This window comes from Diabrotica undecimpunctata, chromosome 3 (assembly GCF_040954645.1).
Source record: "Diabrotica undecimpunctata isolate CICGRU chromosome 3, icDiaUnde3, whole genome shotgun sequence".
Classification (NCBI taxonomy): domain Eukaryota; kingdom Metazoa; phylum Arthropoda; class Insecta; order Coleoptera; family Chrysomelidae; genus Diabrotica; species Diabrotica undecimpunctata.
In genome coordinates, this window is record NC_092805.1 from 23544457 (window position 1) to 23616545 (window position 72089).

The 72089-nt window shown below is 32.4% G+C and overlaps 4 protein-coding genes across 4 annotated transcripts; 1 reads left to right on the forward strand and 3 right to left on the reverse strand.

Annotated features, from left to right (window-relative positions):
• Positions 1–4055: 4055 nt before the first annotated feature.
• LOC140436588 (pancreatic lipase-related protein 2-like) lies at positions 4056–19085 on the reverse strand. Its single transcript, XM_072525532.1, has 4 exons — positions 18928–19085; positions 13609–14061; positions 9350–9695; positions 4056–4162 (listed from the first exon to the last, which is right to left on the reverse strand). Exons 1-4 carry the CDS (start codon positions 18980–18982, stop codon positions 4105–4107), a joined length of 912 nt encoding a protein of 303 aa, XP_072381633.1. The 5' UTR covers positions 18983–19085; the 3' UTR covers positions 4056–4104.
• A 13294-nt stretch (positions 19086–32379) lies between these two features.
• On the reverse strand, positions 32380–40227 carry LOC140436589 (pancreatic lipase-related protein 3-like). Its single transcript, XM_072525533.1, has 5 exons — positions 40071–40227; positions 38153–38532; positions 36725–36890; positions 35880–36222; positions 32380–32491 (listed from the first exon to the last, which is right to left on the reverse strand). Exons 1-5 carry the CDS (start codon positions 40123–40125, stop codon positions 32434–32436), a joined length of 1002 nt encoding a protein of 333 aa, XP_072381634.1. The 5' UTR covers positions 40126–40227; the 3' UTR covers positions 32380–32433.
• Positions 40228–40959: 732 nt separating this feature from the next.
• On the forward strand, positions 40960–42796 carry LOC140436591 (uncharacterized). The gene is made up of 2 exons (XM_072525535.1): positions 40960–41572; positions 42184–42796. Exons 1-2 carry the CDS (start codon positions 41227–41229, stop codon positions 42603–42605), a joined length of 768 nt encoding a protein of 255 aa, XP_072381636.1. The 5' UTR covers positions 40960–41226; the 3' UTR covers positions 42606–42796.
• Positions 42797–47969: 5173 nt separating this feature from the next.
• On the reverse strand, positions 47970–57101 carry LOC140436590 (endothelial lipase-like). Its single transcript, XM_072525534.1, has 5 exons — positions 56942–57101; positions 51357–51730; positions 49568–49733; positions 48247–48589; positions 47970–48083 (listed from the first exon to the last, which is right to left on the reverse strand). Exons 1-5 carry the CDS (start codon positions 56994–56996, stop codon positions 48026–48028), a joined length of 996 nt encoding a protein of 331 aa, XP_072381635.1. The 5' UTR covers positions 56997–57101; the 3' UTR covers positions 47970–48025.
• Between the last annotated feature and the right edge of the window lie 14988 nt (positions 57102–72089).

The following is a 72089-nucleotide window of genomic DNA, read 5'->3' on the forward strand; positions in this document are numbered from 1 at the left end:
GAATTATTGGGCCGACTCGATGCCGAATTGAAGAACGACATCCTCTTTTGACACAGAAAAAGGTGCTCTTTCACCATGACAACGCAATGGCTCACACCTCCGCCATAGCAACGGCTAAATTTTACGAATTGTGCTACGAACTGTTGCCTCTTTCACCATATTCTCCAGATTTGACCCTAACATCATTTATAATATTAAGAAATGCACGATATGGAGCAAAAAACTAAATGTAGGGTATCTAATCTCTGTAGGTCTAATCTGCAAAGATTAGAAATCTCAGAAGGAGAATATACATCTCGAGGTGTTTTGACATGCCAAAGAAGATAAGAGTCGGGAGACAATTAAACACATGGAAAAGAAGTATAAGGAGAGCGTGGAGAGACAACAATATATCAAGATGTCAAGTCAAGTCAAGTCAAGTCAAATTTATTGATCACATGCCACATTATACAAAGTACATGTATGAGACAAGTCAAAGTTACAGAAATACATCTTAAAAGTATATAAATTAATTAACACGATAAAACATACTTAAAAGTTATTTTTAGAATATGGCTCTAGCTCACAAATGTATTGATGTACCCACCTCCGAAAGCTTGGCTGATATAAATTCATTCGTATATCTATTGGTAATTTGTTAAAGAAACTTATGGCTGCATAATGTGTGCTACTTTCCAACAAAACAGAACGATGTTGTGGAAGCATAAAGTGATTGTCTCTGAATCTTGATGAATAAACATGGTTAAATTGAAATTTATTAAATTTATAAATTTTGCTATGTAAATACATTATACACGAAAATATATACAGACCAGGAATTGTAAGAATATTGTTTTGTCTAAAGATGCCTCTACAAGAATCTCTAAATTTCATTTTATACATTATCCTAATAGCTCTTTTCTGAAGTGCGAATATCTGCTCTAATTCAGAGATACAACCCCAGACTTCAATGCCATATTTGGCTAATGAGTAAAAATGGGCAAAGTATACTGTTTTTAATACTGATGTATGAAAGAGACGTGAAAGAATTCTCATTGCATAACATGCGCTACTTAATCTGGATTTCAAATTAGAAATGTGGTTTGACCATTTACAATTACTGTCTAGAAGTACCCCCAGCAACTTCGTGCAGTCTGTTTTATCTATTGCTGCTTCTATAGTGGCTTGATGGTTTAATAAATTATTTGACGTGAAAATCATATACTTTGATTTCTCTTTATTCAAAACTAATTTGTTGGATAAGAAATAACTGTTGATAGTGGATAAGTATCTGTGTGGTTTTATTTTGCAAATTTTGATCAGACGTTCCTGTGACTAGAATGTTAGTATCATCCGCATAACTGATGATGTTAACCCCAGTCAGTGAATTAGTTAACAAAGCCATATCATTAATAAATACTATAAAAAGTAGAGGATCTAATACACTACCCTGAGGGATACAATAATGGATATCCAATGTGTTTGATTCGTTTACAAGTTCATTAGATGTTATCTTTACTTTTTGTCTTCTATTCTCTAGGTAGGAAGTAAACCATTTTAGAACTACACCACGAATACCAATACCCTCAAGTTTTATTAACAACAAATTATGATCCAAAGTGTCAAAAGCCTTCGACAAATCGAGAAATAAACCACATGCCTTCTCTCGTCTGTCCAAAGCATCCAACACTAAGCTGACGAAATTTGCAAGAGCTGTAGTTGTAGACTTAGAAGATATAAAACCATGTTGAAAATTATGTAAGATACTATGCTTTTTTAGGAATGAGTTCATTCTAGTATAAACCACAGTTTCAATTATCTTTGAAAACACAGATAAGAGACTTATGGGACGATAGTTGTTAAGGTCATCTTTATCACCACTTTTGAATAAAGGGATTACGATAGATAGTTTAAACATACTAGGACATATTCCTTGTTGAAATGAGACATTACAAATATCCGTCAGTGGATCTGCGAGAGCATGAATGCATTGTTTTAATAACTTAGGGGAAATCTGATCAAGACCACAACTGTGTTTGGATTTAAAACTTTCGACTATAGTAATTATTTCCTATGGGGTAGTTGGATATAAAAACATAGAACAACTATTACGGTTTTTTGATGCTGATGTAAACCCACCTATTTTAGTAGGATCCAAAGCGGCAAGTAACTTTGGAGCCATTTCAACAAAATGGTGGTTAAATTTGTCTGCTAAATTACTGATATCATCACTAGGTACTTTTGAGTTATTTTGTTTCCCGACTGTTAAGTTTACTAAATGCCAAATATATTTCATTTTATTTGATGATTCGTTTAACTGTCTCATGAAGTGACTACTTTTAGCTGCTTTTAATTTAATTGAATATTCTGCCTTTGCCAAATGAAGGACTGGCCTAAGATTACTATTTTGCTGACAGATCGTTTCTAAAAGTTTTAGTTGATCCCTTAAATTGTACAGTTCCTGCGTAAACCAATTCGAACGTGTACATTTTTTAGGTTTACATTTAAGTAGTGGAAAATGTGACCGAAAGTAATTTTGAATAGTATTTAAAAAAGCTAATGATTTATCCTCAGCAGAAATTGTATTAAATACCTCTGACCAATTTGTTGACTCAAGGGTTTGAACAAAACGATTTATGTTCCTTTCACTATATGAACGGATGAATATATAGGCATCATTGTCTGTGCTAATGCTACATTGGAACAATTGCGCACGATGATCAGAGATAAAACCTTCCACAACCATTTATTTTTGTGGGTGATTTATGTTTGTAGCAATATAATCAATTTGAGTTTTACTAGTTTCAGTAACTCTTGTATAATCATTCACAGTTACCGTTAAGCCATAAGAATCTAAAACATTCACCAAGTTCTGGTTACTTAGTGTATTTGATTTGAAATCTATAATAAAATCACCTCTTAATATTATAGCCTTACCTTCGGAGACTAGCACATCAAGTATTAGATCCAGTTTTGACATAAAAACATCAATAGAGCCACGTCCAGGCAGATAAATATACAACACAACACAATTAAAAAGGCAATAGTCTATTTCAACAGCACTCACTTCAAAATTATATTTCTCAGATTCAGAACATATATCAGAACGTTCCCTCCAAACCACACCCTCTTTCACATGGATTGAAGACCCTCCATATTCCCCTTGGTCACGGCAGTAAGAAGAAGCCAGAGAAAATCCATTTATATGTTGTAGTTCTAGTTGTTCTTTGGATTTCCAGTGGATGTATATTAGCAAAGGACAGGAAAATATTTAAGAACCTAGTTAAGACGTTAGCACTAAACACTGGCTATACCAAACAGGAGTGGAAAACCTACCAGTATTTTACCGATTATATTTTTTACCACTTGCTGACAGTTTTATTTTAAGAATAAATTAGCGAATTGGTTTCTCGTACTAAAAAAGAGTAAATCAGAATAAAAAGATAAGATAGTTAAGATTTTATTTCACGTGTATTGCGTCTGTGTATCCGCTTATACGTATTTCACCCTAAAAGGGATCTTTGGAGCGGATATTCACAAACGCTCTGAACGTGAAAATATTCTTTCCTGTCATGTCTCTAATAACATCTTTATTAACGTCTGTTTTGCCTTGCAGTTCTTAGAAGGCGCAGATTAAAGCAGAAATCTGAATTGGTTCCGAAAATTAGTTTACGGATTTAGTTATCAGATGTCGCTATTATGTCTAGATCGAAGCCATTTTATGGTTGCTTCTGTGAGCATTTGTGACTAGCCGCTCCGAAGATACCTGTTAGGGTTAATATACGACTAAGTGGATACACAGACGCACTATACGTAAAATCAAATCCTAACTGTCTTTTCTTTTTACTACATTTAGTTGACAAAGCCTGCAGTTATATGTTTTTTTTATATCTCTGTATTTATACATATTTATTATTGACAGATCGTAAAGTATTGTAAATTATTATTTGTTTTAGTTTGATTATTTTTATCTGTTAATCATTTTTGACATATTTCACAATTTTGTTTTCTTAACCTGTAGATTTTCTTATCTCTATTTCAATATTAAGGTTGGATTGTAGTAATGATAATGAAACAACAGAAAAATAATTTAATTACATACAAAATATTATACAATAAATCACATTAATTTCTAGCATAGGGTGACTGTATATTGGTTTGGAGAAAATATGTTCCCAGTGCCCTAAAAATAAAATAACTTTTTAGTTTTAGTAAAATTAATAGTCATACAAACGTTTTAAAACTGTTTTCTTGCGGGAATCTTAGATATTAGTTTATATGAGATTTATCATAATTTATTGTAATGATAATTTTTTGACTATTCTAACAACCATTCAAATTTCGTCAGTTTGTGTCATGTGGAACAATTTCATCCAATCATGTCAACATTAGACTGATAATTGCATTCAGTGCAATTTTCAATCCCTATGACAATACGATCGAGTTTGACAACTTCATCCAAATAAATTTCAAAATGTCACGTTTCGGCAATGAGAATGTTCAAAGTATAAATGCGCTAATCAAAGAAAAAAATCCCAGAAATACAACCTACAGTCACAAATATATTTGGGGAATATTGAACACTGGAAAAATGACACTGACAAATGGTACGATAATGTACCTGTTGGAAGAAATACAATGAATGGATGGACTAAATCTTCTGCTGAAGCAATTAGCTTGAATGTAAAGGAGAAAAAAATAACAAAATCACTCGAATAGATCAACTGATGTTAGCGAATTAGCAAAAAGTGGTGTAGAAGAACAACAATTGCTAAAAATTACTGGTTATGGCAATCAGAATTCTATAAAACCATAATTGAATCTCGATCAAGAACACCACAAGATTATAAATATTATGCGTGGTAATAGATCTTCTATAGTAGAGAACAGCAACGAATCTAATGTTAACTTAAATTTTAATAATTGTACTTTCACTAACTGTACTTTTAATAAATACATGTTTCGTTATGTTGAGTTATGATTTTTTTTTCGAATAATTATCCGCCAAATATCCCTCGGACATTGATAAATGCCTCATAATTTGATGACAAATTTCTCAAGCTCGTTGCTTGGTAACAGCACTCAGCCTTTGGCTTTGTGCTGTTACCAAGGAACGAGCTTTCGATTGTCATGAAATTATCTCGTCTGTTATCAATGTCCTAGGGATATTACTACTAAAAATTACATTTCACTTTTGCTTTGATGTTTTAATTTTCAATTAGGAAATAATTTTCAAAAAAAATCTGAAAGACAGTTGACATTCTTGGCTCGATCTTATAGGAATTAGCCATGTTTTAAGGTGAAATTCTGAGAGACGTCGTTATAGATGATGTGTCTGACTTGCTATTAACTTGTTAGTATTGGTATACTTTTCTCGCTATCTTCTATTTTTAGTATTTGTAAACAGATCTTTTTCTTTTTCCTTTAAATAAACAATTTTGCTTGTTCCTTTGGCAAACTGTAGCATCTATGAAATATTGTCATTCCACATCTTGTGCAGTCCTCCGATATTTCTACCACTTGGTGGTTTCTCACTTGCTTTTTTAACTACACTTATGGGTGCCATTCTATATGGTATATGGTAATTGTATATGGTATAGGAGCAGCCTTTTTGACTAAACCAATGTTAAGAAAACTGGAAGTTTTAGAGACTATTTCGCTACGACAATCAGCCCGGAGGTGAACATGGGTATTGTTTTAGTTTATTTCTAGTAGGTACTACCAAAACTGCTTCAGTTCCATTCGTATGTCGCATAGGTCGCATATTTTCAGTAGGTATTTCTGTACTATCTTTCAAATTACGAAGTAAAAGAATAGGTAATATTGTTTTATCATCCGTTTTTGCAAAACAAAGCAAAAGTAAAAGAAAAGTTTAGCAAAATGGATTATTAAATCGACACAATTCCCATTTTAGGTCTAATGAAAATCCACATGTTAGTAGAAAACGTTATTTCCAATATATTTTGAGTTTATTGTTTTTTTTGTGCAACAAAAGACGGTAAAAGTTTAGCATTAAAATTTTATGATGAAAATTTAAATGGTGAACCTTTTATAGATATTGCCACCTTTTATAGGCTGCCATACGACCGCCGTTAGATACTTTAAAATATGTAAAGCGGCTGCAGTTTGGTATCAGCAAGATGGAGCACTTCCTCATAACTTTGGTCCTATTGCTCAGCATCTTTAAGATATGTTTGATGATAGATGGATTGCTAATATCAGTGTTGTTTTGTGAGCAAGTTCGCTCTCCTAACTTGGCTTCTTTAGATTTTGGCATTTGGGGTTACATTAAAAATCAGGTATTTTTCAAACCTGTTGTGACAAAGGAGGATAAGATGCAGAGAGTCTCACTTGCTTTTAGTTCTCTAACAAGGGTCATATTTCCAGAATTACAAGACATAACTTACTGAAAAGGATTCATAAATATTTGGAAGTACGCAAATGGTGCTAATTTTCAACACTTATTATAAAACTTTGTTTAACATCACATTTAGTTTTTTTAGTTTATCTATTTTAGTTTAAGTTACCTAACTAAATTAATACAGTTAACGTTTTTAATAAAATCCACAATTAATATTCCTTGTATTAGAGTACTATTGGCTACTTTTCGGAATTAATAACCTATGAAAAAACAATAAAATATTACCTAAAAGAATGATAATCATGGCCTACCCTTTACTTATGTTAAACTAATTAAGTGAAGTCATAATTAAACTTGGATAATGAAAATATAATAAAAGATGAGGTGTTGTATTTGTAATGTAAACATAGCAAGGAAATAAAGAAGGAAAAAATAAGGGGTAGTTAGCCTAGAAAAGAGTAATAATTATTTAAGTAATTATTATATATTCCAAATTGATTAAAGAACAAATAATTCATAGCTAGTTAGTAACATAGTTAATGCATACATTTTACATTAAACAAAGATTGAAAACTCGACCTAGTTTAAGTGTATTACACGAGTCTCAAATATCAGGTCGCCACGGTTGTTTAATAAAAAAAAATCACGTTTAAAAACATAGACTTTCGCTGGAAAATAATACAAGGTACGAATTGTTAAACAAGTGATAAGAATTGAGCTGACTAAGAAGTTTTACATGGCGTGATCCAGTTTAACACATGGAATAGATGGCATAATCAGCGAAAACGTAGAAAAAAATCTCCACTTCTGACGTGACAAAAGAATCTAAGGTACAAGTTGGCAATAGATAAAAACAAACAGAAGTTGGTCAAACGGGTAGTAGCGTTCTGACAACCGAGCCAGAGGGTATCCGGGCGCATCCGGTGCCAGTGGTACTTCGGCAGTCGGCAGTCAGCGCGGCAAGCGTTAGCTCAATTATCGTGATATTCTTGTCCGACGGAAGGTAGAGTTTTGAAAATACGAATTTTTCGTCTCGCTCAGTACCGCCATAACGTACAGTGAATTCCAGCGTTCATCCAGACTATTCCAGAGTTCCAGTTTGGACTACAACGCGTATTCATTAGCTAGGGCCTAAGTACGCTAAGGTAACGAACAATGTTTACTAACCATTTTGGGAACAATTACTAGTAGGTTGTCCGCCTTTTAAATTCCCTTAGTAAAATCTCTTCTCGTCTCCCTTCGCAAACAATATGAACCACTAATAGCCCATTGCACGTTTGTGTAGTAGTTGTAAAATTTCGATTTGTTAATTATACAGTAAGTTGAAAGTGGCTTGTTTTATTTTACCGTTAAATAGAGACAAGAAGGGAACACCTTTTACTTTGTACATCTTCCTGGCTTCTAACGCAAGCCCATAGCCTCTGACTCTTTACAGGGCCTACATCGGAGTACCCTTCAGCCCCTATCCTGTTTGTCTTCCTACCCTCTTGTAAATCCGCGAGGGCAAAATCACGTCCTATTCGAACTAGTGGACCAGTATGCCTCAAATTCGCTCGGACAGCTAAATCTCCTTTAAACACAGGGGATATTTCGGTGGTGACAGTGCTAAGCATCCCTTAGCATAAACCCTAGATTATTACAGTGGTGACAGCGGTGGGATTTTTAAAGATATTTAAAGTAAGCCACTTATAAATGATTTAAATTGTGCATGTTTGTAAGTTTCAAACACCCTGTATAAAACATCAATGAAATGGATATAGGGAGTTAACGTAAAAGCGATTGTTGATTAAATTTTCATGTCACTAACCTCATTTTTAATGGATATATCGTTATGCAATGTGGACTAGGATTTTTCCAAAATTTTGAAAAAAATTGAAATATTTCGACAATACGTCAATTTTGGTATATTATTGTGCACAAATTTTATCTAAAATTTTAGGTAGAATTTGAAAATAAAAAAGAACATTAGTTTTTATTTAAAATAACAAAATTGACGTCAACTTCCGGTATAACCGTAAGAGGTACATTCAGGAGACAACATTATATTTTTCAACTAAGCATCATCCAAAACCTATAGCTTCGTCATTTCAGATTTTTAACATAATTCGGTGTTAAGGATATAAGATATCTCAAACTTATATCTCCAACAAAAAGCAACAGTGCGATTAGAAAATGAACTGTCCGAGATCTTCACAGTCCGAAAAGGAGTTAGACAGGGTTGCATATTGTCACGGGCAATATTTAACATACACTATGAAAACATCTTTAGAGAGGCCTTGGACGAATCAAAAGACGGGATTGCTGTAAATGCAACTTATAAACAATACTAGATATACAGACGATACAGTGTTGCTGGCAGATAATGCGCAGGAGCTCCAAAGGATGATGGATATCGTTGTAGAAACATATAACAAATGCTGACTAAAACTAAATTGCAAGAAGACAAAAATAAATATTATTAGTAAGAACACCAACATAAACGCCCAAATTACCGTTAGAAATAGTGATAAAATATGCTATTTTGGCTGCAATATTAAGGATACTTAGGATCACAAAAAAACTCGTATTGAAAAAGCCAGAAGCTCTTTTAACAGCCCTAGGAAGATTTTTTGAAGAAGATGCCATACAGAAAATGCCATAAAACGGTTAAAGGCATTTAAAATGATATGTTGAGGTTCTCACAATACACCACACAAGTAACATAACTATTGTCCAGAGGCTAAGAAAAGAAAAAGAAATTAATTAATTAACACCATAAGAAAAATAAAATTGGCTTACTTCGGTCACATCATGCGAAATAATAAATACCGACTTCTACAGTTGATTCTTCAAGGCAAGATTGGGAGTAAGAGAGGCTCTGGACGTAGACGTTCATCCTGGCTGGTCAACATTTCTAGAAGGTACATTTAGAAGAATATAACTGTATTCGCCAATACTTTTAATCAAAACGTGTCGCGCCACAGCCTGTGTATATATTATAATAAACTTAATACCTGGACCAATACTTACTCTTTGTCAACATTATACTGCCCCATATATGAAATTGTCGAGTTGTTGCACATTCCACTATTGAACTCGTCATACGAGCCGCATTTTCTAGACTTGAAGTTACCCGTTAACACCGATTCAAGATAGTACTGAATGGACAACAGATGGGAACATCTACCGACCACATCTAAGATGCAACCAGGTTGACTCTTTCCACCATTTGGGTAATAGTCGGCATCACCGATTCGATCGAAATATCCTAGAAGACCACCACAGGTGTGAATCACGTGGACAAATTGTGCACTCTCGGGTGTCAGGCGGTTTTTGGTGTTTTCTTTTGTGAATAGCGGACCAGCTGGATCCAAACCTACATTGAGAAAAAAAACAATGGTAAAAGTTCCTGCTTAGTGTATGGAATAATCAAATTTATGGCACCATATTGTATTTTTAAAAAACGGAATATGGAAATCCGGCAGTAGCGGAAGCATAGCTTTCTTATCGTCTTCTAACGGAGCGAATATATATGTATATATATTTATATATATATATATATATATATATATATATATATATATATATATATATATATATATATATATATATATATATAAAAGAATGTCCAGTATGAGTGATTTTGTTGTTTTTATCAGAAATAAAACATAAAAAACAAGACACTGTATTCTAATCTCAGCAGAATATAATCAATTAAAATTCGGCTTCCATGATCTATATCTTAATACCCCAGTCAAGAAAGAAAAAAATCTTGTACAGATATTTGAAGGTTCTAAAAGGTATTTGAGAGCTAATGAAAAATCCATGTAAAGACTTACACATGTTTTGTCTATAAAACGTTTCTTATACATTCTAGATAAAATTGGTTTAAATAAAATCTATTTTTCATAACACACTTCTCCGAAATGGCTAAACTTATTTTTATGAAATTTTACATGTGTGTTTTGTAGGTCTGACAATAGGTTGTTATCTATTTTTCATATCCCTAAGGGATAAGGGTGGTTCACTCCAGACATATTTTTTATTTTTTATGCATTAAATAAATACATAAACCCCTTAATTTTTAACCAAGCAATGTTGTTCTGCAATACTCAGCACAGGATATCTATGTTTTTGGTGATTACAATCTTCTCAATGCATCATGGGAGAATGATGAGTTTGGTGTAATGGTGCACTGTCCTGCAGGTGATCCAGCTGTGAATATTGCTCAAGCCTTTGGTTTTTGAAAATTTTATCAACATAATAATAATCATAATAATCGTAATGTATTTTTGGATTTAGTTTTTTCTAATGTTAGGGAGCTAAATATCTTAAAAGTAAGTGATCCCCTTGTAGATCCTAGCATCCATCATATAGGTTATGAATGTTGCTTAAATCTCGATGTCAAAGAAACAACTAGAAATAAGTTTGTTGATGATGAGTTGTTTTATGATTTTTAGCATGGTGATTACATTCCGCTTAACAACTTCCTTGCTTCCATAGACTAGCAGGTATGTATGATTAATGATGTTGAAGTTGCTACAAAATTATTCTATGAAGTTCTTTCTATAGAAATTGCTTACTTTGTGCCATTGAGGAAATATAGAACTTCAACTTTTCTCAAGTGGTTCTCTGCTGATTTTAGATGACTGACTCTGGAGAAAATATGCTCACTATATGTTAATAATGATGACTATATTAGATTTTTCCACCTAAGAGCTGAATGTAAACAACTGTCTGAAATTTGCTTCAGCAACTATATTAAAGGTATAGATACTGTCCAAAGAAATGATCCAAAATCATTTTGGAAGTACATCAATGGTAAGCGGTCTAGTCATAACCTTCATAACTCCTTATGTTATCAAGTCCAATCTGCAACAAATGATCAAGACATAGCTAATTTATTTATGAACTTCTTCAAAACTGTTTATTCACCAAATAAAAATAACCTTTACATACCTATCCATCCATTAAATAGCAACTTTAGTACAAATATTTGTCCTTCTAACATTACCATGACTGATAGTTTTAATGGCATAAATAAGCTACCCAATAAGCTTACTGCTGGTCCAGATGGTGTGCCTAATTTTTTATTTGTTATATTGTATAATAGATCTCTGGAAACCTCTGTGTTTCCTTCTTCATGGAAAGAAAGTTATGTTGTTCCTATATTTAAAAATGGTCAGAAAGACAATATTGAAAATTATCGTAGCATTTGTATACAATCTGCAATCCCTAAGCTCTTCGACAGTTTTATAGCAAAACAACTTTCTTGGTTATGTAAAGGCTTAATATCTCAATCATAACATGGTTTTCATAGCAAAAAATCCACTGCAACAAATTTGGTTTGGTATCAATCTGATATATTATCTCATATGGAAGACCGTAAACAGGTAGATGCAATATACACAGATTTTTCCAAAGCATTTGATCGACTAGATCACCAAATACTTTTGGGCAAATTAATTAATGTAGGCTTTCATGTCAGGTTTGTTGAATGGATTAAAAACTCTACATCTGGGGGAAGTCAAAGAGTCAAGATAGGTTGTCATATGTCTGTCAGTATCACAATAACATCTGGAGTTCCTCAAGGAGGCCACACTTCTCCTCTTCTTTTAAATATCTTTGTTAACGACATCACTTCCTGTTTCCTATATAGCAAATGTCTAATGTTGGCAGATGACTTGAAATTTTGGAAAGGTATAGATAGTTTAAAAGATCAAACATTGATACAAGATGACTTAGACAGACTACAAAATTGGTGCAATCAGAACAAACTCTACTTAAATGTAAAACATGTTTTTTTATAAGTTTTTCTCGTAAATTCAATAAAATTGAAACAAGCTATACTATTAATAATCAGCCCCTGAATTATGACTTCTATTCGGGATTTGGGTGTTATTTTCGATGAGAATCTTACTTTCTGTGACCACATAAACTCTATTTCAATAAAGGCATCTAAACTTCTTTGTTTCGTTACTAGGAATTGCAAGTATTTCTCCATTGGTTCAACAAGATTAGTGTATTGTTGCTTAGTTAGAACTATTTTGGAATACTGTTCAGTTATTTGGTCACCCCATTTTCAGTACAATATTGATATCATAGAAAGAGTCCAGCATAAATTTTTGAGATATCGTGCTTACCACGTCCAACTACTATTGCAAATCATTATTATTTCCTTATCGAACAACAATTATCTTTACCCTCACTCAACCGTCGTGACATGTCAGGAGCTATATTTATATACAAGATCATACATGGATTTATTGATTGTTCAGATTGTTTTATTGATTCAGTTAAGTCAGATTAACTTTATTGTTCCCCATCAAGCTCTACAGTACCACAATGTTTTCAATATTCCTTTCCACAGAACATCCTACGGTATTCACAACCCATTGGATAGATACATGGGGCTATTAAATGATCGCGATTGTGATATTTTCAATATAGTTAAAAAGATCTCTTGCTTTGCGATGTGTATATTGGGATTGTTTAATTTTGTTCTTATTATACTTTGTTTGTTTTTTTTAGTATGTAAGATTTTTAGTTTCATTTTTTTTAACTTTTTAATATTGATTTTATATTATAAGTAATTTCAAGTTTTTAATCCTAACTGTGATATTGTATATTGTAATTTGAACTGTTAATGGGGTTATCCCGTGTATTAAATAAATAAATAAATAAACCCTCTATTGCTAATTCATTTTTTTAAAAGCCATATTAGTGCTACAGAGTTAGCTGTCATACTCCTTTTCATCAAGGAAAAATACAAAGGAGAGGATGTCTTGATCCCGCGTATAATGAGGATTCCAACCAACGTACCATTTGATTTTACACGTTTACAATTTCCTGTGATTTTGGCTTCTGCAATGACAATAAACCAATCACAAAGCCAACCGTTGGAAGTTTGCGGAATTAATTTAGTGATTCCACGTTTCGCGCATGGGCAATTATTCGCCTTTTGGAAAACTGTCATCGTTGTATATTTATTTAACGCAAAAAAAAATAAAAATATTTTTATCAGAAAGTATTAAATTAATTCAACTTTTTTCATGCATAATATGTTTGAGTGTTTTTATTTTTTTGTTATTTTTTTAGACACATTATTTAATTCTAAGCGGTACGAAGTTCGCCGGTCAACTAGTATTAAGATAAAAATGACACGTGGGGTAATATTTTTTATATCTCATGCAAATAAGTAGACTAAGGTATAAGCCGGGATAAGATAAAAAAATTTAAAATATTATATAAGAATAAGCAATTAATATATTTGTTTTAATATGACTCACCCACAATGTGATCCAATTTTCCACTTAAAATTCTTCCAGCTACACCAGCTACGTGAGCTCCCAAGGAATGGCCAACAATAGTAATTCTGTTTAAGTCGACTCCAGTATTTTGAACAAGGTGTTCTATTGCATATCCAACGATGTCTCCAATTGCCTCTACATTGTCGTAGGCTATGTTGTAAATTATATTGTCTGCGAACGTACCCCAATCGACAAGAAACATGTTAACGTCATATTTTGACAGATAAGTATCTTTTGTACTTATGAGAGTTTCGGAAGAGTTGTTGTCCATCCATCCATGAATATAGAACACCGTGTCTTTGTCTTTTGAAAAAGCAGATGCGTCGACTTCGTCTTTGTCGGATATGTTTAGACGTGTACCATGAAGTAGGTCTTGTTGAGTAAACAGATAGATTTTAATGTCGGCTTCTGTAGCTTTAAGCGAAGCATAGTCTAAGAAAATTAATTCAAAATAAATATCTAAATAACTGACAATTAAATAATACATATATATATATATATATATATATATATATATATATATATATATATATATATATATATATATATATATATATATATATATATATATATATATTTAACCGTGAATGACAAGTTAGAAAAGGATTTCTATAAGAGGATATTTGTTTTAAAAGTTTTAACGTTTGGTATTCTTTTCCTCAGGTACTGTAGCTTCCTCCGTGGTTATCATGGCTTCCTAAAGGTTTCAGCGGGTAGTACAATCAAACCTAGAGCTAAAATTAATACTATTAGAGTCTGGACAAGGAATTTCATCAACTTTCGTATTATGAAAGTCTGAGTCTTTGGGTTGAGATTCAGTGAGAGATTGACGTCTGTGGATGCTGCTATTGATATGATTTTCGCGGTAACCGTTTTGGATGAGGGCTTGGTTTAAACTAAAAAGCTCAGCGGATCTACTTGCATCATCTAGGCGTATTGATCTGGAGACAAGCGTATTAATGACTGAATTAATTTGTTAAGTGGGATGATGACAGTTGGCATGCAAATAACAATTGGTATTGGTGGGTTTTCAATAAACAGAGTGATGTAAACCTTGGGATAGGTTTTTTTTATGATAACGTCGAGAAACGCCAGCGATGAATCAGTTTTCACCACCATCAAGAACTGGATACTACGATGTATATTATTCATATGGGTTTGAAAAGACACCAAACCATCCCTGTCATGGGGCCAAATGACGAATGAATCATCAACATATCGTAGCCAACATGTGGGTTTAAGCATTGATGTGGAGAGTGCTCGGGTCTCGAAAACTTCCATAAAGATATTGGCAATTAGTGCAGATTGGGGCACTATTTATTTGTCTGTAGAATTGATTTTACATCAGTATTTGACAGTAGTGAGAGTAGAAAATAATACCACTAAAGAAATTGAAATTAAGCGAGGTGTGAGACAAGGGTGTATACTGTCACCAACCCTGTTTAATCTCTATTCCGAAGACGTAATAAATAGAACACTCTCTGAGCAATCCGTAGGTATTAAAATAAATGGTGTTAGATTAAACAATCTGAAATTTGCCGACGACACCGTTCTGATCGCAGAAACACTTGAAGAGCTACAGACATTGGTGAATAAGATAGCAGACTGCAGCGAAGAATATGGATTATCTTTGAACATAAAGAAAACTAAATTTATGGTAATATCGAAATCAACACAAAATGTCCAAAATTTATATTTACACAATGAAATTATCGATCGAGTTAGCAAATACAAATATTTAGGCACTTTTATAAATGAAGACAACGATGGCTCAGCAGAAATCAAAATAAGAACAGAAAAAGCCAGATCCATATTCACTAAAATGAAGAGAGTGTTCTGCAGAAGAGATTTGAGCCTTGAAATGAAACTTCGCCTGATGAGATGTTACGTACTTTCTGTGCTGTTCTACGGAATGGAGTCATGGACGTTGAAAAAGATTGATACCAAAAAATTAGAGGCATTTGAACTGTGGATGTATCGCAGAATCCTGAGAATATCATGGACCGAGAGAGTCACAAATGTCAAGGTCTTGAGAAGAATGAATAAAGAAAAGAAAGTCATATTTACGATCAAAAAACAAAAACTGCAATACTTGGGACACATTACAAGAGGCGAAAGATATGAACTGCTTCGAATAATTATGCAAGGGAAAATAGCAGGAAAAAGGTCCATAGGAAGAAGACGAAACTCCTGGCTAAAGAATCTACGGGAATGGTATAGCTGTAGCAGCAACGAATTGTTTCGGTCAGCAGTTTCGAAAATACGTATAGCCCTGATGATCGCCAATCTTCAGAACGAAGATGGCACTTGAAGAAGAAGAATTGATTTTGAAAGATAAAATAAGTGTTGGACATAATGTTTAATGGAAGATAAGTAATCTTGCTAAATACTGTATTTAGTTTTCAGAATGATTAGAGTTTCGTCTATAGGAATTTTTGTAAAGAGTGAAACGATATTGAAACTTACTAGAATGTTTGACGGTGAGATAGGGTATTGTTTTAGAATTTCGATCAAATGAAAATAATTTTTTATGAAGAATGAAGCATTTTCGGAGAGAGTTTGTACAGTTTTGGCCAAGTACTTAGCCAATGGTTGTATACGGCAGTTGTATGCACTGACAATGGGATGTAAAGAAATATCAGGTTTGTGAAGTTTGGGTAGGCTTTATACTCGAGATATTCTGGAAGACTTTTCACTCGAGATATTCAAGAGGAATTAGAGATTGTTTTATGTCAACTGGAAGAGAGGTTTTATTGATAATGGCTATTTTTGGTTTCTTCAGATAGGTTGTTGGATTATTATTAATTGGTTTGTAATATGGAGTATTAATGAGATTTGTGAGTTTATCTATATAAGAAGAAGTGTTTAGAATGACGGTGGTTGATTTTATTAGATATAAATAAAAGTTTCCCATATGATGCCGACTTGGTGGACACTGGAAGCCGAAAAAAAAAGTTATTTTTTATAAAAGGTTTTGCATAATCTAAAACTAAAAACACAACCATCAGATATCACTTTTTTATGACGTATACGAGGTTTGTCAAAAAATATGAATTTGTCTCAAGAGTAAATTACCTTTTTATATATTTTACAATATCAAGAAAAATCTTTCCTGTGGAAGAATGAAAAAAAAAAATTACTAAAAAATTCACCGCAACTAAACGTAAATTAACATCAAAAGAGCCATTAATTTATGCAGTCGTGGATAATATGGTTATCAATGTAGATGAAGGTTCAGACAGCGAAATATTTTCAATTAAATTCTAACAGCGAAAACAGCGATTTTGATATTTGAATTAAAACTGGTAAGAATATTTTTATAAGCTTTGACCACTACCGTTAAAAAAAATTATTTTACCTATATACCTTATTATTAGCTTTTTAATTTATTAGACTATTGTTCATTTTAATATTTATAACGAATACTTCTCCTAATAACCTATTTAATCAATTACCTTAAACAACTTTGATATTAGTGCTCTGGTAATAAATATATTCTAAAATCATTACTGTAATATGGAGTATTAATTATTTTACAATTTAAAAATAAACTTCTAAAATAATAACGCCACATAAATGACCCTTTCTATCGCTTCTCTTGTTCGCGGTTTCAGATAAATATATTCTACTGTAGTTAATTGAAAAATACAGGAATAAAGAACGCTCATATGGTATTCAGTGATCTTGTGAATGCATATGATAGTGTTGCTCTGGATATTCTGTATTGAATACTCAATAAGAAAGGAGTCCCCGGTGAATATACGAGTATAAAGATTGCGAGAGACATTTATGAGAGAGTAACAACTAGTTTTAGGACAACTGTGGAAGAGACGGATAAATTTCATGTAAAAGTAGAATTGCACCAATGCTGGGTGCTTGGTCCTTATTTATTCTCGTTAGTTGTGGATCAAATGACAGCGAAACTATAGGGTAATTTTCCGTGGTGCTTAATGTATGCTGATGATGCTGTGTTAGTGGGAATTAGAGAAAGCGACTTAGAACAAAAACTGGAACAGTGGAGCCAAATTCCTGAGGATAAAGGTTTAAAACTTAGTAGGATAAAAACAGAGTATTTGGAATGTTCAATTACAGATGGAGTTACAGATAGAATAATATATTTGGATGGTGAAATTATTGTGAAAATGAATAGTTCTATGTATCTAGGATCGGTGTTATAGAGTAATGGGGAATAGATCGAGATGCATGGATGAATTGGAAGGAAGTAAGTAGTGTGTGAAATGAGGTCATTGAGAAGAATGATGCGCATACCTTGGGTGGATAGAGTTCGAAACGATAACGTCCTTAAGAGAGCCGGCGTGGTAAGAGAACTCTTTGAATTAATTAAAAAACGCAAGATTGGTTACCTTGGGCACATATTGAGAGGAGCAAAATATGAAATACCACAGTTAATCCTACAAGGGAAGATCGAAGGTAGGAGGGGAGCCGGCCGCAAACAATTATCCTGGTTAAGGAATATTAAAGAATGGACAGGAATACACAATACAGGCGAACTGTGTCACGCCGCCAAGAACAGAATTCTAGTAATGAGATAGTCGCCTACGCACTTTGGTGTATGGCATGTTAAGAAGAAGAAGAAGTAGTGTGTTGTGTAAAATAAAATTTCAATGAAGCTGAATGGAAACTTCTAGAAAAAGGGGCCAAAGGACCAGCTATGATGTACAGAACTGAATGTTGAGCAGTTAAAAAGAAAAAGGAACAACAAATGAATGCAGAAAAAATGGGAATAATTAGATGGATAAGTGGAGTGACAAATAAGAATAAAACTACAAAGGAGTATAGTAGATAAAGTCCAGGGTGGTACCAATTGTTGCCAGGATGAGAGAGCATAGGTTCGACATAGTAGAGACATTAATCATCCAATATGAAGAATTACTGATCTGCGGGTTTCTGGAATTACCTTTAAGATTAAAACACAAATATCTCCATATATTTAGGTATAGATAAACCTTATATCATTTGAATGACTTCTTTTTTTAATGTAATTATAAAATACATGGTACTTTGTTTAAAATTATCGACTTACTGTGGTCTGAAGTTTAAAGAAATGGCTAATTGCCATAGAGAAGCCAAAGATTGCCAAAGAAATTGCAATAAAATTGCAAAATTAGTAATTCGCGAAAAACTTGCAAATTTGATACGAATAATCCAAAATAAAGAAAACTTAACTTTTTCAGATATGCCCAGTAGCATTTACAGTGTTACACCTAATTATCTGACTAAAATAATTCGTTCCCGCTTTTTTAACATTTATTTGTTCTTATAAAACATACGACCTACCTGAGGAAGTAATGGTAATAAAAATAAATAATAGAAAAACTCTAATCACTTTCATGATTTCACTACCGGAATTAAAAAAAAATAAAAAATAAGATTAAAAAAAATATCACGTTTTTATTAACTAATTTTCGATAAGTTATCTATATGTATATGGCATGTCTAGGTCTTATAAAGTAAAAGTGTGAGTTATCAGTATTAATCTAATAATCATTATCAATAAATTCTTGTGGATATTTCTTAATGGACGTGTATTTAAAATATTGTTTTTTATTTATAAATACTTACTACACGATATTTTACAGATAAATTATCAGTTTCGATATAATTTAAATATCTATTGTCATTGATGTAAAATTTTTTTTATATGGTAGCTCTTATACATACATGTTGGTTTAGAAATAATGAGTATTAATATACCTATAACATTGATAAACAAAAATAACTTACTGAAGTAGAAAAATTTATACTGAGATATAAACTGTTCTTCGTATTCTTCTTCTTCCTTCTTGTCTGTAGACTTTAAAGCCCGTTTCTTCTTCAATATTAGAACTGTTTCCGTTTTGTCCTTAGATTAAAGAAACCAGTTTCGTTAATCTAAGGTTTTGTCACCCATCCATTTATGTTTTCTATATTACATGCTCTTCTTATGTTTTCGCTTCTCTCTTTATCCAACATACTTTTCCGTTATATTCGTCGGAGTATTTTCATCTCTTGTTTTAGATGTGTCAGTTGTCTCCGCAGTGTATGTTAATATAGGTCTAATTGCTGCTTTATTGATTCTTGTTTTTGTGTCTCGTCTTAGGTGTTTGGTTTTCCAGATTGTGTCATTAAGAGATCCCGTCGCTTTACTTGCTTTTAAGCTTTGTTGTACTTCTTTTTCAACATCTCTTTAACTCATCATCATCACTGGCTCGACAACCCATTTTGGGTCTTGACCTCTTTTAGGATTCTTCTGATCTGTTTCGTGCTTTTTTTTCCAGTTTTTTATTTTCAAGGTTGTTATATCATTTTCTATTTGTTCTAAGTATCTCAGCTTCGGCCTTCCTCTTCTTCTTTTTCCTACTGGCATCTGTTTGAATATTTTGTTTGGTATTTCGCCTTCTTCCATTATTTCTACATGTCCTATCCAACGCAGCCGTCCTATTTTAATGAATGTTATAATATCCGGATCCTGGTATATTTTGTATAGTTCAGAGTTATATCTTCTTCGCCATATTCCGTTCTTTTTGTGCTCTTATATATGTGTCGCAAGAATTTTTTTCTTTATCTAGTCTTTTACATCTATCTATTCATATCTTCTATCATATCTTCTACATCTCTTTAACTAGTTATATCTATTCTCAGATATCTAAACCTTGCTTCCTGCTTTATTATTTTTCCATCAATTTAGATTTTACATCGCAGTGGGTATTTAGATGTTGTCATACATTTGGTTTTTTCTGCCGATATTATCATATTGTATTTCTTGGCTGTTGTATTGAAGATGTGTATTAATCTTAGGAGCTCGTCTTTTGTCTCGACGATTAATGCAGCGTCGTCTGCATAACATAATATTTGAATTTCTTTGTTCCCCATTCTGTAACCATGACCTTAACGTACTGTTTGTATTATTTCGTCCATTATTATATTAAAGAGAAGTGGACTTAACTAGTCACCCTGTCTGACTCCGCTTTGTACCGGTATACACTATGTTATTTTTCCATTTATCTTTGCTGTATTCGATTATAGAAGTAAATGTATAATATTGATTGGTATGTTTCTTTTCTGCAGTAGTTGTAAGACGTCTTTCACTTGGATGCGATCCAAAGCCCTTGTCAGGTCTATAAAACATAGATATGCTGGTTTATTGACGGTGTTCAGTAAATTTATACCTTTATAATTGTTGGGGTCTTCTTTATCTCCTTTCCTGAACATTGGTATCATTATGTTGTTTCTCCATGCATCTGGTATCTTGAAGTGCAATATTAGTTTTTGAATAAGTGTTGTCATCTCTAGGGTTATACTTTCTCCTCGGTGTTTTAGAAGCTCGTTGGTTATTCCGTCTGGTCCTGGCAAGTTTCTATTTTTGAGTGAATTTATGGCTAGTTCTACTTCCTGAAAACTGATTTCTATTTCGTGTCTTAATTCAGGGGCGTTATTGTCTTGATTATTATTTTCCTTTCCTTTAAACAGTTCCGTCAGGTATCTTTCCCATATAGACTGTTAAAAATATAAAAATAAGTCTCCATGAAGGGAGGTTAGCGATTGCTTTTCTTTTCTGCAAGCCTTCTGTTCTACACTGGATATACTGGTCACACTCGCAATGAACCATAACACTCTTTTGGCTACTTTATTATTTATAGTAGTGACTTGTGTTTCCGGCATTTTTCGAGAAAGTTTAAAAAAGCAGTTTGGATATATAAAAAACTATTTTTCAATGAGATACTGATCGTACCTTCTTCTAAAAAATTACTATACAACATATAATTCAAAGACCGGCATGGTTTGTACCTCAGCTAATTGAAAGAAAAAAGCATATACACTTTCATAAAACTTGCAAACAGTAGGGACTCAAAAACATTTTGGTCAGTGATTAAGAAATTTGGAAAAATTCACAATATTTATTATCTCATATATTCGAATATATATATATATATATATATATATATATATATTGTGACGATTAGGGTTTATAGAAAATAATTTATAAGTTATATACTACATAATATTAGATATTTGGTTGTTTTAAATAAGTTATATACTAGAGAATTTAATAAAAATATATTTATGTGAGGGCATTTTTAATAAATTAGCATATAATAATTGTAAAAAGTGTATTTTAATATTGTAAATATATATAAGTGAGCCATGTGCTTAGGCAACCAAAAATACTCTCGGAGATTGACAGATATTTATACTCTGAAGTGACGTTTAAGAATATTTACAAATATAAAGTGGGTTATAATAATATATTGTTTGAAATGTGTATTTTATTAAATTAGAGTGTTAGTTACTAATTTAATTATATATTCTGATCTGAAAAGCCTAAATGTAAACAAAATTATTAATAGAAAAGAATGGAATTCTCTGGATCTCCGGAGATGGCCATGTTTGCGAAATGGTTTGTTCCAGAAAATTCAGACAAGTATTTGATAGAACAAATTGGAACATGATATCTTACGAGATGGTTCTAGAAATCCAAAAAACATATAAATACCCGTGATTTGGATTCAAGATGGCAGTTTTTGGAAGTTTTTAGTCAGAAGTCAAGCAGTTTATTATGAAAGTTATTTGGAGTCAGTGAATCAAGTACAAATAGTCAAAATGTTTAATATAGTGAGTTGAATGAAGATTAAAAATTATGCATATAATTTAATGCACATTTATAATTATACACAAATAATTATTGAAGATAAAAAAAGGTATATTGGAAGAAATTAAATTATATTATGGTTGGAGATTAGTATAAATCAACTTATAATAATTGGATATTGGTATATAGAAAAGAAGAATAAATATAAATGCTGTTTGCTGGTTTGGTTGGTGGTGTATACATGCTGGTGAAGAAAACTATATCTTAAATTGGTAGAAGCTGATAATTGGAAAAAGAAATTTCACAAAAACAAGGATAACCGAAGTACGAAGACTCTCAGTGGTGATTAGAATCTATATACTTAGTGGAAAATAGTTCATTTAGGCATTCAGTGAAAGAAAGGTACAAAATTTTGTTAATATAATTTAGTTAGTGTCATAACAATTTCAATTTTGAAGATAGTTTGTTTAAATTTTAGATTGTCTATAGAATTTAATTAGTTTTATAAGAACATCAGTTTAAAGATAGTTTATTTTAAATTTACATTGACTAGGTTAGATATATATGTGTGTTTCATAATAGTTATAATAAAGATAATTTAAAAAAGTACTTACAAGCTAATTCTTTGAGAACCGCGATAAAAACCCTATATTATTAAAAATACTCATTGCTCATCATTCAAACAAAAAACACATCATAACAATTTGGCGCCCAACGTGGGGCTCTCTATTTAAAAGAATTAGTTTGGGAAGACAAGTGCTCTCATATAATTAAATTAATTATCAGTAGAAAGGAAAAATTATAGATTTTATTTTTAATTATATTTGAACAAGTAAAGTCTCAAAATGTCTCAAGGAAAGAAAGGTACAAGAAGCAAAAAGAATGAAGAAGATGTGGAAGTAGAAACACAACCTATACAAGAGGAGAGTTTAGTTCAAGTTCCACAAGATACTGCAGAAATGAATCCAGAAAGAGAGGAAAATGTCAATATGGCAGCTTTGATGTCATTAATGATGCAGATGAACAAGACAATGGAAGAGAATTCAAAAGAAATCAAAGAAGACATGAAAAAAATTGAACAGAAAATGGAAGAGAATTTAAAAGAAATCAAAGAAGACATAAAAAAATTGGAAGAGAATTCAAAAGAAGTCAAAGAAGACATGAAAAAAATGGAACAGAAATTGGAAGAGAATTATAGAAAATTAGAAAAGAAAATAGAAGATAATAATAATAAAATTGTAAAACAAATGGATAAAAAACTTGAAGCTGCAGAGAAAAAAGTAGCAAATGAAATAAAAAGTATACGGAATGACTACAAGAAAAGGATAGACAATGAGAGGACAGAAGTAAAGAGGATTATTCAAGATAATAAGATAGATATAGAACAGAAAATAGAGCTACAGAAAAGTAACTTAGAAGTAAAAATTAACGAAGACAGGAGAAACACAGAAGAAAAATTAGACGATATACAACAAAATATCCAAATAAATAGTAATCAAATAAGAAATGTGGAACAGAGAATAGATGATATTTCACAAATGAGAGACATAGGGAGACCTTACTTAAATTTAACAAATGAGACTGGGATTAAATTCTCTGGTAATATAAAAAATTTGCATCCTAGAGTATACATAAATAGTTTAAAACATAAATTAAGATTTGTGAATAATATTAATGATATTAAAGATTATATTAGAATGACATTAAATGACAATGCAGCAACTTGGTTTGCTAGTATTGAAAATGATTTAGATAACTTTCAAACATTTGAAAATAAATTTTTAAATTATTATTGGGGTGAATTAGAGCAAGCAAAGTTTAGAGAAATTCTATATTTTGGAAAGTATAATCAAAATTTAAAATCAAATATGGTAGATTATGCATTGAAATTGATAACAGTTGCAAAATATTTAGAACCACCACTTAGAGAGGATGAAACAGTCTTAAATGTATCTAGACATTTTGATGCTGATGTTGTGCAAACCGTAACTGTACAAAATATTCAAACAATAGATAGTTTTATTAATTTTATTCAAAGAATACAAAGAGGCAATATGACAAGTAATAATAACAACAGAAAAAACAACAATACTTTTCAATATAATAAAAATGATAATCAACAATATAGACAATCATATAACAATAATACTAGGTATGGTGATAATTTACAAAATTTTAATAATACTAACACTAATCCAAATAGACAGAACTTTAATAATAATACTAGTTATAATAGACAAAATTTTAATAACAATACTAGTTATAATAGACAACATTTTAATAACAGTACTAATAATAATAGACAAGATTTTAACAATAGAAGAAATACAGAGCGACCTAACTATAACAGACAGGTAAATTGTGTTCGAAGGAATAGAAGCTGCGAAGACAGGGAACGAAATAGTACAAGGCAAGAAAATGTGAGTAGAAGTCATAGTAGGGAAAGACATAGGACATCAGATCCAAGTGGTCAGATACAATCTGACAATTCTAATAATCAAAATTTTGTGCAGTAAACTTTCTGAATTACAAGTTAGGCCATTGCTATTATGAAAAACCTTCTGAATTTATTTCTTTAGATGAGGATAAAATTATTGACTCTATTAATTTAATTTATATAAATGCTTTGGCCAAAAATAAAATGATTAAAATTATGATAGATACTGGTTCAGAAAGTACTTTAGTCTCGGAGAATTTTATTTTTAATACATTAAAACTATCAGATATAATAAAGATTCCAAAAATTAAAATTATTGGTGCAAATAATAAGAAGTTGGGTGAAATTGATAAACTAGCCAATTTTAAAATTAATATTCTTAATAAAGAAATTAATATGCAAGGATTTATTGTCAAGGATTTATGTGTTGATATATTAATGGGAAATGATGAATTGGAAAAGAAGAAAGTAAAGATAGATTTTAAAGAGAAAATGGTAACTTTGGAAGGGCAAATAATTAAATTTATGCAGAAAGATGAGGTGGAAGAAGGAATAAGAGTTGATAGGATATTATTAAAAGAAAATAATGATGTTTATGAAGAAGAAATGTATTTTGATGATAGGGAAATGTCCCAAAAGAATGTAAAGAATAATTATTGTAGTGAATATTTAAGGAATGGAAATTTTAAGCAGATGGATGCCTACGAGGCGGAGTGCGTAAAATTGGAAGCAAGGAATAATGAGTACATATTGAAGAATAATGTGATTTGTAAAGAAGAAGATATGATGAAAGTTTTAAATTGCCCTGAAGAATATAAATCAATAGTCATTTCCATATTGCAGCAACACAAGGGACTTGTCAATAAAGAAAATAGAATTGCACAAAATTATATCCATAGTATAAAAGTTAAAGAAGAAAAAGATTTTAAAACAAAATCATACCCAATACCATATAAATACAGAGAAGAAGTAAACAAAACAATTAATAATATGTTAGAAGATGGGATCATTGAGAAGGCAGACACACGTTTTATCAACCCCATAGTAGTAGTACGAAAAAGATCAGGTGAAATCAGGTTATGTTTGGATGCAAGGAATATCAACAAGATTACTGAAAAGCAATTTGAAGCACCAATGAGTATAGATGGAATATTAGGAAGAATTACAGGAATGTCATTTTTCACTAAAATCGATTTACAGCATAGTTTCTGGTTAATACCTTTAGAAAGAAAAAGTAGACAGTATACAGGATTTCAGATAGATGGAGTAGTATATCAATTCAAAGTAGTACCATTTGGACTTCAATCATCTTGCAGTGCTCTATGTAGATGTCTTCATGATATTTTGGATCAATATGAACATTTTGTAATTCACTACATTGATGATATATTAATTTTTTCTAAAACGGCTGAAGATCATGAGAAACACCTAAAAATTATAATAAATAGATTAGACAAAGTTGGACTAAAAATAAATCAAGAAAAATGTACATTTTTTCAAAAAGAAGTCATATATCTAGGTTATAAACTTAACACTAAGGGAATCGAAATGGATCCAGAACGGACACAAGTCATTCAGGAATATAAAACACCACACAATTTAAGAACTTTAAGAGGATTTATTGGAATAATTAATTATTATAAAAGGATGATACCAGATCTAAGTATAAAAGAAATTCCATTACTTGAACTACTGAGAAAAGGTGTAAAATGGAGATGGGATCAGAGAAGAGAACTAACATTCCAAGAAATTAAAAACATTTTTCTGTCAAATTTGAAAATATACTATCCTGACTACACACAGCCATTCATATTAAGAACAGATGCATCAATAGAGAGATTATCAGGGGTATTATTACAAATACATGATGGGGTCGAATACCCAATACAATTTATTTCAAGAATCACAAAGCCACATGAAAAGGGTTACTCAGTTTCAGAATTAGAACTAGCAAGTATAATACACTGTGTCACAAAATTAAGATTTTATTTGTTGGGTAATGAATTTACAATAGAAACAGATCACCAAGCTTTAACGTCTATATTAAATAACAAATATGGAAACAGTAGAATACATCGGTGGAGTCTAATACTTAGTGAATACTGCTTTGAAATCAAATACATTTCTGGAAAATCCAATATAGTGGCAGATGCTTTATCAAGGTTAGAAAATACACCACAAAAAGGGCAGCGAACAATAAAAATTGGATTAAATCAATTAGTAGAAAGTACTGGATTATATTCTAAAGAAGAAATTATAAGAGATCAGATCAATTTGAGTGAAAAACAAAAAGTCCTTAGGAAAGATGGAGTATATTATAAAATAATAAATGGCATAGAAGTGTATGTAATAACTAGAACTTTAGCAAAGAAAATATTGAAAAATTTACATAACAATTATATGCATATTGGTTCAAGAAAGCTCTGGATGCTATTTAGGGACAATTATTTTGCAAAGAATGACATAAGTATAGCAAAAGAAATTACTACCCAATGCCCAATATGTCAACTAAACAAAGAAAAGAATTTCAAAAACCAGAACACATATAAATCTAATGTGGTATATGAAAAACTAAATACAGTTTCCATGGATTTTATTTCAAATTTAGTTCTCAGTCCAACAGGAAAAAAGCATATACTAGTGATAGTTGATTTATATACAAAATTTATTAAACTATATCCCTGCTCCAGAACAAATGTTAAAACATTAAAATTATATATTAATCAATTTTTCGAAGAAATAGGACCATTTAGAAATTGCATAATAGATAATGCTACATATTTTAACAACCAAAAATTTCGGACATTTTGTGAGAAAAAGGGAATCAACATTCATTTTACAAGTATCAGACATCCTCAGGCAAATCCTGCAGAAAGATATATTAAAGAAGTTATAAAATATTTAAGGATACTGTGCCAAAACCAACATGAAACTTGGCAGCAACATATACCACAAGTAGAATATTTTTTAAATAATACACATAATTTGAATACAGAGGAAGTACCAGAATATTTAATGTTTGGCCATATAGGAAACAGAAAGTGGATTAGTGAATATAATCAGGATATGTTAGAACAAGTAATGCAGAAAGTGAATAACCGAATTAGGAGGAAAGCTGAAAAATATATCAGAAGACAAAATCGAAATATAAAAAAAAACCAATCACATTTAAAAAAGGAGACCTAGTGTTAATTCGTTCACTTAGAAAAAGTAATGTTAAAGAAAACCGTTGTAAGAAATTACAACCAATGTTTGAAGGTCCATATACAATTGAAAATCAGAATGGACTAAATAGTTATGTGTTAATAGATGCAGAGAACAGACTAAGAGGCATATTTCATATCAACGACATTTTTCAATATCATGAAGAGATTGAATAATATTTTCTATACCTTTAACACAAATATAATAACACTAATAACTTACTGATAGATCCATTTTATAGATAGATGGTAGATTTCATTATTTTGAATCAATTTGACATCATACTTGTTGAATTTTGTATATATGGAAATTAATTTGTACCCTAAAAATCATAATTTGGGGTTAGACACAAAATTGATACTATAATTGCTATAAAAAGGTCTTTCTAATATAATAAAGTAAAAAAACTTACCAATTTATATTGATGAAAGTTATTTTGAATGGAAATAATTCCTAGATTTTGTCTATAAATAAACAGAACACAATATCCATTATATTTTTAATTAAGGTTATATTTTATTCTCTGATAAAATCCATTCTCCATTTGACATGACAGTTTGACCATAGAATAGCCGAACTGTGATCCGTTGTTCTCTGTTTTGACATAGACAGCGAACAGGGATGTATTTAACACATTTTAAATAAATAAAAAAAAATTTGATTTATTAAATTTAATAAGGTATGAGAAAATTAATATTTAAAAAAATAATAAGTAAATTATTTATTTTAAATATTATTTTTGGGGTATTGTGACGATTAGGGTTTATAGAAAATAATTTATAAGTTATATACTACATAATATTAGATATTTGGTTGTTTTAAATAAGTTATATACTAGAGAATTTAATAAAAATATATTTATGTGAGGGCATTTTTAATAAATTAGCATATAATAATTGTAAAAAGTGTATTTTAATATTGTAAATATATATAAGTGAGCCATGTGCTTAGGCAACCAAAAATACTCTCGGAGATTGACAGATATTTATACTCTGAAGTGACGTTTAAGAATATTTACAAATATAAAGTGGGTTATAATAATATATTGTTTGAAATGTGTATTTTATTAAATTAGAGTGTTAGTTACTAATTTAATTATATATTCTGATCTGAAAAGCCTAAATGTAAACAAAATTATTAATAGAAAAGAATGGAATTCTCTGGATCTCCGGAGATGGCCATGTTTGCGAAATGGTTTGTTCCAGAAAATTCAGACAAGTATTTGATAGAACAAATTGGAACATGATATCTTACGAGATGGTTCTAGAAATCCAAAAAACATATAAATACCCGTGATTTGGATTCAAGATGGCAGTTTTTGGAAGTTTTTAGTCAGAAGTCAAGCAGTTTATTATGAAAGTTATTTGGAGTCAGTGAATCAAGTACAAATAGTCAAAATGTTTAATATAGTGAGTTGAATGAAGATTAAAAATTATGCATATAATTTAATGCACATTTATAATTATACACAAATAATTATTGAAGATAAAAAAAGGTATATTGGAAGAAATTAAATTATATTATGGTTGGAGATTAGTATAAATCAACTTATAATAATTGGATATTGGTATATAGAAAAGAAGAATAAATATAAATGCTGTTTGCTGGTTTGGTTGGTGGTGTATACATGCTGGTGAAGAAAACTATATCTTAAATTGGTAGAAGCTGATAATTGGAAAAAGAAATTTCACAAAAACAAGGATAACCGAAGTACGAAGACTCTCAGTGGTGATTAGAATCTATATACTTAGTGGAAAATAGTTCATTTAGGCATTCAGTGAAAGAAAGGTACAAAATTTTGTTAATATAATTTAGTTAGTGTCATAACAATTTCAATTTTGAAGATAGTTTGTTTAAATTTTAGATTGTCTATAGAATTTAATTAGTTTTATAAGAACATCAGTTTAAAGATAGTTTATTTTAAATTTACATTGACTAGGTTAGATATATATGTGTGTTTCATAATAGTTATAATAAAGATAATTTAAAAAAGTACTTACAAGCTAATTCTTTGAGAACCGCGATAAAAACCCTATATTATTAAAAATACTCATTGCTCATCATTCAAACAAAAAACACATCATAACAATATATATATATATATATATATATATATATATATATATATATATATATATATATATATATATATATATATATATATATCTGAAAACTAGATCATAATGTCTGTTTTTTTGTGCAAGACATCGCATTTTGATCCTATTATAACAAGTTACGAAATATATACTGTTCCGATCATAAGTCACCTGAAACTGACCATATTTCCTATGATTTTTTTTTAATCTTTCAAATAATTGAATACTCCATTTAACGTGCATGTTTAATAAAATATCGGAAACGACCGTAACTGTGCATAACTGGAATGAGGTCATTTTTAGCATGATATTTAAAAAGTGCAACAGAGATGATCCAACACTCTATAGAGGCATTGTCCTACTTAACTCTTAAGAATATACTAACTAATATTTTGTTAAACAGACCTGGAGATTGGGTTAGAGAAAATAATATTGTTCTGGGTCTCAGTCAGGGTTTAGGGGATCAAGAAGTTGCATTGATAATGTATTCACCCTCACTTGTGATGTATATGTGATGTGTATGCTACTGCGACTTAAAAAACGCAAAGTATACGCTGCATTTGTAGATTATAAACGGGCTTTTGACTCTACTATCCATAATTTGCTGTACCAAAAGCTATCTGGCTTTGGATTAAGTTCTAAAATAATAACCATTTTTAAAAGACGTATATATGATTATAAATAATAATATTGATAATAATAATATTGCCATCCAACATTTTACCGGTAGCTGACAGGCATTTGTACCAATTACATAGAACGCCATGACTCAGTAAAAAAAATTCATACACCAAGAACTAGCTGACAAACTGAGACTTCTCCAAACCGACCATCTTCCTTATTATTAATACGTCCCTGACAGAATGCTTGAAAATAACAACTACAAGCTATACTGGGATTGCACTAAGCTGACAGACCAACCAGTGGTGCATAATAAACCGGATCTTCTACTAGTTAATAAACTTACTAGGCAAACAACACTTATTGAAGTGGCGATACCCAAAACCAATTATTTACGTGATAAATACAATGAAAAGATTGCCAAGTACAGAGATCTAAAAATACAAATAAGAAGAGAATGGAGAATGGAAAGTACCCAGACCGTACTTATTATTCTATCTTCTACTGGTGTTATTTTCAAAAATCTCCTTCTTCAGCCTTAAGTAATCCAACTTTGGACATAGGCCTTCCCCAAATCAATCCAGTGTCTTCTATTTTGCTTCCAGTTGTGTCATCCCATCTTCTTAATATCATCATCCCATCTCATTTGTGGTCTTCCTCTGCTTCTCTTTCCTAACCAAGGCCTCCACTGTTGTATTTCGTGGTTCCATCTCTTATCCTTTAGTCGGGCATTGTGTCCTGAGAAGTTCCATTTTAATTTGGCAGCATGTTCTCTTGCATCTTTTAATTTCGTTTTGCTTCTAATCCATTTGTTTGTTTTTTTGTCTATAAGTCTCACCCCGAGCATTGATCTTTCCATCGCTCTTTGTGCTTTTACTATTTTATCCATATTGGACTAAGTGAGTGTCCACGTCTGTGAACCATACGTGAGTATAAGGAGGATACACTAATCGTAAATTGATCGTAAAAATCTCCTAGAGAACATAAAACAGCTGGGTCTAAATGAACATAACTATAAGGCTATGCAGAAAGCTGTATTTTTCGCGACAATTACGTACAAAAATTTTTGGGAGATACTCCAACATACCAAGTCACCTAGGGCTCGATAACACGGTAAGAGTCGTCCCACCAGAGCTCAATCCTTTTGATACCATAGGTATCTGAGATGAGTGAATTTTTCCTTAGAGGAAGTGTGAGCCATATGGCTAAATCTGGATAATATGGCCAATGGCAACTACAAGCTATACTGGGATCGCACTGTGCTCATAGACCAAACTGTAGCACATAATAGACCAGATCTGGTGCTGGTTAGTAAACTAAAAGACAAACAACACTAATCGATGTGGCGATACCTAACAAATATGGAATGGAAATGAGAGAATGGAAAGTACCCAGGTGACACCCATTATTCTTTCTATCACTGGAGTCATTCCGAAGAATCTCCTAGAAAACATAAAAAAAGCTGGGTGTAAATGACCATCAATATATCATGCAGAAAGCTGTGCTGCTCTCAACATCCAGATGCGTGCAAGAATTTTTGGGAGATACACCGACGTACCAAGTCACCAAGTACCAAGGACTCGATAGCAAGGAAAAAGTCCCATCAGAGCTCAATCCTTTTGATACCGTAGGTATCTGGGATAAGTGAATTTTCCCTTAGAGAGAGTGTGAGCCTTATAGCTAAATAATATTGCCATAATATACAATAAAACTATAAACGACCATTTATGGCCATTTGATATCACAATTTTCATTCAAATTTTGAATAAAATATATCTTTATAATAAAATTAGAAACCAAGCATTTACATTAAACTTTATTGATAGCATAGTTATTTAATATAATACAAGATTTTTTTAACCTTGGGCATATGGAGGTTGGCTGTTAGTTTTAAGAAAGTAGGAACCAAACGCACTGAAACAAATAAAAACAAAAAAAATTATATTTTTGAAAAAAATAAATTTTGAAATTTTGTTAAAAATGGTTTCTTTTAAATAATTAAAAAAAACTAGTGATTCGAAAACTCTTAAAGAGTAAAAAAAAATTAATTTGTGATTTTCTGAACATTTTGGTTTTTTTTTTTCTGTAAGACAAAAATTGGTTAAGAAATGAAGCTCAAAAGACGTTATAATCTTGTAATATTGTAATTCGTCAACTTTTTCTCGAAACAATAAAATTTTTCTCATTTGCCTCTCACGTTTACATCGATTATTGTTGTATCCTATATAAAAAATATAGGCAAGCAGTGCAAGCAGTATATAGGAAAATGCATTTTTGCCTATTTTGTGTATTTTAGTTGTTTTTAACACATTTTGCATTTTTTCCTAAATTCCGCCTACCTGTGATTTTTTCTAAAATTTAAGGCTAGCACTCTATCATTTAAAGGTTTTAGTGCTACTAAGCCTTTCTATAATAAAATTTTTGGGTTAATAATAAATTATAAATGGTTTGTCTCCCTAAATTTAAAGTTTTACTTCTATAAAAGTCAGAAAAGTAATAAACAAACTCAACTAACGAAAGACTCCAGGTTATGATTTATTCTCGGCACAAGTAGGTACTAAAAAAACTTCCTCGCAAGACCATTACTTTGCTAAAAGTTAAATTTAACCGCATGCTAAGCTTATCATACTTTCCAAAAATATGAAAATATGCTGAAATGATTATGATCCTCAAGCCATAAAAAGAGCAAACTGAAGTAACATCTTATCGACTCATCAGCCTACTCCCAACCATAAGCAAAGTTTTTGAAAGATTGCTGCTACAAAGGATATACGCAGATCATGGATTCCTAACATTACTTCTAGATTGGTTTTCAGGAAAATCACTCCACTACCCAACAAGTCCATCGAATGATAAATTAATTATCAAAAGTCTTGAAGAAAATAAATACTCCAACGCTGTATTTCTAGACATCTCACAAGCGTTTGACAAAGTTTGACACAGAGGTCAAATTCAATGACCATTAATCCAACCTCTGTCCTATCAACTCCGGAGTCCCGCAGGATAGTGTTTTAGGGCCGCTACTTTTCTCACTCTAGACAGCCGATGTATCAGAAACTAATAATACTACAATCGCTTTCTTTGCTGATGACGTAGCAATACTTGCTGTAAATGAATATCCCATACAAGCCCCACAAAACCTGTAATATCATCTGAACATACTCAGTGATTGATATACGAAATGGAGAACAAAAGTAAATAAAACAAAATCAACTCAAATACCATTTACCAATCGTCACAACATATGCCCACATATAAGAATGAAAAATGTAAGGATACCTTCAGTAACATACGCTAGATACCTTGGCCTCCATCTTGACCAACGTCTTACTTGGAAGAAACATATCCAGACTAAAATAAGGCAGCTTCACTTAAAATTCCGGCAAATATATTGGCTCCTTGGACGTAAATCAAAACTTAACACCCAAAAAAAATTCTTCTATACAAAGCCATACTAAAACCTGGTTCTACGGACTACACCTATGGGGCTGTGCAAAGCCAAATTCGCTGAATATAATCCAAAGATTTCGGTATAAAGTGCTAAGATCGATAGTGGATGCAGCATGGTACGTAAGTAGTTAAACACTTCGCTACGATTAAAAGATTCTTTTTATCAGAGAAGAAATCCATCGAGCCACGAAGTCAATGCTAGTAAAGGAATTATTCAACAATGGTCCAGCCACAAGAAAACTAGATAGAACCTGGCCTCAAGACCTACTTCTAAACTAAACCAAAATAGAATAAGGTGAGACATCATTAGATGTATCTTCTTCACTCCTAAAATCTGTAACACATTTACTTAATAATCTGTAATGATAAAGATTGTAAATAAACATAATTATCAGAAAACCATTCATAAACGAAATTTTGAAAAATAAATTTTCTCCAAGTGTCTCGGCGGAATAGTTAAGAAAAACAGGAGGTAGAGACACATTTAAATTTGATGTATGCGAGATGATAATTGCATCCAACATTCCAATGTATGAAGTTTATTACCCTAGTCTTAAGCTCTTTTTGAAAAATATTTTAATAAATCCTTACCGGAGAAGAGTTCTTTGAGAAAACAAACTCAGGAGACATGTTGAAAAAAGGTGGTAAATTAGGGTTGCCAGCTGTTGAAAATGCGAGGTATCACAGATAAAGTGAAAGGGAGCTATCGTCCAACGTCACTGGTTTAAAGTGTCAGTTGTGTGACTTTTTAAAGCATGCGTCTATAGATATTGTTATTATCACTTGTCAAAACACGTTTCATTGTGCGCTAACTCTATTGTACTTTATCTTTGATACCTGGCATTTTTAACAGCTGGCAACCCTAATTTGCGACCATTTTTTCCTAGGTAACTGCTTCTTCTTCTTCTTTTAACTTTTTTATCTAGGCTTTAAAGCCTGTTTCTTCTTCAATATTAGCCTCCTAAATTGTTTAAATTATTACAACATCTTTTTCTTGGTCTGCCAAGACTTCTTCGTCCATTTGGTGACGTTGTTGTTTCTAGTAGTCGTCTCTTTAAATTGCTGCTTTATGGATGCAAAGCGGTATAACTTTGAGTTTTCCTAGAGCTGCTTCTTCAATCTTGTTTTTATTTTCTCCCAGCTCGCGTTTATGTCTTCGATGTCGTCTATTTGTTTTAGCTGTATCTTCTGTGCTACTCTGATTTGGTACATTTCTCTTGTAAATTTGTTCTTTTATAGTGATTCCATATTGAATTTTTCCTCTGTGATTTCCAGTTTTGGTGTTATTTTCATTCCTATTTATGCTAGTACTAGTTTGTGTTCACTCCCTGCGCCTGCTGAGTTTAAAGTTCGGATATCTAGAATCTACTTTGGGTGGATTTTTCTATTACTGACTATAAAATCAATTATACATTTATGCCTCTTGGATTATGATCGAAAAATGTATTATTGATTCTCAGTTCGTTAAAAGCAAAGAGATTAGCCATGAGTTCTCTATTTGCGTTGACATGGTTTTTATTAAATCCTTGTTTTACTCCTGGAAATATTTCATATTAAGACAACAAATTACCTGAATTTAATATAAAAAGACATGCATATACGTCATGAGCAGCGTACTTTATTCAAAAAATAAACGAACAAAATAAAATTTTTGTTCAAAAATTAATTACTATTAATTGAATTAAAAATTTGCATCCACTTTTTGACTGGCAAGCTATTATTAATGCAGTCTCCTAATTTCAAATGTATGAAAAAATGTTAGTTTGATTAACTACGTTATGAACGTAGTGATCTTGCGGCGGGATCTTGTAAGTACTATTACACGTAGGTAACTAATAATGCATATACTTACTTTTTATCAATATGGAACATTCCCATGCTGGCTTTTGGTCCGAAACATCTACCTAATTTGTATTCTAAATAGCTACGGCATCGTTGCCCAATAAAAGCTTTGCTAATTAGCGATTCAGCGTATAGTTCGTATGACCGAGAGTGAGAACAGGTTCCTACTATATCAATTCCACAACCTGGTTGAGATCTTCCTCCATTGGGATAGAAATCGGAATCTCCACATAGGTTATAATACCCTAGGCGCCCTCCATTGGTGTGGATAATTTGCACATTTACTGCGTCGTCTTCGTCTATACGGTTGTCCTTCCTGAAGCGTTTGAATAGAGGACCAGCCGGATCTAAACCTAAAAAAATATTATATTTATTTAATTTTTGTTTTAGTATGGCATTGTACATTAAATTTAAAGAAGACCGTCCGTATATACAGTGATATATTTTATGTGATGTTACGTTCAGTTGTTGTGAATATTAAATCTCCCTTAGATTTTTTCCAAAATTAAAAAATCTCTATACTTAAGTTGTCTCGGTTACTTGGAAACTCCACGTTGAGTTTATGCTGCATACATGTAACAAGGGTCTAAATTCCCTCAAATCAATTACAAAGACATGGTGGTGTGCAGATGTGGAAACTTCGTTGTTTTTCGTTCGAATGCGGATACGGATACTTCTAGACTACATTTTGGTATCATTGAAAATATTAACAATATCACCTGCATCTGCGTTTACATCTCGTCTACTAATTTACTTCTAAACACTTCTAACTTAGATTCTGAGATATTTCCAGACTTTAAAATTTATTGTTAGAGTATATCCTAATAATGTCTAAAAAAAATAATACAACCTTACCAACAATTGTGTCGACCTTGCCATTCAAAGCAGCTCCAGCATTTCCAGAGACATGAGCTCCAAGGGAATGGCCTACCAATTTCAACGTACCAAGTTTTAAACCGTATTCTCTAATCAGGGATCTAACGAAATCTGCTACAAACCCTCCAACCTTTTTCACTAATTTCTAGAAAAGAAGAATTCATACATTAGCTGTTGATATTAATACTGAATATTGAAATTAACGAATAAGCTTTTTAAAAACTATTTAGCGGTACATAATTTTAATAAATTATATATTTTATTTTCCGCCTTCGTTAAACTGTTTATTATTTTTACTTACATATATTTCTATTATCATCTTTCGAAATAAGAAAGCATTAAATTTGAGTTCTTTTTCCTCGGCCGTTTCAGTAATTCCATTTAACATGTAAAAACTGAGTAGCAGTACCATTTATCATGTAATAACACAGTAGTAATTCCATTTCTTCCGTTAGAGCACGTAGCAAATCCATTAAACATACGGCAATATTTATTTATAAGTTTATTTTATGTATGCAAAATTGAGATTTTTGTATTTTTAAATTTAAAAAGGATAGGTAACTGCTGCTTATAATATTTTTATTTCAATAAATATATTAAATTAATTTCATTCTAATCTTATATTTACCATATTTTAAGTCTTCAACGTACTTTTGGTATACAATTGACGCCCTCAATTTATGATATAGCTGTTAATGTTATCACAAATAAGGCGCCCAACGTGGGGTTTTTGTAAGTCAATGTTACTAGATAGTGGGTTGCTGATTTTCCCGCTTAAAAACACTGAGTTCTTTGTTGAACATTATTAATCACTGTTGTTCTTATATTTCTTCTGGATTGTATTTTTAATATCTTGCTATAGATTCGACTGAAATTATTTGTGATTATAATCCCAGCTAATTACCACAGTTGCTTTTTGATCAATCATAAAAGTAAAATTTTCCTGTTAGTGATCATATAGTAAATTATGAGAAAAAATTTACGAAAACCTCATGGTGTTATCCCGACATAGTAAAGATTTGCACTTATATTGGATTTACTCTCAATATTAACGTCAAGCTTAGATTTTATATTTATGTTGTTTATTACTATTAGTAACATTTTCTTACCTTGTGATTAATTTCCTATTTTAATAACTAATATGAAACGAGTTATCACATTTGTAAGAAATAAAAATTATGTTCGGTATCGGTAATTTGAGGGACATTTGCAAATTTTGATAGAAATATACCTTGTTGTATATAAGATCTAATTATTAAATATTATCAATATGTAGTAACTTTATGTCCCTGTTTATTTTTAATTTCCTTTGTTATTCAAAAAAGAAATTCGTTTCTAAACATTGGTTATACTGATAATGGATATTTTATCAAATACTTTAAAGAACATATTTATTTATTTATTTACCTTTGCAATTATGTAAAGTTTTCCTGCAATTGGACTCCAATCGACGACAAATATATTGACATCATGCTCCCTTAATGTGTATTCTCTGATAAGTGAGTTAAGATCTGCTTCATGGCTTCCCTTCCATCCATGGATGATAAAAACAGTTTCTCGGTTTGGTGTAAATGATGTCCTATCCAATTTATGGATATTGTTGTTTTTAATCTCTACGCCTATATCAGGGTTTGATCTACTGAAGAAAAGATATTTTACATCGGATGGGGAACATGTGAGGTTTAGACTAGTATGTACGAGATACTCTACTTGAACTTGGCCGTCTTTGTCCTCGTATAAGAAGTATTCTAAACTTTCGGAGTCACCTTCTAAATCGTCATCGGTTACTGAAATATTTTAGAATAACAAATTTGACATTTTATTTAAATAAAAGCATAAAAATATTAAGGGTGAATAAAATGTGAAAACGACGCTTAACAATTTTGAAGATATATATATGTTTCTTTTTAGAAATGTTGGCATGTTCACACCCAACTTAATATAGCATATATTCGTCACATACTACAAATGATAATCAGGTAGATACAGAATTAGTAAGTCTTGCAAACTCTTCACTTATTATTAATAAAGTAGGAGATGACATTACGTTTAGAGAAAATTAAGACATATTTATTCATATCAAAACTCGGCTTATGTTAGTTGTGGGCTAAACTCAGTAGCTTTACCGATTCAGCCGGTCTCAAGCCCGAAAAAAAAAGAGGAATAGAGGAGTGACACTGTTATAAAGGACCAGAGTTCTGCTGGCCCTGCTGATAGCACTCTATGAGTGTACCTTATATGATACCATATACCATGTATGAAAAGAAAACCCTGAGGAAAAATTACTCGGTCTTCTAGGTAGAGGATTTGGACATTGGGCCTGCCCCCCAATACCTTTAAAGAAATATTTAGACAGCGAATCTCAGAATACAGGAAATACTGGAACCCTTCGACGATCACTACGGCGACGAAACAGGACAATAAATTTTGCAACATGAAAGGTACAGGGTTGGCGAGGTAAAACTGAAGATGTTACTTAAGAACAGATACAAAGAAAAAGGCAAGGAAATCACAGAAAATGGAAAATTTGTCCATGTGACTAGTGGCATACAAAAAGAAAATAGTATAGCTGAGGTATGGTACAAAAGAGCGGCTGAGGGGGTATTTGTACTTATTAAACAAAAAATAACAATATAAAATAACAAATTAAGAAGCTATTAGTTATTATTAGTTATATATATATATATATATAAATATATATATATATATATATATATATATATATATATATATATATAGTTATTATAGACTAATTATTACAGACCTAAAATTAAAAGATAAAATAAAAATTTAATAATTTATCTTTTATCTCTTTATTTTAATTTAATTATTTAATATTAAAATGTATTTTATATATTTTAATTTATCCTAATCTCCTGCTTAAATCCTCAATTATATCAAGAAATACAAAGTTAAACCTCTACAAATCAATAATACGCCCAGTCCTAACATATATGGTTTAGAGACCTGAACTCTCACAAAAAGTAATCAAACCTTGTTAGGATATTTTGAAAGAAAAGTACTAAGTCAAATCTATAGAGCGGTAAATCACAATGGAGTGTGGAGAAGACGATACAACTTCGAACTTTATAGAATATACCAGGAAACAGATATTGTAAGATATATTAAGATTAGACGTCGCAGGTGGGTAGGACATGTAATTCGGATAGAACAAAATTACCCAGCTAGAAAAGCGCTGCTTGATAGACCCATTGGCCATTGGTCAGAGAAGAAAAGTAAGACGCAGATGTTTTAATAACCACCGCTTATTCTAGCAAAATAATAACTTAACTTTTTTATGTTAAATGAAAAAAGAATAACTTACATGAATGGCACGCTCCTAGTAGGAATAAAATTACATAAATCTTGCAATTTTTCATTTTGGTGACTTCTTAAGTTTGCAAAATTACCACAGTTGTTTATAAATACTTCTTATCGTAAAAGTGGCATGCTTTAATTAAATTATTACCTAAAACGTCGTAAATCTTCAAATTAATAATGGTAATTAATCAAATTTACTTCCACATACTTTATTCAATTATTGATATATCAAATATATAAAAAATTGCGTTAAAAAATATTAAAACTTCATAAATCATAAGTTAATAAACGGTAATAAATCAGATTTGTTTCCAAATACTTTATTTAATTAATATATCAAATATATAAAAAATTGCAATAGTAATTGTTATATATTCCTACATATTTCTCTTCTTTTTCGTAATCGTTCATCTTCTGGTTTGTGCCACTCCTACAGGAAAGTGGAATTTATTTAGAATATCGTAAATCTTAATTGTTGATTTAAACAGCCAGTTTGTGAAAAAGTCATTAGTCAAAATATTCTTTCAAATTTCGCATCCATGATATTCTTCCAAGCTACTGATACCTCCTTCTTTCAAGCTACTAAACTGATGGTTTTTAGAATGGTCCGCTTAACACTAGAAGCACCAGAGCGGTCATTTTGACTGCTTTTCATTTTTGATACTCTGTATTACCTATTCATAAATGTTTTAGAAACTTGATAATTTCCTAGATCTATTTGAAGATTATAATTTCTCTTTTACAGGTACTTAGCGTAATTACTTTTTAAGATATGGTAACGTATACCTAGAACTACCATATAGTAGTCATTTTGACTGCTTTCTATTTTCTAGAGTATTACTCATTCATATTTATTTTACAAAATTTATGATTTGTGACTTTATTATTTACTTGAGGATTATAATTTCTCTTTTACAGGTACTTAGTATAATTACATTTTGAACATATTTATGTTGATGTCTACCTAGAAAAATGCGGTCCTAATGACGAGGTAGTCTAATTTTTGTTCTACTTTTCTGGGAAGTTTTAACTTATTTTATGTATAAAATACATCGAAAATATTTGTTATTATGTAGTTTAAGTATACTCTTTGCAATTGCATGTTGAATCTGTATTTTGATTAATTTTACATTGTGATTTTTATTATTTCTGCTGTTATCATGTCTCGCCGATATTTGACTCAGCAGGAGCTATTAGAGTGTCTACAGAATTTGTCAGAAGATGAATCTGTAGCAGAGTTATCTGATGAAGATGTATCCGATAATGAAGTTGACGAGTATGTGCCTAATACAGTTGATCAAGGACATTCATCGGGCAGTGATTCTGAAGGTGAAGTTGAGATTGAGGTGATGCTCAGTACTTCTGCTTCAACTTCGAATACAGACTTCAATACATCTTCAGAAATGATTACCAACCAGGTAAGAGGAATTCGCAGAAGCAATTTAGAGAATTCTTCCATAGATACCATAGGATGGGAGTTACTTGACAACAATGCTAGTACACCAGGTAAGCAACTATATTATATTAGTAGCTTCTATTTATGTATTCACTTAATATTTTTGGTGTATAATATTTTTGAGCATATTCTTCTTGATGTCACGAATATTGGCGATAATCATGGCAATATTTACCTTATCTGCAGGATATTCTTCTTCCTAGAGCCCGTTTTCCAAATATTTTGCCTTGCAGGCTGGCTTGTAGAAGGGAGCATCTAGATTCATTTCGCACAATGTTTTCGAAATATTGTAACTTTCGAGATTTGATAGTGGTCCACGGGATTTGAAGTGTTCTCCGATTTAGCCACAGCTCGAATGCTTCCAATTTTCTGCATATATCTTCGTCAAGGTCAACTATTCAACACCATAAAAAGAACAGAGCAGACGTAGCATCGCAGCATCACGTTTATACCAAGAGAGAGGTTTTGGCTCTTGAAGAAGGCCCCCATCTGGTTGAAGGTGGATCTAGCTTTTCCGATGTGCGCTCTTATTTCTTGGTTGTTGTTCCATTCTTTATTTATTACGGTGCCATTTATTTAAATAAATAAATAAATGCCATTTATTTAAATAAATAAATAAATGAGTATATACCTGCATACTAATTTATTTCGTTCATTTTAGGAAAGCGTACCAGTCAAAATGTTCTAAATGAAGCTACTGGACCAACCCCTCATGCTAAGAGAAGCATTATTAGAGATTCTGCAGCTAGTGCATGGCGGCTGTTGATTGATGAATGCATACTCCGTAACATAAAATCATGTACTGTTGCTGAAGGTAGAAGAAAACTTAAAGATGAAAATTGGCAAATTTCTATTGAAGAAATCGAAGCATTTATATCCTTACTGTATGCTAGGGAAGATTATATGGCACAAAATGTTAGCATAAAGATGCTGTGGTCTGGTACATGGGGTCCACAATTTTTTCAAGAGACGATGTCTAGAAACAAATTTACAGAAATAATGAGTTTTATCCGTTTTGATATGAGAAATACCAGGTCTGAGCGATTATCAACAGATAAATTTGCACTTGGGTTGGGAATATGAAACCCATTTATAGAGAATTTAATATTATGTTATACACCTGGCGAAAATATAACTATCCACGAACAGCTTTTTTCCACGAAGGCAAGATGCCGCTTTACCCAGTACATGGCGAATAAACCCGATAAGTTTGGAATTAAATTCTGGCTTGCAGCTGATGTCGAGTCCAAATATTTGTTGAACGGATTTCCTTACCCAGGGAAAGATGAACAACGACCAGCCAATCAACTTCTGGGGGAACCAGAATGTTGTTAGCCGTCTAATGGAACCATTTATAAATAAAGGAAGAAATGTCACGACGGATAATTGCTTTACGTCCATAAAGTTGGCAAAATAATTACAAAAGAAGGCTACCAGCATTGTTGGAACAATCAACCGAACAAGAAAGAATATTCCACCGTCAGTAAAAAATGAAAAGATGGAATTGTACAAAACAAAAATTTTCAAACACGAAGACTTGACGCTAACGGCGTACCAGGGAAAAGTCAACAAAAATGTTCTAGTGCTGAGTTCTTTACACTCGAATGATATTAAAATGGGCACAGATAAAAAGAAAAAACCGGAAACCATCATCTTCTACAACCAGACAAAATACGGAGTAGACGTTGTAGATCAGATGGCTAGACTGTATTCAACCAAATCTGCTTCAAGAAGATGGCCGTTGCAAGTTTTTTTTAATATTTTAGATATGGCAGGAATAAATGCTTGGGTTCTGTATAAGAAAGTTGCGGGCAGTCAAATATCTAGGCAGGATTTCCTACTTCAGTTAGCAGAAGAATTGCGTGAAGATCACATGACTAAGGGCAGGACAACATCAACGGATACAAATCCAAGAGGTGCAAAAAAAACCACCAAATAATAAACGTAAGCAGTGTCAAACAGGGAATTGCAACAAAAATAAAACATTTGAAATTTGTCATATATGTAAAAAATTTGTGTGTGGGTCATGTACAAGCAAAATTGAAAAATTTTGCTACTGCATAAATTGTACTTAAATAATTAAATAATTTATTTAAATATATTAAATATGTCTTATATTATTAGTTATTAACTCAATATAGGTTTTTATCAAATAAAAAAGAATACAAAAACGGCTGGCAATAGAAAATTCTAATATCCGTCATTTTGACCGCCGGTGGTGCTTCTAGGTATGCACAAATGCTGGTGCTTCTAGTGTTAAATACCTAACTTGGTGGTAGAAGAAATTTTTAATCTTATCAAATATCATTCTACAATATCCTAGTGGTATATTTGATGGGTCCCCTAATTCAGGACGTTTGAAATGTGCAACATTCTAATTTACGAAGTTGTTCTTCTTCATTAGTCAATTAAATAATCTAATGGATCGTGGATTTATTACCACAAGTAGTTGGTTTTGTTATTATAAGAACATTTTGGAAATCAAAATATTCTTGAAAACACTACAATTTTCAGTTTTATATTGTATAATTGGTAAGTATCATTGGTATTATACCCAAGAGACCCATATTCATACAATATAACAGTAAAAATGGCATCAAAACACTAAAACAAAGAGAAGATAAATGTAACCAATGACTCCAATAATCTCTAATAGATATAAGCAATACAGATGGCATAAAGCGATATACTAACGGAATAACCAATAAAAACATAGACAGCCTTAAAATTTGTCAGAAAAGAAAATACAAAAGAAAGTAAGCTAAAAATGGAACAAAGAGTGTGAACAATAAATGAGGAAAGAAGATCACTATACAGAGAGTAAAAACAAAAAACAAACGAATACAAGAAAGTAAAAATAATAACTAGATAAATGATTAGAAGTCATATGAGATGACGTTTTCTAGTGATGAATACATATTACTTTCGGATGGTACGGAGTAAAGGGGAAAAACATTTACAGTCCTTTTATTACAAACTAATGTTAAATGAAACCGTGTACTGGAAAAGAACCATCATAGTCCGTGCGCTACGAGGGAATAACCGTCAGGGTCCGCTTAGCGGAACTGAAATGGAACTGGGCAGGCCATGTAGCGAGACCGCATGACTCACGATAGACGAGCAAAGTTACAAATTAGAGGCCAAGAACAGACAAACGTAGTAGAGGAAGACCACTCACACGTTGAGCTGACGACATCATGCGTATCACCAAAAATTGGCAACAAAGAGCACACAATCGCAAATAATTTAGGAGCTTAGGGGAGGCCTATCTCCAGCAGTGGACGTGATAAATAAAGGCTGGATGATAATCTCCAAGAGCCGGTTCACGTGCTAGTACAAGCCATTCGATTTGATCATAAGGTAACCAGGCAGAAAAAAATAAAGTTTAGTTTAATTTAGTTACAAAAAATTGTACATCTAAAAGTAGTATGTCTGCATATGAAAAGGACTCAAATCAATATATTATGCTTACATCGTACATACCAAGGCGTGGTATAAATGTTTTGATGTTATCGACATTTCACAATGATCACAAATCCAATTTGGTGACGAACAAAAGCCTTCAGTGATTACATTTTATAAGCTTACAAAGGGCGCATTAGACGCTGATAGCTAATGATCGACATTGCTAAACATCGAAGAAATAAATTCCAGGATTACGTATACCACCAATACCAGAGATAATACCCGAAGGAAGTTACTTACAGAATTAGCAAAACAACTTGCTAAACCTCATTTACTAAAGCGTGTTAGAATTCCATATTTTTCAATCTCCTTGAAGTAAATAATACGAAATATTCTTGGTCATGAAAAAACTCCAACAGAACGAGCCAAAGAGAAACGAATTGGTAATTAGCAAAAACCTAGAATCTCTTTTTGTAGAACGCGAAAAAATAGATATACAAATAATACCAGTGTGATGTGTACTCCAAGCCTATTTGCAAGTAACATACGACAAAAGCTACAGTTTTATGCTATTAATGCATTATGCAAAAAGACGAATAGCCTGATTTATTTTGATTTAAATCTTTATTTTGGGTGTCTTTTTCAGTTTAATTTTGTTTATTTCATTTCTTTAATACAGATTTGTTTATGTAATGGTTACTTAAGAGCGTAGGCGCAAAATTTCGGGCCAATGCTTTTTAAATGCATTAATTTTTTTTTAGAATCCTGAGAAAACTTATAAATATTTTTGAAAAATTTAAACACAGAATGGGAGATTACATTATTACCGAGGGCCGAAAGTCCCTTAGAATAAACAAAAAGTTTTTTTTGAATGAGATATTTGAAATTAAAAATTAAAAACACTAAATTTTCTCTTCTTTTTCACCCCTGTAACTTATTAAAATAAATATTATAGAAGTTTTTAGGGACTTTCGCCCCTCAGTAGTAATGTAATATTTCATTCTTCGTTTAAATTTTTCAAAAATACTTATTATTTTTCCCAGGGTTCGAAAAAAATGAAAGCATTTAAAAGCATTGGCCCGAAATGTTGCGCCTACGCTCTTAGGTCAAAATGAGAACTTTTGTTTATTTTGCAGATAACAAATGATGGAAAAATGTATGTTGAGATACAAAATAAAACAAAATATATTATTCCATTAATAAAACCATACTATGGAAAACAAAATAGCAAGAAATACGAAATTACATGTACATATATTAAACTATAGCCAAACCAGTAACACTATACTCAAGTGAAACGTGGATAAGACAACCTAAGCACGACAGTAAATGCAACAAAGATGAAATACCTGAAATTTAATAGAATTTGGTAGAAATGAGACAATACGATGGAGTCATCATCATCATCCTGGCTATTCTTTCGATGACGTCAGTCACCTTGACTCTTCTCCTGACTTCTTCGATTTTTATGTTTCTCTACCGTATGTAAACACTGACAGAACGCATCGATCAAATACGTTTCTCTTCAGGTATGTGGGCAGCTCACTTTTAAAAGTTTTTCTTAGTTTTTCATATGCTGCCCACACAAGACCGATTTTTCTCTTCGGTTCATGGGTCTGAATATCCCCGTCAGTCATAGTTTCATGTGGAGTACTTAAGCTAAGTTGGTACGGACACATTTCATCATCATCATCATTTGGCTCTACAACTCTATGAGAGTCTTGGCCGCGTTTATTATTTCCTTTCATTGTTGTCGATCCTCTGCAGCTATTTCCCATTGCTGTCTTCCCATTTTGCGTAGATCACTGGCTACTGCGTCCTTCCATCTCTTTCGTGGGCACCAACTGACCTTCTGCTATCGGGCCTTTCCCAGAATGTGGCATTCAGGAGTCTTTCGTCACTCGATCTTAGTACGTGGCCCGCCCATCTTATTTGGTTTGATTTAATGTAGCGTACGGATACATTTACATATATAATTTAACATAGAAGACTCGTCATCAGCATTCACGAAGCAAGAAAACAAGAAGCAAAAATAAAGGAAGACCAAGGAAAACGTGGTCCCAATAAATACTTAAAATAGACAGGATCATCATCATCAATATTCTAGCTTTACATCCCCGCGTGGGTCCCAGCCTGCTCCTATCTTAATATATTTTACGATACCGGGTTTCTGGTATATTCTATAAAATTCTAAGTTGTGACGTCTTCTCCACACTCCACTGCCATTCACTTCTCCATAGATTCGTACTTTTCTTTCGAAACATCCTAACATGTTTTCACTATTTTTTGTTAGAGTCCTGGTCTCTGAACTATATGTTAGGACTGGTCGTATTATTGTTTTGTAGAGTTTTAATTTTGTATTTTTTGATATAATTGTAAATTTAAGGAGAAGACTTGAGTAAAAAATAGCATCTGTTGGCTGTCTAAATTTTGCGGTTCATCTCTGCGGTAGTATTATTTTTACAGGTATAAAAATTCGTTCATTGCTTTGATGACGTCATTTTCTATAATAAGTGGTCGTAGGATTTGTGGTTGCATGCTTAGTGTCATATACTTCGTTTCGGTGGCGTTTATTATTAAACCCATTTTTGTAGCTGATTCTTTTAATGCTACATACGCTTCTCGTGCAGCGTTTTCCGTTTTCCCAACAATATTGATATCATCGGCATAGGCCAGGATTTGCAATGATTTATTATATATTGAACCAGTGGTTGTAATTTGTGACATACGTATTACTTTTTCTAGAGCAAGATTGAACAGAATACATGAGAGAGGGTCTCCCTGGCGCAACCCATTAATTGTTTTAAAAGGTTCAGACAGTTCCCACTGAATTCGTACTGTACATTCAACTTTTTCAAGAGTTAGTTTTTTTAAATTTAGCAACTGATTTGGTATTGCTAGCTCTTTGCAGCTGCTTTGTAGTCTATACATATGTGATGAGTATCAAATAGACAGGAAAAGGGGAAAAAAGATGAAAGAATGATCCAGGAACTGGAAGTAGTAGATAGTAAAAAATATTAGCATTATAATAAAAATAACAACTAAGCATTTACGTTACACTTTATTTATAAAATAATTCTTTTTTATAATTCATACATTTAACCTTGAGCATATGGGGATTTCTTGTTGGTTTTAAGGTAGTAGGAACCAGAGGCACTGAAACAAATAAAAACAAAAATTTAAAGCTAAATATAAATAAACAGTGGTTTTATAAACGCCATAGGTAATTGATCACATAGGAGCTTGTGCTGCCTATAGCTAATTGATTATTTAATGTTAGCCGATATTGCACGTAGGTAATAATAATACATATGCTTACTCTTTATCAATTTGGAACATTCCCATGCTAGTTTTTGGTCCGTCACATTTACCCTTTTCGTAGTCTGAATAACTATCGCATCGTTGTCCTACAAAAGCTTTGCTAGTAAGCGATTCAGCGTATAATTCGTATGACCGAGAGTGAGCACAGCTTCCTGCTATGTCAATTCCACAACCTGGTTGCGATTTTCCTCCATTAGGATAGAAGTCGGAATCTCCGCAAGGAGCATAATATCCCAGTAGTCCTCCATTGGTGTGGATGATTTGAACATTCACTGCGTCGTCTTCGTCTATACGGTTGTCTTTGTTGTAATCTTTGAATAGAGGACCAGCCGGATCTAAGCCTGAAAATTTTTTATATTTAGTTAATTTTTGTTTCAATACGGCATTGCACATTTAATTTCTGCATTTTTTAAAATACATGGCTAAATAATAAAAACCTTGACAACTTTATATCTTTAATTTGACTCTGTTATCAATAGTGCCTATAATAATAACCTACAATAACGCATGGAATCCTTTATTTGTTTTCATTTTCCTCAATTAAAAATTTCTCTTAATTTAATTGGTCTTGTAGTTGCTTTAAATATTACTCTCTTAAAATTGATGTTACTATATTAATTTTGCTACTCATTTTATAGCGTGCCTAAATACCTGCTTTCTTATATGCAATGCAGGAAAAAACTAGAGGCCCTAGCTAAAATTCAAAATTGCTCATGCCTAGCACACAAACAGTAAACTGAAATTGTATAATACCAAATAATGTAAACTAAATTGTAACATATAACTTTTAACGGGTTTTTACCCTGATATTTGGTGGCTCAAAACATGTACACCTAGACACTGATGATGGAACATGGATTCCGAAAACGTTTTGTCTTCATGACATAGCCCGTTTGGGGTTTTTAATTTACATACCTTTTATAAAGGATTTTTACTTAAAATTTTTTTTTTAATATGTATGAATCAGAAGGACCAACCTTAATTATACAGATTATTTCATCGCTATTTGCATCAACAAATAGACAAACATATTTGGACCCATATTAACAGGTATATTCACAAGTAAATTTCTATGAAATGGGCTTTAAAATTTTTAGATTATTTGTTATAAAGGTGGCCATAAATACCAGGTCATAAATAAGGGAATCCACATATAATCGGTTTGAGAAATTTTTAAACAAACCGCTAGTACAGGTGGCCGCTTTTTGACAGGTGGCTGTTGACACAAGTTTTACTGTATTTAAGTTAAATATTCTCACACTTTAAAACATACTGTTTGAGTATATCCGAATAATATTTAAAAACTAATGGTATCTTACCAACAATTCTGTCGACCTGGCCATTCAAAGCAGCTCCAGCATTTCCACAGATATGAGCTCCAAGGGAATGGCCTACAAATTTCAGCTTATCAAGTCGTAAATTATATTCTTCATTTAGAGATCTAGCGAAAGCTGCTACATATTCTCCAACCTGTTTTACCGAACCCTAGAAAAGATATATTTATACATTAGTTATTGATATTAATCAAAATTAACGATTTATTTTTAATAATATTTAGCAGTATATAATATGAATACATGACTTTTTTAATTTTCCAAGCATTCGTTATTCGTCTATTTTATTTTTCATTATAATTATTCGCTGTAATAAATCTTTACATTTAGGTTCTTTTTCTAGAACGTTTCTGAAATTTCATTTAACATATAGGTACAGTGGCAGTACCATTTAACATGTATTAACACAGTAGCAATTTCATGTAACACGTAAAACTAGAATAGCTAATACATTTAACATACGATGGCTAGCAAGAATTGCTTAGCAGCTTTCTTTTACAAACTTTTAAAGAAGATAAGTAACCACCACAGAGAAAAGTAAGTATTTATTTAATAATTTATTTTATTAATGCAGAATTAGGACTTTTTAATTTTATACATTGTAAAGCACAAGTAAGATCAAACATCAACTATTTGATGTGTGTATCCTCATAAATATGATAAATTAATTCTGTATTAACTTTATATTTACCATATCTGATTTTCTCGTTGTATATTTTATATTAAGACAAGAACGATCCTGCACCTGAATCAGGTAATCAACGAACTTTTTTAACCAATTGACGCACTACATGTTATGGTAAATGTATGTTATGGTATCATAAAGTTGGCGCATAACGTGGGGCACCATCAGTGTTAAAGGTAATCCCTTCGTTAGTTCTTTTTTATGTCAAATTCAGCTGTATTGTTACATTTTGCTATTATATCATGTTCTATTTAATTTGTAATATAATTATATCTTAGAATGATTTTAAGGCCTTTAATAATTCAATAATAAAGTTTGAGTTTTGTAGAGTTTCCCAGAATTTATGTAATGGGACGCTGTCTTAAGCTTTTCGCAAATCAACGTATTGTATATAGATGTCTTGGTTATGTACTAATATTTTTTTATAATTTACTTATGTTTAAATTATATTTATAAGTTAGGTAGTGTAAAAAGATAATGGGTTGCTGGTTTCCTACTCTAACAACACCTTGCTCTTCTGCTATAATTTGACTATATTTATTTTGGATGGTATTTTTAATATCTTGCTGTAGATTCGACTGAAAATTTATTTATTATGGTATTTTCCATCTAGTTATCACAGTTGCTTTTTTGCTTTTATTTGTGTCTTGTTAATATATAAAATACTTTTCTTTCTTCTAAAGCTTCTAATTCATTACCTCAATATATTATTGACTTCCTAATACTGGCATTTTCTGTCCATTGATTTCCTTTTTAATATGGGTAAACACATCCTTCTACTTTCTGACGAGGAACTTTTGACGCAATTGATTTTATGTAACATAATAAAAGTAGCTTCTTTAATTATTCTCTTTTTACCATCTTTTTCTTTCAGGACTTTACTTCAATCTATCCATTGAACGTTTGTTTGAACATTGTTTACGTTTCCATGCGTATTTACATATTTGAGACCTATCAAATGTTCTATTTTTAATATAAGGTTAATGTTAGAATAAGTGAACATAGAGATTATTGGATACTCATATTATTCATAGTAACCATGAATATTTTATTACACATTTTAAAAAACCTATTAATTTATTATTTTACCTGTGCTGTTGTGTAACTCTTTCCGGCAATTGGACTCCAGTCTACGACGAAGATATTGACATCGTGGTCTCTTAATATATATTCTCTGACATGTGAGTTAACATCTGATTCATGGCTTGCCTTCCATCCATGAATGACAAAAATAGTTTCTCGTTTTGGTGTAAATGATGTCGTGTCCAATTTCTCGATATTGTTGCTGTGAATCTCAACGCCACTGTCAGGGTTGGATTTACTGAAGAAAAGGTATTTTACATCGGATGCGGAAGCTGTGAGGTTTAGACGAGTATTTAGGAGATACTCTACTTGAAGATGGCCGTCCTTGTCTTCATACAAAAAGTATTCTAAATCTTCGGAGTGTTCATTCTCACCAGTTACTGAAACATTTTAGAGTAATAGATCTTAAGTTTTATTTAAATAAAAACCTAAACGTGTTAAAGTACTTATCTTTGAACAACAGTAAAATAAGTATCGTTTAAAGAGACAAATCATTATTATAACAATTTTGAAGATGCACAAGTTTAACTGTGCAACGTTTATATTTTCTATTGTTTATGATTAAACAAATAAATATGTTCCTTTTTAGAAGCGTCGGCATGTTTACACCCAACTAAAATCCATCATATATTACGGTCACACGCTACAAATAATAGGAATATAGAAAAATATTGAGCAAGTTTAGCAAACTCTTTACTTAGTATTAATGAAGTAGGAAATGTTCATTATATATAGAGAAAAAAATAGACGTATTTAATCTTATCAAAACTTTGCTTGTATTAGTTGTGAGGTAAACTGGGTAGCTCTACAATCGATAGAGCCGGTCCCAAGCCAGGAAAAAAGAGAAGTAATACCTTTATAAAAAACCAGAGTTGTCTCTTCTCTGAGGTTAAAGATAAAGATCAACGGCGGATGAAGCAGGTGAGGTTCTACCCAATCGTCTTGAAGGTCAAAGAATATTAAAGGGAAGAACGATCTTTTGAAGTCCTTAATCTCCCGGTAGGAGGTTAAGACACTTGATTACTTACAAAAAGATGTATGGCAATGAATCCCAGAATACAGGAAATACCAAATTGAACACTTAGAAGACGACCACGGCGATGAAACAGGACAATGAATTTAGACGTTATTAAAGGACTAGAAGAACAAAAAATATTGATATCTATCATTATAGAAACAAATTTGTCCACATTTTTAGCGAAGTGCCGAAAGAAAAGAGAACAGCCAAGGGAGTATCTATAGTTATTAAACAAAAACTAAGAAAAAAACAACAAATTGGCAAGCATTAAATAAAAGGATAGTAACTGCTAACGAGTAATGAACGAGACATTCAAATCATGGCCCTCATTCTCTGTAGGCCCAAATGCCTCGAATTGGGTAGCTTTCGGGATCAAGCCGGGTGTTAAGAATCTGCGGAGTCTAAACCACTAATCAAATAAAACAACAACGTTTTATATAACGACATATTACTGCCACTTGCTATGAACTCAATCTAGACTTGTAGAACTGGAAAAAAACAGAAGATATAAAATGGGACGTCATAGGAATCAGCGAAATAAGACGAAAAAATAAAGAACTATTGGAATTAGCGCCAAGAAACACATTCCACTACCTAGGCTTATCAACGGGCAGAACTGGCGGTATTGGATTCCTAATCAACAAGAAATGGAATCGAAGAATAGAAGAAATAACCAGTATCTCGGATAGAGTAGGTAGCGTGACCTTATATCTATCAAAGAGATACAAATTATACAAATATACGCACCAAGTGAAGCATGAAATAACAATAAAAGTCACTTCAAGTATTTAATTGGCAACTTTAATGCCAAAGTGTGAGAGAGAAACGACAAGAAACAAGTCTTGGGAAAGTATGGAGTCGGTGATAAAAATGAAAGGGAAATACATTCTTTAAGAAAAATCGAACAGAAAATGAACTTGGGTAGCACCGAATGAAATTGACTTCATTCTAACCAACAAGATTGCTACAATAAAAGATGTCAGTTTACTAAATAAATTTTACACGGGCAACAACCATAGACTAATCAGAGCAAAAATTGATCTGAAAGTAAAAAGAAAGAATTAATCACAAAACTAAAAGTAACCGGTACAAATATTAAAAATCTGAAAGAAAACTCAGATCACAATCAAAGGGCAATTGATGAGAGATTACATGACCAAATCGACAGCTCTCAAATAATGGATATCATCCTGGATAGTACCAAAGAAATCGGAGGCCAGCAACAACAAAATGAACATAGTAAACTGTCTGATAAAACTAAAATAATGTTAAAACAATGAAGAGAAATGAAAGTAAGTAGCAACAAACATAGAATTTAATACACAGAGGTCTGTAAGACAATAAGGAAAAGTATTAAAAAAGATATAAAAAAATACAATGTAAGACTGGTAAAAAATGCAATCGAAAAGAGGAAAAACTATAAGAAAATAAGAAAAACATTAATCATTAGGAAGAAGCAAATCGTTGCTATAACAAACGAAAACACCAGAATTACAGACGAAAATAAAATAATACAACTCGTGACTAAATTCTACAGCGAACTATACAAAGCCCCTATCACACTTGAAGAAGTAATCATGAACCAAGAAGATGGACCAGAAGTCCTTCCGGAAGATGTAGAATCGACAATTACAAAAATGAAAAGCGGTAAAGCGGATGGAATAGATGGTATAACAGTGGAACTGCGTCAATAGGCTGGCAGTAAAACCTGGAAAATCTTAGCAGGCACATTTACAAACTGCCTAAGATCGAGATGCATACTAGATCACTAGAATATAGCAAACATAATCCTCATTCATAAGAAAGATAGCAAAGAGGATATCAAAAACTTCACACCTAGAAGTCTACTATCAATCATATACAAGTTATCCACAAATATCATCAACAGATTAACAAACGTATCAGATGCTGCAAAGCCGAGAGAATAAGCTGACTTTAGAAGTGGATTCAGTACCATAGATCATATTCATACACTTCGAGAACTAATGAGTAGAGCTAAAGAATTTGAAATAGCGCTAGCATTAACCTTCATAAATTTCGAAAAAGCTTTCGATTCTATATATCCCAAGGCAGTAATAGAAGCTTTGACCAACTAAGGCATTGACAAACCGTACATAGAAACTTTAGCAAATATACACAGACCAGCAAAAGCTAAGGTAAACAATTATGAAAACACTCCAGAATTTCCCACTACCAGAGGCGTTCGACCAGGAGACGCAATATCTCCAAATCTTTTTACGGCAACTCTAGAAAATATATTAAGCAAAATGAGGAATATCTCAGCCATCTAAGCTTTGCAGACGACATCGTTCCGATTGCTAATAATCCTGCAAAACTACAAGAACCTATAAGCGACAAAAACAAAACCCATGTACAACTAGCTATCGTATGTCCAAGATGCACAACACTGCACTTGAGACAGTAGACGAGTATGTATACCTGAGACAATTAATATATAAATCTGGATGCTTGCTTCCAGAAATCAATAGAAGAATGAAACTTGCTTGGGCATCTGTTGATAGAAATGCAGTTATAACCAAATCAAAGATGCCAATCTACCTGAAGAAGAAAGCATTCAATCAGTGTATACTACCAATCATAACATACGGCTGCGAAACTTTGACACTAAGGAAAGAGATAATATCGAAACTCAAAGTCACTCAAAGGTGAATGAAGCAATGCAAGCTAGGTATAACAAAGAGAGATCGAAAAAGAATAAAATGGATCAGACAAAAAACCAAGGTTACTGAGGTAATCCATAGAATTAAATTTTTAAAATAGCAGTGGGCGGGACATTTACCAAGAAGAACTAACAATAGGTGTTCCACTAGAATCACACTGTCGTATCCAAGAGGCGTCAAGAGACCAAGAAGATGTCCAAATTTAAGATAAAACTATGACATAAGGAAACAAGCCGGTACAACATGGCACATAAAAGCGAATTTTAGACAATCATGCGCAGGAATGAATCATGACTATGTATCGGAGGCTGCACCATAATCGGTAGAATATGCTGAGAATGATAATGATGATGAACTGCGAATATTAATATCTACGGATACTAAATTACTGTATTAGTTGTTTATGCCTTTATTGAGGATAAATTAGTACAAAAGAAGGATATATTCTACCAACAACTGGAAGAGATACTCTCAATAATAGGTGAGAAATGATAATGATAAGAGACCTAAACGCAAGAACTGGAAGCAGAGAAAATAGTCCATTAAGAGGTAACTTGCAATACAATAGAATACCGGAAGAATGGAAAACGATCAAACTAATTCTACTATCCAAAAAAGGAGATAAAAAACAGCTAGAAAACTACAGAGATATAAACTTGTTAAGTACTACGCTAAAACTTACAACTAAAATTTTACAAGTGCTAATAAATCAGAGGATAAGTTTAGCAGATGAACAACAGAGTTTTCGTAGTGGAAGATCGTGTAGAGGTGCAATATTCGTTATAAAACAAATTACTAAGAAATCACTGGCGTATAATAGATCAACATTTCTGTGTCTGATTGACCTAAAGAAAGCGTTTAACAGAGTAAGACTTAAAGACGTAATCCATCTTCTGTCTAATAGAGAAGTTCTCCTAAATATTATAAAAACTATCGAAAACATCTACCAAAACAACAAAGTCAGAATAAACGGACAACTTACAGAACCCATAGAAATAGGCAATAGAATAAGGCAAGGAGATTCATTAAGCCCAATGCTCTTCAATTTAATTATGTATGAGTCATACAAAGCGTTAACACAGGAGGAGGATACAGAATGGGAAACAAAGATATAAATATACTATGTTACACAGACGACACAATATTGATAGCCCAAGATGAAGATAGCCTGCAAAGACTGGTTCACAGATTTAACATAAGAGCAAAAGAAATGAATATGACAATGCCATTTAAGAAAACTAAAACAATAGTAGCCAGTAAAGAGCCAACCAGATGTAAAATAGAAATTGATGGCATCAGTATTGAACAACTAATGGAAATAAAATATCTGGTAATTACACTGTCTAGCTATGAAGACATGAACAAAAAAGTGAGAGATCAAGTACAAAAAGCAAATAGACTAACAGGATGCTTTAATAACACTATATGGCGAAACAGACATATTAACACTGAGATGAAGTCAAGAATTTATAAAACCAGTGTAAAACCCGACACAGACACCACGCAAGGGCTACTGGAAACGGCAGAGATGGAAAGAATTATAAGAAATGCGCTACCACATAAGCAGAATGGAGGAGACCCGTGTCGTCAAAATAACAAGAGATAAATCACCAATTGGCAGAAGAAGTATCGGACGACTTTCCATAGAGGTATTAATCCGCCAATGAACAAGCAGAATTGCTTATAAAGATAAAGAAGAAGAAGAAGAAGAAGAGGTAACTTCGCGAAAATGCGAGGAAGTAGAATCATGTCTAGACGGAAGCAAGTCTTCGGAGGCTTGGAGATTCATGGAAAATCTAAGGCGGGAGGACATAACAACAAACCTACAAACCATCAACATCAATTTATTTAAAAATCATATCATTGAATAAGTTTCATGAATAATAACTTACACAAATGGCACGCTCCTAGTAACAATAAACTGATATAAATCTTGCAATATTTCATGTTTATGGCTTATGAAGTTTGCAAAATATCCACAGTTGTTTATAAATACTTCTTATCGTAAAAATAATCCTATTGATATTTTAAACAATGTGCCTACTGAATAAAAATCTAAAAAACGTGGTAATGAAACGTAAACAAGTATTAGTGGATTAAATTTACAATACAGAAGCTAAATTCAAATTCTTGAGTAATCCACAATATTCCGTGTATTAATATAGTTATCTGAAAGTGGCATGTTTTTATTAACTTATTATAAATAAGTCGTAAATCATCAAGTCAATAAAAAGTAATAAATCAAATTTGTTTTTAAATACTTTAACCAATTAATTTATAAAATGTTTAAAAAATTGCACTAGCGACTGATGTATATTCTTACATTCATTCTTCTAGTATTTTTTAATCGTTCATCTTCTTGTTTGTGCCACTCCTATCGAGAAGTGGAATTTATAAAGCAAATTTTGAATCTTATTAATTGCTGATTTAAAGAGCTAATGTGTAACATAACCACAAGAACATTTGTAAATATTTTTTTAAATTTCGCATTCCTGATATTCGTCCAATCTACTGATTTTCTCTTCTTTTAATTTTGCATTGAATTTTATTATGAGGTACTATATTCTAATGTTGAGGAAAAAGGGCAAAGTCAAATGTTGACCATGACCATATTGACTATTGTTGACAATAGTTAACATATGTTGTTAATTCACCATATATTGTTGACAAAGTCTATTGTATTTCTAACAGCTTGATCCTCTATTGATCTAATAGACGCGAAGTCGTGTAAAACTGATTCGGTTTGGACCAGCGGACTTATGTTGACTAAAGTCTTTTTTAACACGGCATGCTTATAACAGTATATTATTTACACTTGTCACGGATAGGCTGACATAGTTCCTTATGACCCGTTACAATAACAAACACGTATTGCTTATTAGTGAAGCTCGGATTATAGGCAAAATGCCTTTTTTGCCTATTTTGCCTATTATAATTGTTTTTTGCACTTTTTGCCTTTTTTCGTAAATTCCGCCTATTTGCGCCTTTTTTAAAATTTCATGGTACTACCCATGATATTATTCTATTACTAAACCATTCTATAATAAAATTTTGGGTCAATAATAAAATATCAATGGTTTGTTTATATAACAGATTTCTAGGAAAATGTACCTGATCGAGACTTGAGTGTTAACTATTTGGAAATCCCTAAGCTTTATTAGTTTATTATCAGTTGTACAGTCGGTTACTGTATCAGAGTTTAGTCACAAATTGCTATATCCTAGTTTAGTTTTGTTGCGTATACCGAAAAGCAATGAACACGTTTTAAAACGTTTTAGACATTTGTGTGAAAATATGACATCTAAATTAAGGCTATGGATCGCACCTTATTCGGAACTTTCTCTAGAAGGAGATGGAGCATTTTGTAAACCATACGGCAAATCGGTAAGTTTTATTTTTTCTCTTTTTTTCTTGTCCCACAACATAACTAAATTCTAAAGCGGTTTTAGAATTCTAATTATTTTTTTTTAATCTTCAGATTTCAAGTGGAAAAAAGTACTATATTGACCAGCATTGTGGAACCCCACTTCATAAACGTAATTTGGAAAAATTAAATTCCTCTAAGTTACCCCAAATATCTCTGCGGGATAGTTTAAGCAGTTAAAAAAAAGGAGGAAGACGCATTTAAATTTGATTTATGCCAGATGATGATTGCATCCAACATTCCTCTATATAAAGTTAATAATCCTAGTTTTAAATGTTTTTTCGAAAAATATCTTAATAAATCCTTACCGGACGAGGGTACATTGAGAAAACATACTGTGGAAAAATGTTATGTGGAATGTATTTCAAAAATTAAGCAGGAGTTAGAGGGCAATTTTTTGTATATTATCGTGGATGAAACGACAGATGTATGCGGCAGGTATATAGCTAATTTAATGATTGGAATTTTGAACGAAAACTTTGCGAGAAAACCTTATTTAGTTGCCGTTAAAGAATTGGAAAAAACAAACAATTTAACAAAAAGTCGATTTATACAAGAGAGTTTAACAAACCTCTTTTTACCCAACGCTATACCAGTAAATAAATAATTTTAATGCTTTCAGATGCTGCGGCATATATGTTAAAAGCTGCTGTTAATTTAAAGATTTTTTATCCTAATTTAATTCATTGCACTTGTGTAGTCCACGGGGTAAATAGAATTGCTGAAGAAATAAGAAATCTGTTTTCGTTGGTAAATAATTTTATAAATTTTATGAAAAAAGTTTTTGTAAAGGCTCCGTTGAGGGTGCAAATATATAAAGAAAGACTTCCCGGTGTCCCTTTGCCACCTAAACCAGTAATTAAAAGGTGTGGAACCTGGCTGGAAGCAGTTTTTTTTTACTTTGAATACTGCAATGAAATAGAATTAGTTATGTCAGAATTTGATGATGATATTTCCGAAGCCATTCGAGAAGCAAAAAAAATATTAAAAAATCCCAAATTAAAACAGGAACTCGCTTATATCAATGACAATTATAAATTAATAGTTACCACAATTACTTTATTAGAAAAACAAGAGATAAATTTATGTGAGTCAGTAAAATTAATAGATAATTTAAAAACGAAAATTAAATCGGCACCTGGCAGTAACGGTCAATTAATTAAAAAAAAAATGAAATATGTTTTCGACAAGAATGAAGGTTTTTCGTTTTTATCTAATGTTGCTAAAGTTTTGAATGGGACATTTTCCGAGGAATTTCAAATTATGCCAGATTTATTATCCGCTCTAAAATATGCTCCAATTACATCTGTCGATTACGAACGTTCGTTTTCAATGTACAAATTAATTTTAAGTGATCGAAGACATAGTTTTAGGACCGAAAATATTGAAAAACATTTAGTTGTTTCTATGAATGATAAAATTGTAAGTGGTTACAATGTTTAATTATTAATTTACAGTTATTTACTTACTAGTCTATACTAATGTTATGATTATGATGTGTAAATATACCTGCCTTAAGTAAATATTACGTTAATTCACTTTGTACAATAAATATTAAGTTATATTCCTTTATTGCCTATATTTTGCTTAAATGTTAATATTCCTGCCTTTTTTAATAAAAATCTTTGCCTAAATAGGCGCCTTTTTCTTCAATTTTTGTTGTCTATAAATCCGAGCTTTACTTATTAGTGATAAAAATTTGTATTTACTTGTGTCGTTGAGCAGGTAAAAATGTTAGAAAGATGTAAAAGAATTATGAAGATAATTAAGGAGAAAAATAATGGTATGTTACCGTTTAATACTGTTTAATCTATAAAAACAAATTATATTGCAAAATTTGGGGTTATGTGTAATATAAGGTATGTTTATTAAAATCAATTATTCTTTAAATAGTGGTCATTCTTTATATACAAAGTCTGCAGATTAATATTTTGAAGTTGTTTATCGCGAAATTTAGTATTACGTTATTTGTATTGTTCACTGACCACATATAAATGACTACTATTCCACTATTAATAAAATAAAACAGAAAGATTACAAAAACATAGGTATAACTATAAAATGTGATATTATTTTTCAGATAACAGACATCAACAAGAATGGGAATTTCGAGATAGTAGGGATGGATATGATAGTATTTGAAATGAAAGAAAGTGATGGTGATTATGAAAGTGATAACAGCGACTTTAAAGCTGCTCCTTCCACTACAAATTTCAGAATACTAGTACAAAGATGCTCAATAATAATATTGTACAACAGCGTAACATCCAAAGTAATCAGAAAGATGCAATATGCTTGCATATAGCTGAAAAAAGTGATCAAATTGACGAACAAGAGAACGTGTTGCAGATTTTTAAGCCTTATGCGAGGCAACTAAAACCAGAAAGCAAATTAAAACGAAACACTGGTAAAGAATATGTTACTGTTAAAGAAAAAAATAAGCGAAAACGTAAGAATAAGAAGGCAGTATCATGCAGAATGAAATGTAACGTATGGTCAAATGCTAATTTAAGAAAAACTATATTTGATGAATATTGGCAACTTGGCACCCATGAACACTGAATAAGTTATATAAGTAGATGTGTTACTTTTCCAGAGAATCCAAAAATCCAGGAAACAAACTAATCAATATCATCATTAAGTTCTTGACAATAGAGACAGATCTGTGTACCCTCTTTCACAATTAGTAAAACCTTTATGAGTAGATATAAACCTGACAATAACCACTACCATCAGTATTTTTAATATTATCAGCATAGAAAATAAAGTGAGAATATATAAAACCAGCGTAAGACTAGTAAATGACCTTCTTCTCCTAATGGCGCTACAACCCTTTGTGGTAGGGATGGGAAAAACCTACCGGTTTTAACCGAAAACCGGTTTTTTTACTTCGCAATAACCGGTTTTATCGGTTGTTTTTTTGTCCCGGTTATAACCGGTTTTTTATTTTTAAAATAAAAACCGGTTATTAGGTTTTTACGGTGATTAGGATTAGGTTAGGTATTATTTTGGATCCCAATCATAATTATTATTTTCAAGTAATTATTGCAAACAAAACCATAATTCAAATTTTATTTTATTTTATCACAGAATACTCCATCCCAACATTTTATAAATACAGAAGCAAACTGAAAGTGCAAACTCTCATCAGCCAGAAACAATTATTATTATAATATTTCGTTGTAAAGGTATTTGCAATCATAATATTTACATAAGAAGTGATCTGGTACATCATCTATTTTTCACACTTGACTCTTGACATTGAAAGTGGGTGAATGGCTGTTTCTGATTACCAAAAATAATGTTCTGACTATAAATATCGAATTACCGATTACGAATACAAATCTCCAAGGATTTCCTTACGTTTTCAAAACGATACACCCATACAGGAAGTATTAAATGAGTTAGAATGTACCTATTATACAAATATACAAACGTGTTAAAAGTAATACATGATAATTTTTTTTTGATGGTAGTAAAAATAAAAGATGAATTGCATTATTCAATTTATTTTTAAGTAAAATATTTATGTTGATATTATCTTTTTAAATCCCATTTGAAAGAGTCTGGGAAATTTTTTATAAGTTGAAATGGTTGGGGTGGGGAATTTTTTGGGTTTGGGAGGAGAGGAAAATCATTGGGTATTTTAGAGGATTATATTTTTAAATGGTAAATTAAATTTGCATCATTAATTGAATACAATAATTGCATATTATATTCTACTCTCATTATATTCATTGACAATAGAGCCTGAATTATTTTAGCGCTCTCTGTTGAGCAGTAGTATAATAATTTTGGTTTACTGCTCTCTGCATCTGACTACAACCAGATGTCCCCATATATAGCTGCAATATTGGCAGATCCCTTGATTAAAAAAGCACCAAGGATGATTTCTGGTTCATATATAAAACTAATCACTGAAATTGTAAGCATTTTATCGCCTTTCGATGAGGCCACAAAGGAGATCTCGGGTTCCCAGTACATTACTGCTAGCCTTGTTATCCTCTTTGTGTCTATTATCGAAAGATTTTTAAAAAACCTCAAGCCAAACATTAGTACAGCTCAAAAGTTATGCCAAAAGCTTATAACTAGCCTTCAAGAGAGGGGCACTAAGCTTTTACGAAATCCCCTGCTTTGCCGTGCTACATTCACAGACTCGAGGTTCAAAAAACTATATCTGAATCCGTATATAGCGGAGACAGTCACATCCAATTTAGGCTCGGAAGTTAGGACGTACCTTACCGAAATCGGAAAACTTTCTCCTTCCAGAATGAAGAAGCCAAAGTGAGTTTAAAATCAAACCTTCTTTGGTCTTCACACGATCTGGAGTTGGTGAACAGTAGTTTCAGTTCAAGTTCTCAGGACACACAGATTCAAAGTTCTTTTTCAAATGAACTGACTCTATATCTGCAGCGGCCTTTGCTGCCAAGTGATCCGTTTTCATAAAAAAATACATGTCGTTGGTCGGAAGTTCGGTGGCATCAAAGAGACTGGTGTCATCATTGAAGATATTGTGTCAGATGAGAGAAGCCGCTTAACCGACCAACATATATGAACGAGTTTTTTTCAATAGGCTTCATGAAAAATACTGGCCAACATAATGCGAAATCCATTTCATATAATGTAACCTATTTGTAACCTTCTAACCTATACTTTTTTACTTAAAATATTACTTCATATTCTTTTATTGTATATTATTGCAATATGTATATATTAATCTTTCGCTATATTATATTTAATAATAATCATTAAATATATATTAATAATAAAATAATAAATAAATATAATAATTAATAGAATAAAATGGTTTTATTAAAAATTGTGTTTTATTTATATTGATATTGATGTTCTTTCGATAGTACCAATTTTGATCATATTGATATCGAGTCGAATGAAGTATCGCAAACTAAAGTGCATTGTAAATGTAACTTTGTAACTATTGCATTAAAAAAACCGAAAACCGGTTTTTGGAAAAACCGGTTTTTTTGGCCGGTTATAACCGCCAGGTTAAACCGTAAGCAAAAAAACCGGTATAACCGAAAACCGGTGTTTTCTCAAAAACCGCCATCCCTACTTTGTGGGTCTTGACCTGACTAACAACGTTCTTCCATTCAGTTAGATACTTGTAGTTGCTGCTGTCTGGTGCTCATGGTTTTAAGATAGTATTTTATTAGTATTTTATTGGGGTTTCCATTTTTAGATTACTTTTACAGCTCAATTATGTGGCAAGTGGTAAAGCCAGTTTTTTGTTTGTGACTTTACCTTCTCTTCTTCTTCTACTTCTTGGAGATCTTTCTCTGGTTAATTTCCTGGGAGGTAGATTGCCGACTTTATCTTTTAGGTGGTCTTCCGAGAGGTTTTGAACTGAGCGGATTGTTTTGTAGGGCAATTTTTGGGAGTCTATTCTCATCCATTTGTCTTATATAATTGTACCACATCTTCTTACGCTGCCTTCCCCATCTTACAATATCTTGAATTTTGAACTGCTCTCTGACGTACGTATTTCTCACCCTGTCTCTTCTTGTTTTACCCACTATTGTTCTTATGGTTTTCATTTCGGCAACCCTTAGCATCTGTTTCGTTTTATTGGTATCTTCGTTATCGGTCATATGCAAGTCTTGTAGATTCTAATTTTACTATCTGTGCGCATATACGGATTTGGCCAGACTATCTCCCGCAGACATCCCGACAATGCGGATGCTTTGTTGATCTGACTTATTAGGTCCTTTACTGAGTCGTGTGTGCTTGATACATCTATGCCCAGTTATCTGAATTGCATCACCTGTTCTATGGGGTTGTTCTCAACCACTAACTTACATCTGAGCGTATCTTTTGCTATTGTCATACATTTAGTTTTGTTGGTAGAAATGGTCATATTTAGTTGGCGGCTTATTTGAAAGAACTGAAAGAGCTGTCTCTGAAGATCATCTTCTGATTCGGCAATAATTGCTGCATCATCTGCATAACACACCATACCAATTCTTTTGTTGCCCATTCTGGATCCGAGATTGAGAGATGTTACTTTGTTTATAATTTTACGTCTTAAACCGTCGCCTTGTCTAATTCCTCCCGGTGTTGGAATATTTTCAGTAAATTGGTCTCCTCCTCTAACCTTGGTTACATTGTTGGTATTTAGGTTATAGTATGGACTATCTTTGTTATATTGGTCGGTGTTTTATTTTCTATTAATAAATTTAGAATGTCTCCCAGGCGAACCCTGTCAAACGCCTTCGTCAGATCAATGAACAAATATACGTTGGCATGCCGAACTCTATAGCTTTTTCTTTTATTTGTTTTGTTATGAATACTGCATCTATTGTAGACCGCCCTCTTGTAAAACCTTGTTGTACTTCAGCATTAGTGATTTGCCTTTACAAATCTAACGATATCTGCACTCTGTATTAATTTATTCAGTTCAACGTTTATTTTTATTCTCCACGAACCATTGACACAATGAATTGGTCCAAATATCTTTCTTAATATTTTGCGCTCAAATATTTTCAATTTATTTTCACCAGTGGTTGAAGGGATCAACGTTTCACATCCATATGTGACTACTGGTCTAATCTGACCACAAAAGCTACAAGCAAGAAGCTCCTAAGGATAACTAAAACAAGAACCCTGAGATCCATTGCTGTTTACACTCTTAGGGACCGAAAAGGGGATAAGTTTATAAGAGAACAATCTGGCGTCCAGAATTCCTTAAAATGAGCAGGAATAAGACTTACGGACTGCAGAGACCACATCAGTAAAATGGACGATTAGAGGCTCTTAAAAACTGCAGTAAATAAAAAAAAATGATGGTACAAGGCTGGATATCAGAGTCTCAAAGCTTAGTTTTAAGAATGACTTAGTTCTAAATTAAGGAAAAGGGACGAAGAAGAAAATTAATTAATTAATAATAATACAACGTTTTATTAATAAAACTGTTTATACCAAAATTGTTTATAGTAAATGTTTACCAATATCAGTATAAACATCACTGTCAACTGACATGGCGTATAGGAAATAATGTACGATATTTGTTTTTATGGGGAACATACGACAAAATGGCGGCATTTTCTTCTAAAGGAAATATACGGTTCTTGCTAGCCTTTTTGTGAAAAGCGTGAAAGCCTGAAAAGTGACAATGGTGAAGATACTATCAGCAGTAAAAATTCAAAACGACTCGTCAACCCCATTTCAAATACATAGGGGGTTAAGGCAGGGAGATGCGCTGGCGTGTCAGCTTTTTAATGTCGCCTTAGAAAAAGTTGTACGAGACGCTAATTTAGATAGCAGGGGAACAATATTTAATAGATCAGTCCAAATTCTAGCATATGCAGACGACGTGGACATTATAACAAGAACTAGGGCGAGAACTACGGAAATCCTAACCGAGCTAGTAGCAGTAGCAGAACGAATGGGGTTACAGATAAATCAAAATAAAACCAAATTCATGGCGACTAACACAAACACAAGAGCTGGAAATGTTGACACAAATTTAATCATCAATGACCAAAACTTCGAAGCAGTCAAAGAGTTCATATATCTAGGGACATCAGTTAACCCCAATAATAACACATCTGAGGAAATAAAAAGGCGAATAATATTTGCAAACAGGTGTTATCATGGTCTATCAAAGTACTTAGCTAACAAACGTCTGTCTCAAAAAACTCGTATAAGGCTGTATAGAAAGAACACTGATAGTCCCCGTTCTCACATATGGATCAGAGGCATGGACGCTAACGAAAACAGATGAATCCGCTCTATCCATTTTTGAAAGAAAGGTGCTACGCAAGATATTCGGAGCGGTCTGTGAGAACGGAATATGGAGGCGTAGATACAACTTTGAACTGCAGAATATCTACAAGCATACGTTTGGTGGTAAAGATATTACCACTATAATTAAGCGAAACCGCCTGCAGTGGGCAGGACATGTAGCCCGGGCCCCTGAGTCAAACATGATAAAAAAGATTCTAACAGCGCAACCCGTGGGAATGAGAGGACGGGGTAGACCAAAGTTGAGGTGGATGGACGGGGTAACACAAGATGCCGAGAAGATCGGAGTCGGCAACTGGAAAATGCAAGCGAGGGACAGAATAGAATGGCTGTTGTTTCTTAATTTTGTTGTATCCTATCTATATAGTTTGTTGTATAGTAAAACGTTTCTTTACAATAATAGTACTATAAGTCAGACCATTCAATAGATAGAATCTAAAGGACGTGAGATCAGTGAGTGTTTTTGTTGTCATTGGTTATCTGCAAGTCTAGATCCCCTAATCAATGGTCTAGATGCTTTTGGAATAGAACCGAGAAAGCCGTGTACAAACCATAATAAAATAAAATCAGTTTGTGATTAGAATTTAGGTTGGATAGTTTGTATGAAATTTTCTGTCTGTTAAATTTAAATATATGTAGATAGAAAAACCCTTCATCATCATCATCAGTGGCGTTACAGCTCTTTATGAGCCATAGCCTTCTTCAGAACAATCCTCCATTCGCCCCTGTCTCTGGCAACTCTTCTCCATGCTCTAATTCCGATAGACTTCAAATTATTTTCTAGGTTGTCTTGGTACCTAAGTCTCGGTCTTCTTCTTCTTCGTTGTCTGATCGGCCCTCTTCGGTCAAAAACTTTTCTGACTATGGCATCTTCCTCTCGTCTGATTACATGACCTATCCATCTGAGGCGTGCTACCTTAATGAATTTTACAACGTCAGGTTCTCCAAATCTTCTATACAACTCAAAATTGCGCCACAAACCTTGTTCTTTTATGCCTCCATATATTCGTCTTAGTATTTTTCGCTCAAAACGTTTGAGCAATTCTTGGTCATTCTGTGTTAGTGTCCAAGGTTCTGAACCATATGTTAACACTGGTCTTATTAGTGTTTTGTATACAGTCAATTTAATTTTTCTAGGCATTTTTAAGGCCATCTGTCTTCTTAAGCCATAGTAACACTTATTGGCGAGCACTATTCTTCTTTTGATTTCTTCACTGACGTTGTTATCTTTGGTTAGCAGCGACCCTAAGTATATGAAGGTGTCAACACCTTCCAGTTCTAGGTCATCAATTATTATTCGTGTAGGTGTCGGGTTGCTTGACCTAGTGCAACACATATATTTGGTCATTTGAACATTTATACTTAGTCCCATTCTCTGTGCAGATGCTCTTAACGACCAAAATGCTTCAGTCAGAGATTTTGTGGACCTACCTATGATGTCTATGTCATCTGCGTATCCGACAATTTGTACTGATTTGTTAAAGATAGTACCATTCGTAGTAATCTGCGACTCTAGAAAAACCCTTGCGCATTCAAAAACAAGAACAAAAAAAACAAAATTTATTAACCTCAGTGAGTAAAATTTTAACTAACACCAACTAACTAATACTAATGTTTAATTTCATGTAGATAATAAAAAATTTTGTTTCTGGTATGTTTTATTTCTCTTTCCTAAGTTTAAGAAAAATCGTTAAAATAGTATTTTAAAGAAAAAAATTAAATTATATCATAAAGGCAACGAAATTTGCAATCCACAAGACAATATATGCAAGAAGACCGTACTATTTACTATTTGGATGAGACTTGGGTAAGAATTGGGTTAAGAATGAAAGTAAACAAGGCATGCGGTACTGATGAAATGGGAAAGCGGCTGGGAGAAAAAATAAATTATCATCTAGAAGTATTGTTTGCTGGTAAGACCAAAACGGAACGATATAGAAACGGAGAAAATAGACAGCAGAAATAAATAAGTACCCACTGAAAAACCCAAATAAATTAACTAAAATTATAATGAACCAAAGAGAGAAAAAAACAAAAAAAAAGGAAAAATAGTTAGCTAGAATAAACAAAATTGGACAAATAAGAGGAAAGATAATAAAACAAATGAGTACAGACTAAAAAACTGGAAGAAATGGATAAACGACAAATAATTACAGAAAGAGTTTAGATTATTTACATATGGTTTGTATTATTTCTTAAACGAAAAATATTTGATATTTTAAGGCCCCATTTATATTAGTCGTAATATTAGGAAGTTATTTTACTTTATTTTATGTACATACATTGCTAATGTTCTAGTAACAAAACAAATCTATTAGAGAGGCGGTAGTAAAGGTGTCATCCTACCGCACTGTACTAGTACTCTAATTAGTTGGTTTAAAGAAGGAGGAACTTTTTCGTACTAATTGAATTTTAAGTACTTCCTCTTTATTTTACGATTCGTCAAAATCTATAAGAAATATCCCAATTTTCACCAATAATGTGAAGAATGATTCACCAAGAATGTATTGGATATTTTGTTTGGAAAGTTTCTATATTTTTATTTAATGAATAGCATTCATAATGAGTATTAAACTTCTAGAAAAGAATAAAGCATCACTTTTTTAAGCCATTTTGCACCTGGTTTGAAAATAAAATTTCGTGTGTAGTTTATCATGTAGAATTTGAAATAAATTTTAGAAATCTTTTGTCACATACAGTTTTTAAGCTAAGTTATTTAAAACTTTTGTAAATTTTGTCTAAACAAATCTTAAATTCTTTCTAAAAAAGGAATTCCGGCCTATACAGAAAAATGCAAGCGGGTATGGAGTAATATTGCATTGATTGTATCTGGCTAAATCGTCCTGGACATAATGCTGATAGAAAAGTCATCCAGGCATCAAACGTCCACATTTTTTTGTGGCCATAATAATGAAAAGACCTTCTTCAAGGTTATGAAAATTATACTGAAATGATGGCGTCTGGACTTATATGTCACTCAACAGTGCTTGAGAAGCGTATATAGAAGGCCTATCCACAGGATTGAAACATCCTTCTAGAAAAGGCAAAAGGTTTATTGTTTTACACATCGGTTCTAAAGATGGGTTTGTGCAAAATAAACTGCTTTTATTAAAAAAAAAATAGGTAATAACATGAGGTCATGAATTCCAACGTTTTTAAAGAATAGTACATAGTTTGCACTATGCAATAGTTTTTTAAAATGCAGTTATTGTCTTAGATAGTGCGTTCTACCATATTGGAAAATATGAAAAAATACCAACCAGTGTTAGGCGAAAAGCTGATATTTAAGATTGGTTGCGACAAAGAAATATTGTGTTTACTGACTAAATAGTCAAAGCCGAATTACTTACGTTAGTAAAAAATCATCCTACTGAACAGAAGTTGAATAATATTGCATATTGCATCAAATTCCTGGAAAATGCCGTCATCTATGTAGATAGAATTATATTTAAGATGTGGGAACTAGATTTTATTGTAGTTAAAACCTCTGATTATTAAATTAGGTCACGACGAATCTTCTTCCGGAAACACCGATAGTAATTAAGTTGTTAATTGAGAATAAATAACCATACAGTAACCATAAATTTCATATCCCTGGTTCAATTTTCTCTTCCGTCCTCCTGCTGCTTTTTCTTCATCACCCTAGAAATCAGACAGTGTACTTCTCTCCATTCTTTCTCTTTTCTCAGTTTACCATGTTTCTTTCATTCAGCCCGAAACCTATTCGCCTCTCGAAATCTCAGCTCTCATTTGCCCATCTCTAGCAATTAAAAATGTGGGCGGGACCGTCCGGTACTCCACAAACAGTACAGTCTGCCGAGGCAGATTTGCCTATTCTATTTGTGAAGGTGCCAAAACTACCATGTCCGGTCAGAAACTGTGTCAGGAAGTAGTCTAATTTTCTGAACTTACATTCCAATCACGCTCTCAGATCGGGAATAAGCTTCTTCGTTCACCTCGCCTTTCCGCTATCATTCGCCCATTCCCTCTGGCACTGCACTATCGTTCTTTCCCTCACATTCTCATCTATTTGTCCATCTATCCTCCTCGCATACACACTCGCTCGATCTTTGCACAACAAAACGATCGGTATCATCGCTTCAATGACATATAAAGGCTCATTTGAAACCGTCCTGTATGCGCTAGATACCCTGAGGAGCATTCGCCTTTACGAAGTCTTCGTCAGCTTGGCGTATTTTGCAGTTTTCGATGCGCTACACCACACGGGGACAGAGTAGCTTACCACTGACTGGAAAACTCCATTTAGCACCTTTTTTTGGTGCTACCTGGGCCTCCAATGTTTGGCATCAGCCTTATTAGCGCCTTCAAATTTCGGTTCGTCTTCTCTACCGTCTTTTGGATGTGTATTTCAAATCATATCCTACCCACAACCAGACTCTGAGATACTTAATCGATTTAACCAGTGCAACCTCTACAACTTCCACTATAAAGCATAGAGAGGATTTGTCCCGGCTCCATTTGAGAACTAACACCTCAGTTTTCTAAAACGTTAGCTGTAGATCGTTCTCTCTGTTCCACCTACTAATACGACACAGGGCTGTGTTAGCCGCATTAGCCATGTCCGTTTTCTGACTATTCCGAGATCATCGGCATAAGCTACAAGAGTGCACCCCCTTGGCATCTGTATCCTCAACATCCCGCCGTACAAGACATTCCACAGGATAAGACCTAGTACTGAACCAGTTGCTTTATTTTAAATAACAACTTATTTCTCAATTGTCAGTTATTATTTGTACTGATATGCATTCAGACGTTCATGTTTGTAAGCAGCAACTCTCTTGTTGCCGCTCATATTCACACACAACTTGTTTTTCTTCTTCTTGTAGTTCCTTCTCCTATCGGAGGTTGGCTATATTCACAGCTATCCGTATCTTATTGGCGGCTGCTCTGAAAAGATCTACTGAACTGCAACTGTACCACTCTCTTAAGTTTCTTTACCAGGAAATTCTTCGTCTTATTATGGATCTTCTACCCTTGATTTTACCTTGAATTATGAGCCTTAATATCTCATATTTCGCACCTATGGTAATGTGGACTAAATATTCCAGCTTTCTTGTTTTTATGTGCTTTATGTCCTAGGAATCCTTTTGTAGCCTTCTTAACACTTCTGCATTTGTAACTCATTGGGTCCATGGTATTTTCATAATCCTTCTATAGCACCGCATCTTAAATGATTTGAACTTCTTTATATTATTCACTTTTAGTGTCCAGCTTTCCATTCCATACAATAAAGTCGAGAACACTTAGCATCTTAAGGTTCTTATCCTCAGCTCCAGAGGAAGGTCTCGATTAACAAATATTGTTTTCATTCTTATAAATTCTTGTCTTGCAATTTTAATCATCATCATCATCCAGCCCCATTTTCACATCTATTGTTGGATATAGGCCTCCTCCAAACGTCTCCAGTTCTCTCTATCTCTAGCTGCTGCAATCCAGTTTGTTTCTATTCTCCTTAGGTCGCCGGTCATCGGGTGGGTGGTCTGCCTCGACTTCGCTTGTCGGCTCTTGGTCTCCACTCCAATAATCTCTTCGTCCATCTTCCGTCTTCCATTCTAGCAACATGTCCAGCCCACCTCCACTTTTGTTTATTGATTCGCAGTATAATATCGTCAACGCCAGTTCGTCGGCGTATCTAATCATTTCTCCCGCGATCTTTCAAGATCAGGCCCAGCATTGATCTCTCCATTTGCCTTTGTGTTACCCTCAGTTTTTCGGCAGTAGCTTTCGTTAAAGTTAGGGTCTCTGCTCCGTAGGTCAAGACTGGTAAGATGCATTGGTTAAATGCCTTCCTTTTCAGGTGAATTGGGGTATTTGTTTTAAAAATGTCTCTCATC

Bases quoted from the DNA above. Each gene is read 5' to 3' on its own strand.
- LOC140436588 (XM_072525532.1), bottom strand. From the start codon at position 18,982: ATGAAAGTGATTAGAGTTTTTCTATTATTTATTTTTATTACCATTACT. The intron at 14,062-18,927 runs GTAGGTCGTATG...TAATTTTCTTAG, and splicing joins TATTACCATTACTTCCTCAG to ACTATGCTTCGCTTAAAGCT. The intron at 9,696-13,608 runs GTGAGTCATATT...TTCTCAATGTAG, and splicing joins AAAATTGGATCACATTGTGG to GTTTGGATCCAGCTGGTCCG.
- LOC140436591 (XM_072525535.1), top strand. From the start codon at position 41,227: ATGTCTCGCCGATATTTGACTCAGCAGGAGCTATTAGAGTGTCTACAG. The intron at 41,573-42,183 runs GTAAGCAACTAT...CGTTCATTTTAG, and splicing joins CAACAATGCTAGTACACCAG to GAAAGCGTACCAGTCAAAAT.
- LOC140436589 (XM_072525533.1), bottom strand. From the start codon at position 40,125: ATGAAAAATTGCAAGATTTATGTAATTTTATTCCTACTAGGAGCGTGC. The intron at 36,891-38,152 runs GTAAATAAATAA...CTTCTTTTCTAG, and splicing joins AACTTTACATAATTGCAAAG to AAATTAGTGAAAAAGGTTGG. The intron at 36,223-36,724 runs GTAAGGTTGTAT...ATATTTTTTTAG, and splicing joins CAAGGTCGACACAATTGTTG to GTTTAGATCCGGCTGGTCCT.
- LOC140436590 (XM_072525534.1), bottom strand. From the start codon at position 56,996: ATGAAATATTGCAAGATTTATATCAGTTTATTGTTACTAGGAGCGTGC. The intron at 49,734-51,356 runs GTAAAATAATAA...TATCTTTTCTAG, and splicing joins AGAGTTACACAACAGCACAG to GGTTCGGTAAAACAGGTTGG. The intron at 48,084-48,246 runs GTAAGCATATGT...TATTTGTTTCAG, and splicing joins ATGTTCCAAATTGATAAAGA to TGCCTCTGGTTCCTACTACC.